At 37.9% G+C, this 60,948-nt stretch overlaps 3 protein-coding genes across 3 annotated transcripts; 1 reads left to right on the top strand and 2 right to left on the bottom strand.

Moving 5' to 3' along the window:
• The first annotated feature begins 7,132 nt into the window (after nucleotides 1–7,132).
• On the top strand, nucleotides 7,133–14,109 carry LOC139744794 (inactive hydroxysteroid dehydrogenase-like protein 1). Its single transcript, XM_071655212.1, has 5 exons — nucleotides 7,133–7,148; nucleotides 10,565–10,687; nucleotides 11,833–11,943; nucleotides 13,625–13,725; nucleotides 13,960–14,109. The coding sequence occupies exons 1-5, from the start codon at nucleotides 7,133–7,135 to the stop codon at nucleotides 14,107–14,109; spliced, it is 501 nt and encodes a 166-aa protein (XP_071511313.1).
• A 19,379-nt stretch (nucleotides 14,110–33,488) lies between these two features.
• LOC139744018 (polyunsaturated fatty acid 5-lipoxygenase-like) lies at nucleotides 33,489–45,641 on the bottom strand. The gene is made up of 10 exons (XM_071654486.1): nucleotides 45,518–45,641; nucleotides 44,398–44,495; nucleotides 43,035–43,167; nucleotides 41,711–41,806; nucleotides 40,120–40,334; nucleotides 39,286–39,545; nucleotides 36,700–36,800; nucleotides 35,682–35,855; nucleotides 34,809–34,972; nucleotides 33,489–33,603 (listed from the first exon to the last, which is right to left on the bottom strand). Exons 1-10 carry the CDS (start codon nucleotides 45,614–45,616, stop codon nucleotides 33,489–33,491), a joined length of 1,455 nt encoding a protein of 484 aa, XP_071510587.1. The 5' UTR covers nucleotides 45,617–45,641.
• Nucleotides 45,642–49,101: 3,460 nt separating this feature from the next.
• LOC139744805 (polyunsaturated fatty acid 5-lipoxygenase-like) lies at nucleotides 49,102–52,748 on the bottom strand. Its single transcript, XM_071655224.1, has 3 exons — nucleotides 52,257–52,748; nucleotides 51,791–51,835; nucleotides 49,102–49,197 (listed from the first exon to the last, which is right to left on the bottom strand). Exons 1-3 carry the CDS (start codon nucleotides 52,746–52,748, stop codon nucleotides 49,102–49,104), a joined length of 633 nt encoding a protein of 210 aa, XP_071511325.1.
• Nucleotides 52,749–60,948: the final 8,200 nt, after the last annotated feature.

Genomic DNA, 60,948 nt, shown 5'->3' on the forward strand with positions numbered 1-60,948 from the left:
AATGGGAGAGGCTCCCTGCACCTGAATGATAGGCAGGTCTCACTTGATTAGAACAACAGAGGGCGTATGACTTACTGATTGATACCAATCTCCGTTTCCACACCACAAATTACCGTCTGTGGAGCAAACCCAAACCAATACATCCCACCACTATTAATACATTGTTAAAGGTATTGTTTACCATTGGGAGCAGTGATTTAAAGAAAAAAAATCCAAGATATTTTGATGCATTATATTAGGTCAGATGTATCACAAAACATGCCACAGTGTAAAAATTTTTGCAATAAAGCCTGAAATATAAGGAGATATATTATTACTATTTTTCTCACTAAACCTATAACTGTATAAACAGTTTAGTCTAGAAACACTTTTTATCACGACTATTGTTCACATTTTTTTGCTCATGTAACAAAACTTAATGTTGATTATTCTGATTTAATTTTTTCAGAGGTATTATTTTTCTATCCTTAACTCACATTTAAGACGTATTTTGAAGCATTAAAGGTGGGATTTTGTTTCTTCTGCAAATGGTAAGCAATGCCTTTAATGATAGGTTGTCATTAATGGTGGTGGTGGTGGTGGTGGTGGTGTGTGTACACGTCTGTATGTGGTTGCTCACGTTTCAAACTAATATTGATAGAAAAATCCCCTGAATTTAGACTTTGTTAACCTTCAAACAAAAATAATGAACTTACAGTCGAAAGCGGGTAATTAGCGGAAGGAAGCGGCTTGAGCCATTAGCAGCAGGGGTGAATACTATTATGTAATGTAATGCAATGTAACCCAAACCAAAATAATATAGTTAGAGTAGAAAGACAGCCGTCAATGAATGTTTTGTGTTTCAGTCACGAGAACATTCCCTCATGTGGACCCTTAGAGATTACATTTCCGAATCTCGTTTCCTAATTGACAGCTAGCACAGTGTATTCATTTAAAATGGAATAAGGTTTCAGATGTAGAAAAAGACAGAATTAACATGGGTTTTAACTCATTCCTGCTTGATGTTCTTGTGGAAGCCACAAAATAATAGTGATGATAATGATAATGATTATAGTAACAATAATGATAATAGTGAATTGATTTTTCTTCTTTATTATATCTCTGTCACAATGATTTGGTTACCTTTCATGCGCAAAATCAGCCATGAATAATGATGAGTCATGTGTATACAGTACAACTTGTATTTCCGAAAGTGATTGTTGATTACTCTCTTGTAGCAAGCAGAAACTATAAAATAAATCATATAATAATAATAATAGTGTCATTTTGATGGCGCTTTATACTGGCGATTCTAAGCACACTGGTGCTATATAATATGGAATAAATTAGTTTCCTATCTGTTCTCCTTGTCTAGGGTGGATCATTTACCCGTTGAGGACGGATTGATTTTGCTACAACACGAATCTCCCATAGACACAGGTATACTCGGGACTCGTCCTTAACAGGTTAAAGTTTAGAGGAATTATCAAAACACTGGATGTGATTAAATAAAGATGCATTAATGTTATCATAATGATAAAGATACAATTAACACATTTTATGATAATTATAATGTTTATACTAATAAGGAAAAAAATATCATCATCATCATGAAAAAATGAAATGATAATAGTAATACAAAAATATAATAATCATAAAATAATGAAGGTGGTGATGATGATGATGATAATAATAATTTCAAAAACTGTAATCAGAACGTAATGATAACGTGGTTTATTAAAAAAAACCCTCAATGTATCTTATTTCTTTGTAGTTGATAAAACAATGCAGATGGAAGTGGTCTTTCAGCAGAATCAGTCCTACTTTTTCAATATTCGCACGCATGGAGTGAGTGATTGTGACGTCACAGGGCCTACTTATCTGATTATCGTTATCTATTGATTGGAAGATGAAATTATAACTTGCTCGCAGAACAAAATGGAATTAACATAAAATCAAAGAACATTGTTTTTTCACAGACAATAGTTATGACGATTTTTGAAAAGTTTCACTGACTCTTCAAAATTAATCAATAATATTACTATTCTTACATGTTTGGAGTGACGTCATAGTACTTGACTCGTTGTAATATGATTTGTCTACCCTCGCTATGATTGTGCCTCTCGTGTCATGTTACCTATCACGTGACCGCAGTCAAATTGCGAGCGGTAGTTATTAATAGCGCGTCCGAGCGGGTGATCGTCGGGCTATGCCGTCCTGCTGGGGATCGACCATTTCGAATGCGGGCGACTTGGCGATTGTAAATAGACACCATGCTGTTTCAAAAATCTCTTGTCAAAGGTACCAGCAAGGATAAATCTAACGTGAACTGACATCATGTAGATAAATTATATTCAACAAAAATGAGAGCTTACAATGTATTACCGTCACAAGACGATTGTTTTTAAGAACTTGTTTCTATCAACATTTTCCTGTATGAGATATTCTAAAATGAAATATAATATCGTCAACAGCTTTGCAATTCCGACATGATACTTTTTTTTTTATAACTTTTGAAAGCGTCAACATTTCTCAAAGAATGAAATGTTTGTCCAGTGGCGGATCCAGAATTGGCGCACCTGGCGCGCGCCCCCTCAACTTTTGGTTGAAGCAAAAAAAAAAAAAAAAAAAAAAGTGTGTGTGGGGGGGGGGGGGGTGTGCCCGTCGCCCTTTAATGTTTAAAAGGCACCTCCCATTTACGGAATTCCTCGATCTGCCACTTTTGTCATACTGATGACTGACAAATTAATATAAAGCATTTTGATTTCTTCCCGGTTTGCTGCAGGATTGTTTATCACAAAGAACTTATACTGTGGGGAGTAATAGGTTGTTACTCTGTTTCCATGTGTTCGAGTAATTTTCACCTCTTCATAATAGTGATCGGGGAACGCCAGAGATATTCATTATGTTGATTTGCAACCCCCCCCCCCCCCCCATTCACAACTATCACCTTCCCTCTCTCTCTCTCTTTTAGATTTTAAATGAGATGATTATTTTGTTAATACTCGAGAGTACAGCTGAGCTGTAGATGGAACACTAAAGTGATTTATGTGTGTGTATGAGTGTGTTTATGTGCGTATGTATTTTTCATCAATCATGCACTATTGTTGAAATGGAGAACCAGATGGATACCACTGTTCACTTTCTATTGATTGTTTCATTTTTCTTTTATTTCGCCATGGCAGATTATTTTTGAGTGTGTGGAGTTTGATAGAGGTGTGACGTGATTCATCCGATAAGAGGTTATTGTATGCTATTACTGTGCATTATGTTACCATGACAACGGTTGTTACTATGGCTGATACTCAATGCCCAATTTGTAAGGTTTATACATTATCATATAAAACTGTATTATGGCACTGGTTACTGGTCAGGGGTGCCTCTGTATGAAGGTACAAAAATTGAACAAGAATGTGAGAAACTGAGGGTTGTGATTTATTATTTATTTATTTTTGGGGGGCGGTGTAAATGATTTGCCAATGATATGGGAAACAAAAGGGCAATATCATTGTACCATTGTTGGAAAGAATAGAGTATCCCACAGTGTAATACACAATGTGAAACACAGTGTGAACACTGTGCCAGTATGATACACAACGTGAAACACAGTATGAACACTGCGACGGTGTGATACACAACGTGAAACACAGTATGAACACTGTGACGGTGTGATACACAACGTGAAACACAGTATGAACACTGTGACGGTGTGATACACAACGTGAAACACAGTATGAACAATGTGACGGTGTGATACACAACGTGAAACACAGTATGAACAATGTGACGGTGTGATACACAACGTGAAACACAGTATGAACAATGTGACGGTGTGATACACAGTGTGAAACACAGTATGAACACTGTGACGGTGTGATACACAACGTGAAACACAGTATGAACAATGTGACGGTGTGATACACAACGTGAAACACAGTATGAACAATGTGACGGTGTGATACACAACGTGAAACACAGTATGAACAATGTGCCGGTGTGATACACAACGTGAAACACAGTATGAACACTGTGACGGTGTGATACACAATGTGAACACAGTGTGAACACAACGCTGTGGCAGTGTGATACACAATGTGAAACACAGTATGAACATTGTGACAGTGTGAACACATTGTGAACACAGTGTGAAATCTCTTCAACCTGTTAAATTCGAGCGTTTTGACAGAGTCGACTAATGTAAACACATTATTAACACACTGTGGAACACGCCCTTCAAGCAGTTAGAGTAACCGTGAATGAGGAGTGTAGGTAGACGAATGTTGCATTCAATTCCTATTACTGCTTTTCTTTATGATTTACTTTTTAAATAAACAATGTACAACCTCTCCATCTGCAATCAGTTTTTCACATTTGATTTTTATCAGTTTGATTATGACAGCGTGGATAAATCATGATTTGGTTTTCTTACTCTAAAACGATATCGACAGTGGCGAAAAAAAAAAAGATTGTTTTTATTAATATTATAATCATTATGATCATGATTTCAGTTTTCATGAAACTGCAAAAATTATGTTGAATTTGAAATTGTTTTACCGTCTGCATGGTAAGATCATGCACGAAAATTCGACAACATTCAAAGACAGCAACTCAACGAGACATTATACAATCGATATTCCATAATTATGCACACGAATATCTCATCACCAAGAAGGAGAAACAAATTCTCGGCAACGAATTCAACTTCTGAATAATATTCTAATAGTTGTGAAGATGTTGACCATCGCGGTGAATACTATGACGATAGGGGAAACAAATTAATCACTTGCCTCGCGAAGAAAATCGCAGTAAGGTGTACACCTCACTATACACCTCACTACGATTTTCTTCGAGAGACAAGTGATTAATTTGTTTCCCCTATCGTCATAATATTCTAATATTTCAGCAGTTAGCATTTGATAATCATTAACTTCTGACTGATTTTTATTCTGCTTAATCATATGTTGTTAAGCAACGATCTAGCGATGCACAGTGACTGTACGAATGTTTTAGCCTTTCACATCGCGTCTGAAATCTGTCACTGCTTTCATTACCGCGACACTACAACAGTGTTCATAGCGTATTTCAGGTGTTTTTTTTTTAATCACATAATAAATGTAACTTCACACTTTTTGAAATACACTGATACACGTATTTTTTTTTTAACTTCAAACATGACTATTCTTCGGCATGTTCTTCAGTATCCCTTTCGTTAGATATCAAACTCTTAAGCACCCTTGATCCTGTGTTTGTCAACTTTAAGTCATCACGAATAATTAAAGACTTTGATCAAAAACTTAATTATTTCCATTCCTATAATACACTTTGCTATAAGGCTACAGAGAAAAAGCAAAAAAAAAATAAGGAAATTGATGACATTCGTTTATGTTATAACAACAAGAATGTTCCTCGTTTTATTGAGATTTAGTGAAAACGTTCTATTTTACTTTTTTTTTTTATTCGTTGATGATATACAGACTAGAATGTCGCTTAACCCATTTTTGTGAAATTCAATTACGTGTTCATACTTTTTACTTTTCATACTTTATATTATGATTAACTTCAGTCCAGGGAAAACAGGTAAGCGCCATTTAAATAGGATTTTTAGTTTTCCCCTCTAATTTCTGAGCCAATTCATTATCCATGCATGTATTTAAAACACTCTCTCAAGGACTTTATATAGCTTAGTTCGATTATTCAGGGCTCAATTTGACATTTTGATGACTGGGTCTATATCTAGCAGTACTATTGAAGCATGAGAAACAAGAAACAAAACAAGTGAAGAGTTTGTTCGCAAAAATCGATAAGTCCATATTTGCCAAATGGAGATATTTGCGATTAAAGGTCAAGAAAAATAAAGAGAATAATAAGAACATTTTTGCTTCTTTTGACCATAACTTCAAAAATGTACCTTTATAATTAATGTAGTGACCAATATATCATTTAAAAGGTATTATTTTGTACTTTATTACAGAGACCGTACTTCAAAATCTTCAAAAATGGATTTATCGGTTTTTGCAAACAAACTCTTCATATTCTATTCTACCCAGCAAATATATCGGCAATCTTTATTCTGACAACAGTATAACATTACATAGATAGGCCTATATACAGGGTTTACATGACTGGTACAGCCATACTTCAGTCAACGTGAAATATCATACTTTTGCTTTATTCGCACTGTGTTGCGACTAGAAAAATCCTTCAGCTGCTGAGCTTCAGATAAGTTTGAATATTACTTGCGAGCGGAATAGAAACTTAGAGTGAGAACAAGCTTTTCAGTCTGTTCATTCATTTCATTTCGTTTCATTTCGTTTCATTTTCATTTCCGACGAAAGTATGACTTTTACATAGGCCTAAGTAAAGTACAATGTGACTTTTGCATAATATCAAATGAGAATGAGAATAAATGCAGGCCATCCTTTACAATGAAACAAAACATACTTTTAGATAAAGAAAATAATGCATTCATTGACAAACTGTAACTGGATCGTAACAAGAGCTCCCCTACCTTGAACATGTTGAACGCTGTATAAGTATGCCGGCATCGTTTTAATAATTTCACTAGCTTGGTTTCATAATATTCGAATTTTTATTACAAATAAGAAATTGAGTATATGAATATAAGAACGACCCAAGTCCATGGATGACCATTTCAAGTAAACTTAAAAAAACTTCATATTTTTTTTATTTGTCCAAAAATATTCTATTTAACTGTGATGGGAAAGCAACATTGTATATACAATTTAGAACATATATTATTATGACAATTAACATTTGCATTAATTGTGGAGAGGCCATTTTGTGTGATGGACTTGGGTCGTTCTTTGATTCATACACAAGATATTCTGCTATAGAGATGAGAGAAGGACGAGAGAGGGCGCTATAATATGAATGTAAGAACGACCCAAGTCCTTCATGTTTACATTCATATAAGATTTAACTCATTTATTTCAGGCACTTCCGGTGGTAATTAGGATTTATCATTTACACACAAGATGAGTCCATGCATAAGCTACAATTTCCCATGTCAAACTAAATTTGGCCAAAAATTGGACTTGGGTCGTTCTTATATTCATATACTCAATTGCAACACTAACCTATATGACCCCCAATATATGAAAAACAACAACAACTAAATTGGCAACATTGAAGTATGGTTCCTGATCATGGTAAAGATGTTGTAATTGATTTCTTCATGATTAGGATACGCCAGGGCTATATATAAAAAAAAAAAAAATGAAGAGCAATGAGACTTGATGATAAAGGATCATACCTGATTATTATCAATGTATGTATTACTTGATTTTGATTAAAGTTGCTAGTTTAATCTCGGCCATTTTAAAAGAAAATATTCACCATTATCATACGTTTTCGTCACTGTACAATAATATTGTCATTCATGAGTCTTTCATGAGTTTTTGTTATAAGGATGAGCTAGGGGAGGAGGAGGATCGAGGAAGAGAATATTAAGATGACGATGTTCGAGGAGGTGGACAAAAAGGAGGGAGAGAAGAAGGAGGATGAGCAAATTTAAGAGAACATTAACAATTTTAGTTTTCACAGTTCGTGTGAGAGGGAGGAAGTTCATTCACGTTCTCGTCGAACTCGCAAAGTTTTGAACCCTAGCAGCAGCTGGGTGGTCTACTCTCTCGCCGTATTCAGCTGCGGCAGCGTGTTCAAGATCAATCTCTTTAGCAGCTGTTTGAGAGGGCGCTGCTGCAGCCAAGAACGATGGCGGCTGTGGTGGATAGATTCGATCTTCTGTACAGTCAAATATCTCAGGTTTTTCACCTTTACTCAGAGGCTCTGACGTTGATTGGAGCTTACTATGTCTCGAAGAAGCTGATAACTACTTGCTATAGAGTGCAATATATTGCTCGAATGCATTTGTATCCTCAAATTCGGCCAAAACGAAACCTTGTGAAAGAGTATGGTCCATGGGCAGGCAAGTATTATATAGTCCCACTCGTTGATATCGGTGTTTTCAGATAGAATGCACGATTATCGATTATCAGAGTCTAACCTTGACCGAAAGATCGGTCTGTATCTGTCCGTCGGGGAATGTTCCGCGGAGACTGCGTCTGGCTTCACGGATCCCTTACAGCGTTAATGGCAAAATATAAAAGAGTCCTCCGGACAGACGGATCTTTCTGTCTAATTCTAACCTAGCTAGTCTACTGTAGTTTCTACAAATTACAATCTACCAATCTTCGATGAAACTATGAAAGTTCTGCATTGTATAAGTAAATGTAATCAAGATTTCATGTCTTGCCTTCTTCGAACAGAGGCCTACGTTCTAGACCTAGTTAGCTAAGGCCAGGCTAGTGCAGTGTTAGTACTAGATCTAGTAGTCTAACTGGTTATGTCTAGTGATTCCAGATTGATTTCAGAAGTGGGCCTTGGAGGGCACCCCACTTGTTTTTGCACCATACAAAGGAATAAATAAAGGTGTCAACACTCTGGGCCCCACTTTTTTTAACCCGGAAGTGGGTAGTAGGCCCTATGCATGGAATAGAAATAGATAAATTTAGAAATCTAGAGTCTTTACTAATCTTGAACTGAAGTGTGAGGGCAGTAAAGGTACTGTTTTTTGCGCTGAAGACCTTGTTTTTGTTTTGTTTTGTTTTGTTTTTTTGCTTGTCAGCTGAAGAAATGCAGAAGTGGAAGGAGAAAGATGAGCTGAGAACCTTTTTTTTTGTTTTTTTTTTGTTTGTTTGTTTTTTTGCTTGTTAGCTCGTGAAACCCGGAAGTGTGCCCCCACACTTTTGAAAACGCTCCGCCGGCCCTGCCATAGACACTTGCCAGAGTATGCTCAGGAGTCGTTCTTTAAAGCTCTTTCACAGATATCGATAATGAAAAAGACTGACTTGGGTCTGACAAATGAATACACGGAGAACATGATTGATGGATCACGGGTACCTCTACACACACACACACACACACACACACAAATAATAATAATAATAATAATAATAATTCAATAAGGCCTAGACTCCTCTATGATAATAAAATATGGAAGATGTAGGGGCCTATAAATGTACTTACCCACCTGAACTGGCTGATAAATCACCAAATATTACCACAGTGCAATGAGAGCTCTACTTGCGATCCCATTCCTTTCTAAATTCCTGCATTGGGGGCTGATTGAAATATGAATCGGTGTTCCCTGCTGGATTTTCAAGTAGATTCTCAGTTTTTCCCAATGTTTTGTGTGCTACAGTCATAAGTCATGTATCGGCAATAAATGTAGATACTGGCCATTTGAAAGAAAACCATAAATTTGTCATGTACACCATTTGTAATTTATGTCAAAGAAACACTTGGAATTTCTCTACAACTATGCTCATTGCATGTATGCAGCAAAACAGAAATAAGCCTTATATTTTCTTTGCAAGTTGCATGTGAATGAAAAACATCCCCCTCCCCCAGCATGCCTGCATTGTAGTCTCAGAATAATGGGGCATTCAGGGGGATTTTGCATACACCCTGATACCATAGACTGCATGGCTTGAGGGGAAATAAGGTGTGAGCATAATATTATTAGCTGCCACATAGCTAAAGTGAAGCAATCTGTCAGTGACTCTATCTTAACCAGACAAGTTTTACAGTCACTAAAAACGGACAGTAATCTCTCAATTTTGTGGACTCTCTCCCCTTAGAACAGGGTTCAGTCATTGTAGCAGCTGTATAGTGACCCGCTACAACAAAAGGGTCCTAAAGTCGTGCACGGTCGAAGCCGTGAAAATCGAGTTTGAAGTCAGAGCATCAATATTGGTCAAAACTTACGATTTTCTGATTTTGACATATTATCGTAGTCTGACATGTATCTTCTATCATCTGTTGAAATTTTGAAGCAAAATGGTGAAAAGAAAGACCAAAAAATAGCGTTTTTCTGGGCCATGTTTTTTGGTGTTTCAACGAAGCAGAAACTGGTTCCAAAATTTAGATTGAGCGCCATAGATAGGCTCCGCCCCTAACAACGACCAGAGTGATCTCATTGGTCAGTTGCTACTTGCCGCTAACCGAAGCGTGAAGCTCACACACTGCCCAGTCGACTGGTGCGTGCAGGCGGGGTGCGCTATGCCCAGCCGCTTCTCCTGGCATCCTGGTCACTGATTGGTCGGTGAGGAGACTGCCGACGCTGTGCTTGAATGAGCATTTTGGGAGTTGCTAGGGCTTGCCTTCTATTGTCCGGAGGTGAAAACTGACATGCGTGTCCCTTGATCGCGATTGCGTCGCAAGGAAAACTTTTAGAGTGCTTTTCTCGAAACAGTGATTTCCCAGACGTCTCGACATGCTCTCTTTTAAACATCGATATCTCCGCAGCTGATTATTTCTATAAGATGTGTTATATATACAATTTAAAGCAGAAAGATTAGGAAATGATGCCATGCAATTTTCAAATAATTGACCTCGCCCGACTTTCGGATCATTTTGTTGTAGCGGGTCACATCAATTATCTATCTATCATACATAATCATACACACAAGATTTGCTTTTCCCATCATTCTTGTTGCTATGAATGTGATCTGTAAGCCAGGAGAGATGTGACAATCTGAAATTCTTGTTTTGTGTTGATGTCTAGTGGTGACAGGTTCTACAGATGGGATTGGGAAAGCCTACGCCATGGAGCTGGCCCAGTATGGCGTCAACATCGTCCTGATCAGTAGATCCAGTGAGAGACTCAAGAAAGTGGCCTCAGAAATAGGTAAAAATTCTTCAATAAGAGTCTTTTTAGAAAATTAATACATTTTGGAAGTCCCTTGCAAAAGCTTCTAACAAACAGACAAACAGCAATTTGATCTATGAAGAACAGTTGGTTTACATGTACGCAGGGCTAAGTAGAACATTTTGAGCTCCAGTCTCTGTAGAAAATATTCTTACCTTCATTTTTTTCTTGTTATGAACCTCATGGACCATAATTTAAGTCCTATAAAGGCATCCTTGAAAGCCCTGGAAATCAAAATTTTCTGAAATATTTTAATGTAAATTTTTGAAGTGTAACAATAGCAAGACAGTACTAGTACTACTTTCACTGTTCGTAGTACCCAGGTATTAAAACTCAATGCGTATCAAATGTGGCATGATATTATGAGGAAAAACCTATCATCAATTTCAAATTATGTTCTGTTGAAATGTATCGCCCCACCCCACCTGCCCCCAGTAACTTTGTTACCCAAAATGGAAAAAAAAATTAGTGTGAAAGAAGCCAGAGATTGCGCTAAAAACCTGGAAATTGTGACATCTTGATTGGTTGTTTCCATTCACCTGATTGAAATTTCACACCATCCTCTCTAACCGTTTTAGTTACCGGTACTGTTCTTGACATTATTTCATTTGATCCCAAACAATACCCTCTTTTGCTTCGATTTAAATACAGTATGTCCCAAAAATTACAATCAGATTTTTGCATTAACAACCCTCAATATGATTATTAAATCTATCTGAATGCTACTTCAAGGTCTTGAGGTATAACATCAATAGCTCTATTTCGCAGAAAACCCCTTTCAATTTGATTGAGCGGTCACAGAGAAATGTAGATTGTTGTAAATCATGTCATGAGTCTAATTCTTCCAAGTTTAGCAAAGTTTGGGTGCCCTTGGAACTACATAGTCATGTGTTAACACAATAGACAAAACTTGGAGGGAAAGAATTCCTAACATGCTCTGCAAAGATCTTCATTTCTCTTTCACCACTGAAGCAAGTGGGATCGGGTTTTCTGGAAGATGTGGGCAATGAGTCAGTGTTTCATACCCTGAAGTTGTATTGGGATTTATTCAGTATTTTTTAAAGTTATCATTGCAAAGGATGCTGTTGTAATTCTTTTTTTTTTTTTTTTGGCATATCTGGTAGAGTCCCTGTATAATGTCCAGACCAAAGTAGTCAAGGCAGACTTTAGTCAGGGTGCTGAGATCTACCCAGATATCGCTGCACACCTTGACGGCATCGAGGTCGGCATTTTGGGTAAGATTAAGCCTTTTTCTTCCTTTCTAACTCAATAGAGCAGAAATTTTCAGTAAGTCCATAGTTTTACTGTTTTGCTATCTTTGCTTCATGAAGTACATTCGGGGGCGTAGTGGATAAGACTCCCGACATAGTGGATAAGACTCGCGACTCCTGATTGGAGAACCAGAGTTTGAATCCCACCCAGTGCCTACTTTTTGTACATCCTTGGACAAGATGCTTATACCCACCATGTCCCTCTCAACCCAGGTGTATATGTACCTGGCAACGCTAGGGTGATAATAACGGCAGGGTCCTCAGGTAGACCAGTGGTAACACTGGAGAGGCTACCCTGGGTAGATAAGACCTTATTATTATCATTGTTATTATTATTATTATTATTATTCTCATTATTATTATTATTATTATTATTATTATTGTTATTATTATTATTATTATTATTATTATTATTATTATCATTATTATTATTATTATTACATTGTATTTACTTTATTTTCCCATACCCTGTAAGGTTTAAAGATACTAATGCCATGAATTCAGCGATTCTAAATTTTTGTGAATCGGGATATCCCAAAGATTTAGCACGTGGTTTAATCTGTATAAGTAGAATACAGTACTGAACAGAGCAATGTGCTGGATACATGCAAGTCACATTCATATCGGGATCAGAGTCAATATTTCGTGTGTCTTTAAATTTGTGCATAGCACCTTGTGACATATTCAGTGTACACATTACAGCAGGTCCTGATCTATTTTCCTATGGTAGCAGGACACACCTAAATTATTGTGGTTTTAAATCTCTGATGAGCTATTGATCAAAGTCGGCGACTGCAGTGTACAGGGCTGCCAACTCTCACGCATTGAGTGTGAGACTCACTCATTTTGGTCCTTTCTCACGCTAAATCTTTATTTCATTTGCATGCATTTCTATTGATCTCACTCATTTTGACTCCTAAATTATAGCATTGGCCTATGAGAGTCTCATTCTCAGCTAATTTCCAGTGTTGGCAGCCCTGAGTGTAGCAGAAATGAGGATTCGTTTCGTAAATAATGGTTATGTAAGGCTAAATGATGTACATATTATTTATTTATTTATTTATTTATTCTCTCTTTTTTTTTTTGTAAGCATGATTGTCATTCAAAAAAGTCCTTTTGACTATAACCAGGAGTAGGCTACATGTTCACAAAGCATTATAAACCTGTCAAGGATGGGCTGATTTTGCTGTAGCATGCATTTGCCATAGACTCCTGCCCAGTATGCTCAAGGCTCATCTTCAACAGGTTAAAGACATAATTTACCATTTGCAGATGAAACAAAAACCCAGCATTAGTGCTTAAAGATATTTCTTAAATGTGAGTTAGGAGAGAAACAACCACCGTAAAAATTAGAATCGGTATAATCGATGCTAAGTATCATCATATGAAATGTTAACAATAGTTACAATAAAACTGTTTCCAGACTATCCGTCTACAGTTACGGTTTCTTGAGAAAAATACAGATATATATCTCCTTATATTTTAACATCTAGGCTTTATCACAAAAATTTTATAAGATAGGACTTTTTGTTTTATGTCGACCTACCCAAATGCATTGAATGTCATATCTTGAACATTTTTCTACAATCACTTTTCCCAAAGGTAAACAAGACCTTAAATAAAGCAATTATGTGTTTGATTGCAGTGAACAATGTTGGTGCAATGGACTACCCACAGTACTTCTTGGAAATGGCAGCTGAGAGAGTTTGGCAGCTGATTTATATCAACATTGGAGCTGCTACATTGGTGTGTATGAAGTAGAAACGATATATTTTATTTCGTAATTCTCGCTTCGAGAATTCATGTAAGATCCCGCTAATGCGCATGCGCAGATGTCATTAAGTTCAATGCATTGAAACTTGTGTGATGCACAAGGAACATTTTGGCACAGAAAAATTGTCCTTCCGTCCTATATCGGGAAATTTTAGATCAGATTTTACCTTCAATCTTAGTGAAATTATGTCGTGATTCATCTGGAAGGAGTTATATAAACTCACTATTAGTGAGAAAGCGATCACAGACGACAATTCTTCACCGCTCTTGGCAAGTACAAGCATAGCGGAGACGCTGGATAAAGTGACAGCCGCAGTGCCTACTGCGGGTACGACTCCGCCGGGTCGGCTGGCCTGAGCACCCTGTTTCACAAAACCAACAAGACGTCACACCCCTTGATTTTATGTGAGGACTTGAAAAAGAGTGAAATGGGTCAATTAAGTCAATCTTGAGTTCTGAAAGAGCTATTCTTCGTCTACATTATTCCTAAGTTTGGGATCATAAGACGAATGGGAAATTGTGTTTTAAGCAGTGTTTGTACAACTGATCCTTTTGTGTAAAGTAGTGAGATCAGATATGTCTTGGAAGCCCCTTTTCATTTCTTGAAAATCCTTGGCACACTCTTCACTTTCAAGTCAAATAACTTTTAAAAGAATAATGCTACTACTTTGAAAGTTAGCATTAATTATGGACAGAATGAGTTAATAGTACATGCTGTAATTACTGCTTAAGCTGAACATCTCTGGGCAAGTCAAAGATAACGCACGCGTTACGTATGGGACATTCAGAGACTTTTATGACCTGAAATATAGTGTTAATGGCCTTTGATCATTTATTGTATTGAACTGTATTATGGTGATTGATATCTAGGAGAAATATAATCATGTGAAAAATGGAGAAAAATGACCTTCACAATTATATTCTAGAAGAGAAAATATGTGCCGTTACGTATGGGACCAGAAAAAACAATTTTTTTGAACATTTTTTTCGACCTCAAAACTCTCTGAAAGTATTTCATTCTGCAACTTGTAACTCACTGTGATGAAAGTCACAACACTCTAGATTATTGGAGGTAAGTTTCATGTCATGAGGCAAAAAGCGCTAATTACAGGTTCTAATTAAAGACAGACATGGCGTGTTACGTATGGGACACTTTGTCCCCCATTCATTTAGTGTGTGGAGAACCATGTTTATGGGTATTTTGCATAATTATTGAAATAAAAACAGTTGAAACTACTCAAATACTGATCCAGATTGTCAAGGAAACAATATTCCCCAAATATTTACCATCATAATCATATTCAATCATATTTTTTATATTTTTATGACCAACCTGAGTATGCATGCCCTTTGTCCCCATTCGTTTAGTGTGTTGAGAACCATGTTTATGGGTATTTTGCAAAATAATTTTGCAGAATACCCACAAACAATTTTTTGCATAATTATTTAAGTAGAATCAGTTGAAATTACTCAAATACTGATCCAGATTGTCAAGGGAACAATATTCCCAAAATATTTACCATCATAATCATATTTAATCACATTCTATATTTTTATGACCAACCTGAGTATGTATAGGATGCCCTGTATTTCTATCAGGATAGTTACTACTAAAAAAAATGAATAGTATTGAAGTGTTTACTTCCATTGATGAAGGGCAGTTTTCCATTCAATTTCAATAAAAACAGCTTGACACAAGAAATATTAATTTTGATAAAATTTTATGCAATACCTGCTGCATGGAACCCCAGTAATCGAGTAGATATGAGAGATGTCTGTCTAGCAATCAGGTCATTGATTCGAGTCACATGTCAGTATGTACATTGTATGCCCATGAATTTTGTTGTGGCTACCGGTACTACTCAAAACTGAATAAGAACAATTTGTTTATCACTTGCAATAAAAAAAAAAAAATGATACAAAAAACATTAATTTGAAGTAACATCTTCATTATCATCACATGAATGTGTCACAATACAATGCAGCTACAACGTAGCTAGAGCTCTACATTGTGTGGTGAACAGTACCCAATATACTTGTAGTTGAACTGCAATTTTTCAATCTGCTTGTGTATTCAGTTTCAGTACCCTTGAAATCAGAGGTCTCTACTTAAAGGGACTGTTTAATTCTGGTTCAGCTGGGAATTCTGATTTTAACTTTTACAAGATAATTAGCACTTCTTTTATGAAATATTTAAATAGCATACAATTCTAAGAGGAATTCAAAGTTAACATGACAAAAATCCGTTTTGAAATGGCTGAGATATTAAGAAATGTGGTGTCAAAGGTGGGTCACATTTTTTATTAGGACCACTTCATTTCACTTTGTATTTGTTTTTTTATATCTCAGTCATTTCAAATTGGATCTCAATCAAATAAACTATGAATTCCTCTAGTCTTAGAATTGTATGCTCTTTAATAATTCATATACATTTGTAATTGGTTTCCAATCATCTCGCAAAATGTTGAAAACTGAATCCCCAATTCTACAAAACTACGCCATCCCTTTAATGCTGATTTTCATTGTGTATTTTGCCATCTCCCCCTCCCCTTTTCTGAAAATTGTTCAGACAAGTACATTGTTTCAAGTGTCTTTAACTCAAAAGTAGCTGCAAAGTTGGGATGCTTTCTTCAGGATGATTGACCATTTGTGTACTGAGAGACCTTCCCAGCTGGCTGTATGCATTCACATGCAATATGTATGAGGATGTCCCATAGGTAACGCATTTGTCCCATACGTAACATTATTTCATAGCCTAATAAAAAACATTTCTTTTACTATTTTTTCTTCTTTCTATTGTATTTAATTTCTCTAAACAATAAATTAGAACTTTCCAAAAGGGCATTCAAATAACCTTAGAAATTTCAGAAAAAACCTAAAAAAATGACCTCGTAAGTAGACGTGGATGTGCGCAAACAAGCTTAGCCAGTATCTGTTTGGTAAGCCGTGACATAGTATACTAGTACTGGTACTGAAATGTTCGTATCGTCAAGGCAAGGGCTTCATTTTGGAAGGTAATATTTTCGCGTGTTGTTAATTTCGCGAATAGCTCCCGACTCGCAAAATTCGCGAAAATAAATCCCCGCGAAATATATAGCGTATACAGTACCTGTTTTGCCTTCACCAATAAATCTCAATATGAATGCAATATCTAGCAAGTTTGAAGTTATCCAACATGAGTTCTCCTTTTTATGCTCTCCGGTGGTAGTGTTGTCAGCGTGTCTTCGGAATCATTAGGATTGTGTGGAACCTTTGGAAGTCAGATTTTTTCAGGTCAACTGATTTTTTTTTTTTTTTTTTTAATTCACTGATGAATTTATGACTTCATAACAGCAATTGCATGATTCTAGCATATTGCAGATACCAAGTCAAATAAACATACAGTCGACTCTTGTTTTTAATATTCACAACAAAGCACTCAATGCCTCCAGTTTTCATTCATTACATCAGCATTTTGCTACATCTGAACAGAAAAAAAGTGTGTTTTGTGCAATACATAGAAATGTTTTTAGGGCCTGACTTTTCATTTTGCTCTAACAAAATTTTGTTATAAGCATGTTTGTTACAGAACAGAAACACACTGTCCTGGTATTTAGCGTATTTATATGATATTTTTTGGATTGTCTTTCTTCCATTCCATCAGATGACAAACCTTATCCTGCCTCAGATGGTGGAGAGAAAGAAAGGTGTTGTGGTAAACATCTCATCTGGTGCTTCCATACACCCAAGCCCTCAGCTAGCTGTCTACTCTGCCTGTAAGGTGGGTTACACTCTATACACTAGTCAGCTTCGGTGTAAAGTAATATACTCCTTCCTATAACACTTGCCAATTTCAGTGTAAAGTGGGTTACACTCTGTACACTTGTCAGCTTCGATGTAAAGTAGATTATACTCCTATAACACTTGCCAACTTCAGTGTAAAGTGGGTTACACTCTGTACACTAGTCAGCTTCAGTGTAAAGTAGATTACACTCCTGTAACACTTGCCAATTTCAGTGTAAAGTGGGTTACACTCTGTACACTTGTCAGCTTCGGTGTAAAGTAGATCATACTCCTATAACACTTGCCAACTTCAGTGTAAGGTGGGTTACACTGTATGTACTAGGTAGCTTCAGTATAAGATGGGTTACATTCGGTAGACTAGTCAGCTTTTGTGTATTAAAAGGTGGGTTACACTCCTATCACTCTTCAGTTTCAGTGTAATGTTTGTTACACTCTCTACACTTGTCAGATATAGTGTAAGGTGCTAACACTCTCTATGCTGTACAGCTTCAGTGTAAGATGCGTTACACTCTCTAGCTGTACAGCTTCAGTGTAAGGTGCGTAACACTCTCTATGCTGTACAGCTTCAGTGTAAGGTGCGTTACACTTCTCTACACTTTTCAGCTTCAGTGTAAGGTGTGTAACATTGTGTTCACATTTCAGCTTCATTGTATTGAGTGGGTCACACTCTGTACACTTTTCAGCTTCAGAGCTGCCCTGTGATTAGTCTCTCTGACTTCTGTCAAATGTTTGACATGAACGTTTCCATTACAGTGTAGCTGGTGTACGACCCTTCTTGTCGATATTCCACTGTGGTTGTCAATGTAGTCTGTCAGTAAGCCAACTTTTCTCATCAGTTCTAACATTGGTCCATTTCCACTCAGTTTGTGGAGAGGATTTATGTGTACTACGTGTATGATGTCATTCATCCATAGTGTCCATATTCCTGCTCAGTTTGTTCACTACATCCAGCAAAAATTTCATTGCGAAATGTTGCCAAAGCATAAATCATTATCCAATTGCATTTCTTGAAATTAATTCCATCATCTCTAGTAATAAAGTATAGGTAAGAGGTTATCAATTTTTGTTTGTCCTACAGGATAATGGTAGGAATAGGACAAGTTATCACAACCGATTACTGTAATTCATATAGTGTTAAAATCAGTGCATTTTATTGATATGAAGATTTCATGTTGGTCATGAGGTGGCTAGAATTGTGGTAGTGAAGAGATGGAGTGAGATTTTGAAATGGGGTCATCCCACAAGACCGACACCCACAAGTCCAACATTGAAAACAGGTCCATGAGTCATATAGCTCATGAGTCATACAGCCCATTGGTTTGACACTAGGTGAAAACAGCCCACGAGTTCAACAGATACAACATGGGGCTTAATGTGTCGGTCTCATGGGCCTCGTTATAGCTAGTGTCAAACTCATAGGCTGTATGACTTGTGAGCTGTGTGACTCTTGGGTGTCGGTCTCATGACGTGCACCCGATTTAATAACCCCTCCCCTTCTCTCTCTCTCACACAATCTTCCTTCCTCTCAGACATACCTGGATTATTTCTCCCAAGCCTTGCAATATGAATACAAGGATCACGGTATCATCATACAGAGTCTGCTGCCCTCGTATGTTGCCACCAAGATGGCAGACTTTGGCTCCACTGTGCCTCATTCCCGATTCCTTATTCCATCCGCCAGTGTGTATGCAAAGCATGCTGTGGCCTCTATCGGTGTCAGTAGTAGAACGGCTGGTTACTGGCCTCACGCCGTTCAGGTAAACTATCAATCATTCTCTTCTGAAATAACTCTTTATGTGCCACATTCGTGCGTTGGTCTCTGTCGAGGGCGTGCCAAGTTCGCACATTTGGCTCAAAATGGTACAGACCTGCCCAAACTGATCAATAAATCCCCAAAGGCCACAGTCCAGTGAAAGCTTCATTCGTGATTTTATTCCTCACACAGATAGGTTGCATTGAGTGGTGACTGAGTAGCTGTATTCTGTTGGGGTTTTTTTTGAGAAAGTTATAGTTTTCTGCTATGGTTGTCTGCAAAAGTCATGCTTCCCAGACCTGAACAATAATTTAACTACTGACCATTTGCAAGAAAGTTAACTACAGCTTTTTCATAAGATTCACATTACAGTAAAGCTTAGAATTTTCTGTAAAACTTTGCTTTCTGTGTGTCTCCCGGAAATGTTTCTTTGTAAAGTTACATGGCTGTGAAAAACAGAAGGTTGATACATATTTACACTGAAATAGCAATGCATCTGTCCAATGCAGAACCCATTGAATCATCTCATTTAGAAACCCCCAGTTATGGATGACTCAAGTTACAAAGTTTTAAAGCTGAATACTGCATACCTGGAAATTTTCAAGGTGTGGAAACTTTCGCCCATTTTGTGCAACCTGAAACTAGCGCAAAAATAAAAGCACAAGAATATTTTTGCTTGACATATGAACCAACAATAAATGTTTTAATTTCACTGAGATAAAATACAGGAAATTCATTTTAGTTGGTCACGCATTAAAAATATTTCTCCCGAAAATATCCACTATTGCAGTAGGTCATTTGGTTGTGTGGTGGATTAGTCTTGTTCAAGTCCATTATGTGGTTTTGTTTTCTCAATTTACTTTCTTCCAGTCTTGGATTGCAAACCACATACCCCGGGATACATGGATGTGGGGAGCGAGTACCTTGAACAGTGCGCTGCGTAGACAAGCCCTCATCAGGAAGAAGCTGAAGATTGGCAAGTCGGGTTCAAAGAACAAACTCTCTGAGAAGACACCTACGGAGGATACCCCTAAAGGTCAAGGGTCATAGAGCACTTGAAAGGTCAGAGGTCACTAGTGATGTGCAATGAGTTAAGTTATGCATTGATTGTAAGGATTCCACAGTGTCATAAGGAGAAATTGTCCAGCTTTGTAAATTGTTCCCTACGTGATATTCTCAAATACAAGAGAATCGAGTGCTTTTCTATCTGAGTTATGTATGTAAGTATTTTCTTGCCCAAATAGAGTTTTGTTAAGGTATTTTTTGCTTCTCTTGGAGTAAGCTAGTTCAGCTGCATTGTATGTTAACTTTTTGTTATGCATTCTTTTTTCTTTTCTTTTTTTTTGTTCTGTCATTTTATGCCTCAGGTAGTAGATCTACAGAATTCCTTCCATCAGAATTCAAATTCTGCACCTTTTAGAGTCCTGTATTGAAGATGTAGGATATATCTGTTGCTTCAAGATAATGAAAACTTGGTTTGGTGCCTAAGGGAGATCTGGGGTGACAAGACCCCGTACAGCGTGTATCTACAAAAGGTCAAATGTTCAGGAGAGCAAAAAAACATGGCAGCCAAAGCACTGTATCAAATGGGATAGCCTTACCTTTGACATGCTGTGGTGGCTTCATTTGGAAGGTAAAACAGATAGGATTTGGACAGGACATCACTTCACTGGATATGTGATCATTAATCAAAGTAATTTGATTAAACCGAGTAAACCGATGTGTTGGCTCAGTAAGTAGAGCGGCTGCCTCACAATCGGGAGGTCGTGGGTTCGAACCCCGGCCGCGTCATACCAAAAGACGTTAAAAGATGGGAGTTGCTGCTACCTTGTTTGCCATTCAACAGTTGAAAAGGTTAGAGCAACGTCGATCTGGCGCTGCTCAGTGGCTGCCGGGCCCACGATCAATTGGGCAAAAAAGAATTTCCATTTTCGGACAATAAAATTTGGAGTTTATATCCAAAACAATTATTATTATTATTATTATTAATTTCACCCAAATTTGAGATATCAGGTCTTGTCACCCCAGGAACAACGATTATGTGTGTGGACACTGATAGGTCTGCATTAAATCCTAAGACAGGCAGTGTCGTAAACTTTTGACTAGGGAAGGTATGTGCCATGTATTAATTGATATGGGGTTACACTGTGTAAGAGGCAAAAGCTTAATTTTTGGTAGCATGCAAATTGAAGGATAATTTATCATGCAGAATATCATAGTGAATTCAAACCTGATGTGATGTTTAGAGAGAAGCAAGACGAAATACGGTAGAACCTTGTTTGAGTGAGGTTGGAGACAGCGAACAAACCTGATATAACGAGGTCTCCTTGTAGATTCTGTTCCTTTCATATAGTTTTAATTATTTCATGTAATCCATTATGTTTGATATTTGATTTTGATATTTATTAATTTCTGCAATTTCTTGACAAAGGTAATATACAGATTCATTTTTCTTTTGTACAAATCATAGAATAAGCCAGTTCACAGTTAAAATCTGAGCATGTGCAGATAGAGGCCATTGCAGACCTTCTCTTGAAATGGATTTGCAACTGAGGTATTCAAACCCTAGATAGGGCTTCTTGACAACTATGTTCCAATGAACCAGGTGCAGATTGGTATTTACAGGTAAATGTGCATTCTTTTCAGCAACATTAACAAAAGCCATTCATGCAGCACTGACATGTAAATTACCACTTTCTGCATGGCTGTTTTTTACTGCTCTTCTTGAAGACTATTCCATGCTTTGCAAAGTCTGTGGTTGGAGAGGTCATTGCAGACTAGTGCTAACTGTGAACTGGCTTATATTTGAAAGAAGAATTAATAGACTTGGTGAATACAAATTATTGATATGATGGAACGAGGCTACCAATAAACGAGGAAATCTAGGTGGTCCCAAGCAGAAAGAGGTTTTATTCTGTCGGGATGCTAGGCTGACCAAAGAGCATGAAAAGGTTGTAATAATATGAACAGTATCAGCTATGGGAAACCCAAATTATAACAAAGAGGTTAGGGCCAAAGCTACACTGCATTTCACTCGTTGAAATCGATATATGGTTGTTATCAACATCTAGAGCACTCATATCAAACGCATTCTACAAACATATGCTCACTTTTCTCAAGGTGGTCTACAAGGGGTTTCAGCCTGTCACAACAACATGCTGAAATGTTTTCACTGCATCCTTCTAAACTAAACCAAAAACAGACATCCTGGAAACACTTGAACAATAATATATACATATATTTTTTTCTTCTGTATAACATGGTACAATGAAGAATTTCAAGTTAACTCTTTATGTGCCACGTTCGCACCTCCGACTCAGTCGACGGCGTGCCAACTTCGCATATTCTGCTCAACAAACAAAGCCGCCAAGACCGATCGATAAATCGCTAATTACTGCTAATCCCGCGGCACAATGAAAGCGTTTCTCGTGCTTTTGTTCCTCTCATATACGGCTTGCATTCTTTGTGGTGATCGACTATCAAGCGATGTTCCCAACTAGATTTGCTCATACATTCTAAGTTTCTGTCACGGTTTAATGTGCAAAAGTTATGCCGTTACAGTTATGTAGCAACTGGTCATTCAAAAGAAAAAATGAAAATAGAGTTGTCATACAATCTATATCGAAACAAAGCTTGGCATTCCTCTTTAGCTTTGCCTACTATTATGCCCATCTTAACAGAAATTTGTAGAAGTTATACAAATTGGAAAAACAGAATTCTTTCTCAAAGCACGACTACCTTCGTGTCTCAGAATAACGTGGCACACAGGGGGATTTCCACCATGGCACATAAAGAGTTAATATTGACAACCCTGATGTATGTATGGGACAATTATAAGTATCTAACATGATAATGAAAGCACTCACTTTGACAAGTGTTTTTACAAATTATGAGATCTCCCATCTAATAGTTCCAGAGAGTAAGACTTTTCTGGATGATGACTCTTGCTGAGTGATGACGTCATTTCTCAAGTCGAGTTACTTAAGCTCAAGAATTAGTCTTTGTTTTTTTCTTTCTTGAGAAGTTACAAGATTCAGCTCATTATAGCAGATATGTCCTTACAGCTGATCTTGTTGTAACAGTAGCACACAGTGATGTATTGATTTTGTACAACTGAAAAATCAGGACTATGGAGATTTCCATGCAACATCCAATATCTTGTTATATCAGTTTTTGTTTATGTTTTTTTTTCTTGTAATCTAAGCATGTGTCTGTTTTGATTTTTTTTTCCATTAATTGTGTTTTGTCCACAACCTGTTTGAGGCAGCTAAACACCGATTGCCAAAATTTGTATCTAGTGACCATGTATTGTAGGCACAGTCTTCATGGAGTGACTAGGTAACAGTGTGTACAGGTCATTACATCATTTATAATCTTGGAATGAATATCTGTTAATCATGTCTTAAGAGAGAAATCTCGAATTAAAAAAAAAAAAGAGGGAAAGAGAAGCATGAAATACTGCCAAGATTAGTACTTGTACATAATTATAAAAACAGAACATTATTGAGAGCGTATAAGAATACATCAAAGATAATTTTAGTACATCAAAGATAATTTAGTCATGAAGGAACTATTTCTGTAGACAGATCATCGTAGCAAACTTACACATTATATGGATCCTGTTCTTCAGCTTGAATCATTTTCACAATCATTTTGATGTCAGTCACATTCCATTCCCATTGTAGTCGTATGGTTGTCAATGGGAGTCACATGGTAGTCACATGGTAGTCATATGGTAGTCACATGGTAGTCATATGATAGTCATATGGCAATCTCATGGGAATGAGTTGATGGCACAGCAAGTATTGTGGTTTTCTGCTAAATTTTCATGATTAGAATACTAGTGAGTTGGAGGATTGATTGCTTTCTCTCTTCTAAACTTCATTTGCCTTCATGGCTGTGTCTTCCTGTCATATGTTATACAATGGAACATCATTTTGAGGAAGTGAGGTGTAACAAAACCCTCTTCTTACAGGTTTATTCTGTTGGTCTGAAATCTAGAGCTTTATATTTCATTGTCTTTGTACCCTGAGAGAGTACTGTGAGAAATCGGATGAAAGTAATTGTGTTGACTTTTAGATCCTCCTTATTATCGAGATTTCTATGTATGTGTAGTACACTCTGCAGTAATCAACTTTGTGCATGTTTAACTCGAAATAAGTCCAGGCGCTATTTCAGTTTGATTTTATATTCCAGACATAATGGCGTAATTCAACTTTGTTTTTCTACGTTTCACCAAAGTCAGATTGGCTACATCGTCACACAGGCAGTGATTTTATAATGTCTTACTTTTTTGCCTCTCTTGCCATTTTTCAGTTTTTTTTTTTTTTTTTTTTTTTTTGGGGGGGGGGGTTAGTTTGTCAGGACATGGAGATACCTGCTTGCATACATTTATATAACTCTGTATAGGTTCACAATTTTGTGTTAAAAGAATATAATAATTTGGGAGGCAAATTTGGGGCAAATTATTTGTTGTATAGGGCCTAATTTTTCTCCCTCTTTTCTTTCTTTGAAACACAACAGAATATAGTGATGAACAGTTTTGGGAATGTACATTATAGCTAGATACAACTTTAGTGAGTTTGTCTACAGTGAATTCGATCATGTTGTATTGGCTGACGTCATAATGAACCATGTTTGTGGAAAGGCCATAGCTTAGACCACTGTGGTGTGATCTTACACCAGCTAACAAGTATGAAATACGCTTATATAAAACCAGCTATTATTTTTATTATAATGATAACTTAATACAGTGCACTCCCGTCATAACGAGCACGGTTAGAACGAAATTCCGGTTGCAACAAGTAAAAATTCAGGCCGCAACTTTATTATTTTTCTCTCTGTCTTTTCATTGCTCATTTGTTTGGTTATACCGTAACTTCGATATAACAAAAGAAAAAGACTTCCGTTTTAACAGAAGTGCACTGTATGATAATGAACATACAGTACATGTAGTATTACAGAAATTACTGGTTTTCTTCATTGATTTTGTGACAAAGTTGGGGTATTAGTGTCTGAGATAATTGCCTTGAAGACCCAGTAGCATGGTTACTTGACTGGTAGGTGGTCTTAACTGGCTGCCCACCAGGGTAAGTCTTCATTTGAAAACCACCAATGGCACCCGTCAGCCAGGTGTCAGTGATTGTGTACAGTGCACTCCCGTTATAACGATATGCTCGGGACCGGCAGTTTTCTTTCGTTATAACGAAATTTCGTTATAACCGAACAAATACAATATATAACGAAAACAAGGAAACCACGGATATATATCATATTCTGCTTGCTGAATACTCATCATACACTGGAAAGCTATGTGAATGGGATGGGATTATTGTATTACAATATTATACGCAAGTTCCCCTCAGAAACTTCGCTTTACACAAGGAGAGAACACACAGTGATGTGAAGCCCGTGTAGAGACGCTATAAATGATTGTTCCGCTATACGTATTTTCGAAAGCTATTCGCATTTCGTTATAACGGAGCACATTTCTTTTGTTTTTCTTTGTCAGTGGCGCTCGGAAAAGACTTCGTTGTAACGGAAATTTCGCTATAACCGTGTTCGTTATAAACGAATTTTGTACCATAGACTTTAATGGTGTTAATTTTGGGACCAGGAGTTTTACTTCGTTATAACGAAATTTCGTTATAACCGTGTTCGTTGTAACGGGAGTGCACTGTATTAAAGTTTATAGTCTATAGAAATTTACTTCTATGAGAGATTCACCAGACAGAAGGGCCTCTTCCAAGATGTAGTGGCTCGTCTGTGAGAATTATGATTATGCAAACTCATTAGGATGAAAGAAAAGTGTTTTGATCTAATAAGTCTTGAAAGGATCTTAATTAATAAGGATGCTGAATATGCATTGTATGTCTCTATGTCCATAACTAGATGTCTTTGTATTCAAGGCAAAATCTGACGTAAGTAGGTAGGTTGAATATGAAAGGAGGATCCAGGTATTTTGTTCATTACTTCTAATGAACAAATGAATTTGTTATTGCCCCTCGGGCAGCGTGTTTTATGACGTCACGGAACCTTCTGTACCCTGATAGATATCACGTATGAGAACAAAACATGACGATTCAATGAACGACTGGTCATTTGCTTGTTTTCTTATCGTCTGTAAGTATAAAGCTGAGGTTTTTAAAGCAACGATAGGTGGATGGAACCACAGATTTTTTTTTTTTTTTTTTTTAAGATAAATGTCGTAGATGCTATATGATGTTAGTTTGCTGCTATTGAAACAGACCAATATGATTATTGTATGATATATATAAAACAGGTCAGAAAGCAATTTGTGTGAGAAAATGAAACTTTGGACCAAAATTCACTGAATATAGTAGCCCTCTTCTTCAGGCCTTCCCATTTTCTAATGAAATCCACCTGTCAAAAACATCACATTGGACCACTCCCCTTTGAATGGAATAAAAAATGAACAAGATCTCAGTTTCTATTTCACATATCCTTTAATGCATTAGGAGCCTTCCACGTGCCTTTAAGGAGAGAAAATGGTTCTTGAGTATCATTTTGACACATTTTGATAAATTTACTACTTTCTTATAATGAACTCTTGTTTTGTACAAAATATTGAAAATTTCATGTTTAAGACACCCCCCCCCCCCCCCCCCCCCCCACCTCCCACCTCCCCCGGCGTCATCCTTAATACTTTAGGCCTACATTACAGTGTATGTGTATGTTTCTAAGTGTTCAAATTAATGTCTGTATGGTGTGAATCCAGTGTATAAGTAGTACATTATCATGCCCTTGTACACCTACGTAGATATGTGTTGAACTTATATATTATATCGGAAAAGATGTATTTTGAAAAATGAGATTATGGATAGAATATATACAGAAATGAAAGTTATGGAGATTTCACTGTAGAAAAAAATGTCTATTGTAGGAAATGGATTGAGTAACAGCTATCAACATGATGGAGACTGCTGAAATCATTACATGGTTTTGTAATTGTCAATGCGTGTATTAAATTCTCTCTAATTTTTATTCGAATAATGCAGTGTGTCACTATTTCAAACTGGAAAGAATATTATGTTTTCTTTCCAAAATTTTATCGTTGCCGATATTTGCATGTGTGTGCGTGTGTGTGTATGAAAGGTCATCTCTGTATAGGCCTACGCCATATATTTCGCGAGTCTAAATTGTCGCGAATCGGCAATTCCCAACCATTTCGCGAGTGGTTAAATTCGCGATCGTGGAGTCCTGTACTGAACGGAGAAGTGTACACGTGTACGTCACATTCCAATCGGGATCAGAGTCAATATATTCGCGTGTCTTTAATTTCGCGAATAGCACCTTACTCACGAAATTCGCGAAAATATAAACCTCGCGAAATATTCGGCGTATACAGTATGTGATAATATGACATGAAGATGAATACACTTACACCATACACAGCCCAGTAACACCGACGTCTTGAACTGTGCATATAAGGAAGGAAACATCGAGCTAAGACTGAATGGGTTTGTGTATAAGCTGTTCGTTATTCCTAATGTTTGTTAATCCGAAAATGAAATACGGTTCGTAATTCCGTTTGTCCTGTTTTAACGAACTTTCGGGAATGAAAACCTTATTTCATTTTTGCATTAAGGAACCTTCAGAAAAACGAACCTAACATTTCTTTGTGACGATCTCCAAAAATGTAAGGTTTGCAAGTTGTTGTTGTTTTAGTTCTTTGGAAATGAAATTCTTGTTGTTGTTTTATTCACTTCCTTGCAATTAAAGTTTATTTACTCATATTTATGAAAAAGTCAACAATATTATTCAAGGTATGTTGAAATTGACGGAGATGATAGCATTTAAACTTGTTACACGCAAGTAGCGGAAACACTCTTATTAGGAGGCAAGCGATAATTATGTTTGAGCTATATATACCGCTTCAATTATGTTTGTTTTTACACATTGGCCCGAATTCACGAAGGTGGCACAATCTTTGTCCATGGTTTAAGCCTTTGACAAAGACCCTATTTTTGTATGGGGCGCCAAGTGTCGCATGGCCTATTTCGTTACGAAACCAGTCATTTCGTCGACGAAATGAACATAATTATGTATTTCGTAACGAAGTGATCATTCATTTCGTTAACGAAATGGTAATTTCGTTGACGAAATGACTGGTTTCGTAACGAAATAGGCCATGCGACACTTGGCGCCCATACAAAACTAAGATCTTTGTCCATGGTTTAAACCATGGACAAAGACTGTTCCACCTTCGTAAATTCGAGCCATTGGGTTTCAGTCCGATTATAGCATGGGTGATGTTTCTGTCATAAAGGAAAATACATCATGTACTCGTCATCAGACAAACAACCATATAGACAGAACTACGGATACATTTTATCAGATTAATGCAAACGCAAAATAAATGAAACGAACGTTCAGTTTGCTAGTATAGTAATCATTCCTTCAGGATCGTTATTAGCCAAGACTTGTCAGAAAGCTGTTGAAAAAAGAATTAGATGATGACCTCTTTTTTTTAGTGATATGATTCTACAAGGTATCATACATGCCGTGCACTCCCGTTATAACGAACATGGTTATAACATAATTACGGTTACAACCGCGAAGCAAAAATTCAGGCTGCAACGTCTGCTGTATGTATTTTGATTGTTTATTTGTTCAGTAACAACAAAGTGTCGATATAACTAACGAAAACCGTAGGTCCCGGGACTTCGTTATAACGGAAGTCCGCTGTATAATACATAACGACATAAACTCACGCGTGGTTCATCCTTCATCACTGCCAGGGTTTTGAAGTTTTTGAAGGGGGAGGCGAAGCAGGAAGAGATGGTAGACCTACATCGCTTTATCTATCCTGACTGACATGGTTGTCAGTTTACGGTTGTCATGGCAACCATCAATATCAAAACATAGGTAAATTATATACAAAAATGTTTCCACTAAGATTTTAGGAAGGTCACCATGTTTTATTCTTGGCAAACATGGTCTGTGCAGTTTGCTACTGAAACAAGACGCCTGTCAGTAAAACATGATGTAAAAACAACAACAGCAAAATAATTCAAAAGCATGACCCATTCTTGCAAATTACATTTAATACATAAAATATCTGCCCGATGATTACATAACTCTTTGAAAAAGCAACTCAAGAAAACATGTATAGAATGATTGTGCACAGATTACAATCTCTGGAATAAATATGTGTAATATTCATCCAAAAATACTATAAGTCGAAACCTTGTGACGAAAAAAAAAAATTATGCATGATAATAAAAAAAAAATCATTATTTTAGGAAACATCTTGGGACTTCCGTCAATGATCAACTTGATTATTGTGTGTGTCAAATTCAGAAGTATAGGTACGTAGTACAAAGCCACCACTCTATACTCGAATTATGTCATTATAATTGATTATAGCGTGATATGTGACTTTTACTTCAACTCGATCCTGAAGACACTCTGCAGTTTATCATCAAATCCTATCACATCCTTTATCTAAGCTCAGTAATGTGTACGTGTATTTACAACACTGTAATACTTGAATAATTTATGCGTGTGTTGAAAATAGTAATGTAATTCTTAGGTATAGATCCGGGGTCATCTCACTATTCCATACCGACACCAAAGAGTCATACAGCCCACGAGTTCGACATTGAAAACAGGTCCATGAGTCATACAGCTCATGAGTCATTACAGCCCATGAGTTCGACACGAAGTAAAAACAGCCCCACGAGTTCGACAGATACAACACGGGGCTTAATGTGTAGGTCTCGTGGGCCTTGTTAGCTTAGTGTCGAACTCATGAGCTGTATGACTCATGAGCTGTATGACTGTGTGGGCTGTATGACTCGTGAGCTGTATGACTCGTGAGCTGTATGACTCGTGAGCTGTATGACTCGTGAGCTGTATGACTCGTGAGCTGTATGACTCGTGGGTGTCTGACTTGTGACGTGCACCCATAAATCCATCTCCTTGATTCCAAGAGGGTAGATACACAATCTAATAAGGTTTCCTACACATATGACGTCATACATTGAGTCTTTACTTCATGAAGAAAGAAGTCAATGAGTGGCAAAATCAGACTCCAATGTGCGATTGCTATTAAATGCACCACGCTTTCATAAATACAACATATGAAATTTGAATTTAAAGACCGCATTTAATTTCTGCCCACAAAATTGCGAACATGTTTGTTAGTGCATGATTTTATAGAATGAGAAGATTTCTTGTCCACATTGTCTGGAACGAACATAGACATCTTTGTTGTAAAAACTGTCACGTAGAGGGAGGGACGTATGGTTTCCAGACCCTTTGCCAACTAGACTCCGCGGCGAAGAAGGCCTCTGCAGGACAAAAACCAATTTAACTACATCAGTTCTCGACGTTGAGGGCGTCAACATCCTGAATAGCGAAAGTACGGGGAGAGGGTCTGGAAGCCACGACTACTCTCTAAAAAAAAATCGAGTGAAAATATTCACTCTTAAAAGAGTGAATACAAAAAAGAGTGAATTTCGAGTGAAATGGGAGTGAATTTTGAGTGAAAATGTTAATTTTCACTCAGTTTGGAGTGACGTCAGGGATCACTCCAAAATCTTCGAGTGATCCCTGACGTCACTCCAAAATGAGTGAAAATGAGCATTTTCACTCAAAATTCACTCCAATTTCACTCGAAATTGACTCTTTTTTGTATTCACTCTTTTAAGAGTGAATATTTTCACTCGATTTTTTTTAGAGAGTAATATGATAGACACGTAGGCGTGAATATTCATAACTGAATAACACACGCCTTAAAATTCAAATAACAACATTTTTCATTATGGTTTTAATAGCTACAACATAGCAAGGAGGTATCAGCACTGCAAAGATTCTGGAATAAAATGTGTGTAATATTATTTGAAAATGCAGTTAGTCAAAACCCTTGTGACACAAGATATGCATGATGATAATCACCAGCATTATTTGTACTAGAAACAGCATGAGAATTCCGTCAAGGATCAACTTGATTACTGTGTAATATATGTCAAGTTCACTTTTATAGTCTGTAAATAAGTCTACTAATAGAAATAACAAAGCACATTGCTACCACTACTCGAATGATATCATCATAATAAGGAGACATGTGACTTTTACTCCAACTCCAATGTCAGTGAGTAATAGTCTGCAGTATGTATTATCAAAGTCTATAACATAATAAACAGAGCAACCTTCATCTACACAAAATCTTACATTATTCCAAGCTCAGTAATGTTTACCAAACACACGATAGTAGCACATCCCCTAATAAAGAAGGAAAACCATGTTGATAGCTATTATTCCCTCGCTTATCACTTGCTTATTCAGTACATTATATTATATAGTATCAGCACAGAAGACTCCCATTATAACGAAGTCCTCGAGACCGGCAGTTTTCTTTCGTTATATTAAAATTTTGTTATTACAGAAGAAATGAACATTAGAAAAACATAGAAAGGATAATATTGCGGCCTAATTTGTTGCTTCGTTGTAACCGTAACTTCGTCAAAACTGTGTTCCTTATGACGAAAGTGCACTGTATTCCATAGAACATTATGGCACATGTGTGTTGGCAAAACTATATAACTTGTACGTATCTTGACAATCGTAACGCGAACGACATTGGGTTACATGTAACAAATCCACCATCCTGATTCCCAGAGGGTAAAAACATAATCTAAAATAGATCTCTATATACAAACACATGAAGTAGATATTCAGGACGAACACAAAAAAGCAATGCATTGAGAGCTATGAGGAAAACAGTGAAGAAATATTACCCTGTATCATAACCATAACTTAAGGTATAGAAATCATTAAACTCCACAACTAAAAAACAAAACAAAACAAAACAAAACAAATGATTACAATATCGACCCAACTGAATGACATCACCCTCAATGTAATGTTCCTTATACATTATTTAACTAAATCAATGTAATAGTCAAGTCAAGAGTAAATGTAATATATATTACCTTGTATTAAAGACATCTATCTAATGTGAATTCAACGTACCGTAATCCTACGACAATTATTGTAATATTGACCCTAACTTACTGAATATTTCCCCCTGAATGTAATAGCAAAAATAAATTGTAGCTTTTGTTTTTAAAACACAATAACAGGAGATAATGATACATGATGTAAAGGCGGTCTAATCCATCGATTCACAATGCCTATACATGACATACTGCATTCGGATTGCTCATGCCAACACATACCCAGCTCCCTGCAATGTTAAAGACAACAAAATGAATCCGAAAAAATACACTATGATCCAACCTTGTCTATTCGTTAACAGAGAGGGCTCTGTACACTGTATGATAACTTAAAGAAAAAATGGTAAAGGTTTTGTTAATATAGATGAGTCCCATTCTTTTATAAGGACTGTTTTCTTTTTGGATATCTCAGCCATAGCTTTGAGTTGCCTTCATGACTTTTCTGTATGGTTGCTGCCTACCTTAGCAAACCTGTACACCTGTGATGAAACTAATGCTGTTTTACTGTTTTTATTGGTTATCTGCTATGTTAGTATATTGCGTGCTAGTATCAACGTTTTTATATATAATGTACATGTCTTGCCAACTTATATACAGATCTGAAAAGCTGAAAAAAAATATATGATAATATAACATAGGGCCTACACCGGAGACTAGAATACTGTGGCTGATCCTCTGTTTCTTTAACGTAAATCCTGTCGTTGTTTATTTTGTGTTGAACAACCCCTTTGTTTTGTTTTTACATAATTTTCAAAACAATAACAATAATTGTCATCTCTAAAGGCGAAGATAATTCCGTTACGATGATAGCTGTGTTGAATACAAACCCGAGATAAAGAGAGCTTGCACACCAAAGTGTGCAAAATTAGGATCAATGATGTATGTGACTCCAAGCAAACCAGTATTGTGAGTACATCCTTGAGACTGATATCGTTGAAAAAGATATATAAAAGATATATACATGTGTATTGTACAGGATATAATTATATATATCTTTGCAATGACTGTATTTCTATAAAGCGAAGATTGGTGTGTTGAAAGTAGATCCGACATTCAAGGAGAATCACCCAACGTCGTGGGCCAAAATAGATTAAGCCGTTCCGTACTAAATTCTGAAATATCCATGGCTAATTACGCAAGCCACCAGGTTCCCGTATGCAACGGTTTACGCCAGGGTGAGTATATGGTTTTTAGCCAACCACTCTGTGAGTAGATCCTTAGATACTGATAGCGTTAGGGATCTCTCTCGGATGAAGGTAAATGTATTTCTCCTCTCGCTCCCTGTTCCTCTCGTCAATCATTTCTCCAATCTTCGCAAGATCGGCTCGGAATCTGTGGTACGAGAGAAATCCATCGTTAAACCATGCTTCACCAACAATCCAACACATTACAGAAGGACTTTATAAGTGAAGAGTTTGTTCGCAAAAACCGATAAGTCGATATTTGCCAACTGGAGATACATGTATTTGCGATTAAAGGTCAAGAAAAATAAAGAGAATAATAAGAAAATGTTTGTTTCTTTTGACCATAACTTCAAAAATATACCTTTATATGTAGTGACCAATATATCATTTAAAAGGTATTATTTTGTACTTTATGACAGAGACCGTACTTCAAAATCTTCAAAAATGGACTTATCGGTTTTTGCACACAAACTCTTCAAGTGCTGCCATTTCTCTTCTCTGCTCTGGCTTTCTAACCGTTCTAAGGATATTAAAACACTTGTTCGGCGAAGAACAGGGATTACCTAAACCGGGGGATGTTCGTAATACCGAAAGGTGTGGTAATCCGGAAAAAAAAAAATTAGAAACTGTTTCGTTATTCTGAAGGAGCGTTTTTTTTCCCCGAAACACACACATTCCTTTATACCAAGAAGTTTTCCGAAAGTAAAAAAAAAAACAAACAAACAAACAAACAAAACAAACAAACGAGGGGGGGGGGGGTCGTTAATCCAAAAACGTAAAGACAGTACGTACTAACGAAACTTCGGAGTTGGATGAAATCGTGTTGCATGATAACTGAGAGTATACAAATTTCGATCCCGCATAAGCGACTTCAACGGCCAGGTATTACTGGGGTCATCCCACTAGACCGACACCCACGAGTCATACTCGTACAGCGCATGAGTTATACAACTCACAAGTCATACAGCTCACGAGTCATACAACCCATGCGTTCGACACTAGGCAAATAAAGCCCATGAGTTCGATAATAGGTAAAGGTAATACAATGAAATAGATAAAAATGATTAAAAAAACCTTGTCAGCTTAGTGTCAAACTAATGGACCATGTAATTCGTGAGCTGTATAACTCTTGGCTGTATGACTCGTGATTTGTATAACTCGTGGGCTGTATGACTCTTGAGCTGTATAACTCGTGGGCTGTATGACTAAGTCTTGTGAGCTGTATTTATAACTCATGCGCTGAATGACTTGTGAGCTGTATAACTCGTGGGCTGTATGACTCGTGAGCTGTATAACTCATGCGTTGTATGACTCGTGGGTGTCGGTCGCGTGACGTGCACCCATATTACTCACCGGTAGAGCGAGGCGCAGCCCACTGGATCATAGAGATAACACATCTCAAAGTCACCCAGAGCGTTGGTTCCTCGTGTGCTCAGTAGCTTGGTGAAAGTCATGACACTTAGCGTCTCGGCTTTATCAGGAAGCTGCTGAAGGATGTCGGCCTCCGTCAAAGGAGTCTGGGTGGCATTCCCGGGCGGGATTCCCGAGCGGGATTGAAAAAAAGAGAGCAAGATTTAGCTACTATGAAGGTTGTTTACTACGAGTTTCTCAGATAAACACCTGCCACTCTGTATTCTGAGGTTTTATTTGATCGGACGTCATAGAGTAAGATTGCAGGTGATAAGAAATCGAAATCTACTGATGTACGAGTGGCGCAATGGCGGTTTTCCGTTTTATAAAAAGTACTGTCATGACAAAAAAAACACAAAGGGTTAATATCATAAACCTGTTAATCTCGCTAGTCCAGCGAGGATAGCACTAGGTTGATACCAACACGTGATGTAAAGCATAAACACGATTTCGACACATCACTGACAAATTAAAAAAGATTATGTTCATTTGAATATAAAGGGTTATCTACCTGGTATCCCCTCCTGTTGTATGACAAAACTCCCTTGACTTTATGTCTTTGCCCTAGCTCTTGTAAGACTAAACTCGTGCAATCTGAGGTATACGGATTATTTTAACGTATTAATCAATGTATGAAGGTCCTAAACATTCGATGCAAATTCATGTACAAATACAATGACATTTAGTGAAGTCCAAAGAAATAACAACAATGTGCGAGAGACCCCCCCCCCCCAAAAAAAAAAGAAAAAAAGATGAATGAATAAATACATAGATTGAAAGACGAGGCAAACTTTCCCTCCCATCAAGTGACCACACCTTGTCGCGAGGCGGCTGGCCATGCAGCCAGGCGGGGTAGCTCGGGGGAAAACCATACTGGTCGTACTGTCCAAAGTTGGCTGCTGCATGACCCGCGCTGCAGATGAAGATAAAGTTGGTGACGGTGTCCGCTACTTCGTCAGTGGTCAGGAACTGACCACCATTGGGTAGACCCTGGGATGGACAGATGACAAGAGATGTTTAGTTTCCTTAGTGGCAGAATCACTTCCATTAAAGACATAAAATATTTGCTCTAGGCCTATACCACTTGCAGATGAAACAAAAACCTAGCATTAGTTCTAAAATGCGAGTTAGAAATAGAAACAACCAATGTAAAAATCTGAACAAGTGTAATTGATGTTAAGTATACAAAATGTGAACAATAGTTTTGATGAAAATATTTCCAGACTAAACCTTATACAGTTACGGTTTATTAAAAATATAGTGATATCTCCTTATATTTTAGGCTTTGTTGCAAAAAAAAAAAAAAAATTATATATATATATATATATATATATATATATATATATATATGGTAGAATGTTTTGTGATACAACTAACCTACACATATGCATCAAATTAGATATCTGGAACATTTTTTTTAAGGTAAGCATGACCTTTAATTGTAGAAAGGAATTTTGAATCTTTTCTGATCAGATTTGCTTCCCTAATCTGTAGTCTTCCGATGGGAAACATGATAATAAAGTTACAGGGAAGTCATGATTCGGCAATCAGATACGTATGTATATAATTCCAACAGACTTATTCTACAGTACGGCCCACCGAGTGGCAACTGTTTTCTATGCATGTCAATATAAATTACAGCGTATTTATAGAAATAACTGATTATAGACAATTTAGAACCATACCCTGCTAAATGCCATTATGCCTCTTTGTAAGCACAATGCACTCAGCCTAATTGGTAATATTAATAAATTCTTATCGGAGATTCACACTAAGAGGGAACGTCTCTTTACATTAATTCGAGAGATAACACCAGGAGTCAGCCACACCCTACCTGCATACCAACCGTCGCCTCCTTCTCGTTTTTAGGTTTCCCTCCCAGAAACCTTCCCCACTCCTGCAACTCCCTGTCTTCCTTCACCTTCGCTGATGAATCTGTGGAATCGAAACAAGGTACAGAAAATCGAGGAATGGGCTGGAAGAATTTACCTCAAATGACCTCAGGTGGTAGAGTATTGGTTGACATGAAGATTCACATTTAACTTTTTGCGAGATACTTCGAAACACTCTATGATATGTAAGAGAGCATGCATTTCTAAAACGGATTCAAGTCATGATTTGATGGAAATCAATTTTGAAAATGCTGAGATATTAAAAATAAAAGAAATAAAACAAAGCTTTCCTAATTAAAGGCAGGTCCCATCTTTTATTAGAATCGCTTTGTTTTTTGGATATCTCGGTCATTTCAAAACCAATTTTCATGAAATAAACTTTGAATATTTCTTTAAATTATTACAATGCTCTTTCACATTTCATGAGAGGTTTCTCCTCATCTGAAAAAGTCATCCTCGAAAAACGTTGGAAACCTGAAGTCCCATATAACACGTCAACTGAAACGGTACCATCCGTTTAAGCCTCTCATTATTTTTAATGTCAGGACAGAGCGATCAATTCGCACAAGACTTTGCTCGTATAGGAAAAGAAGCAAGTCAGTCTGATGTTCAGTACAGACACCAACAGAATATACGTGAGGAAGAAATCAAAACAAGATGGAAAGCGACAAGCTAGATCCGGAAATATCCCTTAGTGTTAAATTGCAGGACTAGTACACTCAGCACGTCCTGGCCTGAAATGACGGACAGGAAAGCTTGTCAATACAAGATTCGTTCCAATATCAATGAGATAGGAAGTTTGCATGAGTTGTGCCTTTGCCTCAGAGTTATTTTCATTTTCTATTAACACAAGAAAATCAGATTTAACAGTTGCCCAACTTTTCGTCTGTTTGTTAGTTTTTCTGAATTCATTTATTCATTCTGTAAGTTCTTCATTTCATTTCATTTCATTTATTGCATTCCTTCTCTCTTTTTCGGCAAACATAACACGAAATGAATCGGAAGATATAACATAGGCATGTAAGTCGACTTTACATGGTAGATAATAGTTAATAGATTATACATGCATACCGGTAAAATACAAAGTTATGTCTGGAGAAAAAAAAAAGAGAGAAAGATTTCATTTGAGAGGTGCACTGAAAAGCATGCTTGTAAATTGTGGACCACTCAAATAATTATCCATATTAACATATTTGTTTACAAAGACAGGATGGAACAAAACAGGACAGAACAAGACAGGAGAAACACAAAATATTACATGACTTGACAGAAGGGTATACCATTGAAAGTAATAAAGCACAAAAGTATAATGGAAAGAAAGGAAAGAAAGAAAAGGAAACATGAAAGGAAAAGCCAACACGCTGAACATTGGAATCGAAAGAGGGAATTGAGGTGCTTCAGAGCTCGAGCAGCTGAGCAAAGTTTGTACAAATAAGATAATGAAAAAAAAAACAATAATGAATCAAATGATTGACGAATTAAATGATTGACGATGAACCCTTTGGTTGTAGAGACCAGCTAAATAATAAATAATATTTTATCTTAGTATGAATTCAACAAAAAACAGTTTCAACATACGCTTAAACGAATTCAAAGATAAAGAGTTTTTTATATCACAGCTTAAAGAATTTCAGAATCTAGGGCCAGTGTAAATAAATGTACTTTGCGCCAATAAGGTTCTGAGAAGGGGTAAATGAAACTCATAAGATCGCCTGGTGGGATAACTATGAAAAATTGATTTCTTGGAAAAATGGAATTAAAGATGCTAGGAAGTGCATTTGTGTTAAATGTACACATAAACTGACCCGGCTGAAAGAAAAACACAACTTTGATTTTTAAAATCTTGTATTCCACAAATAATGGATCTGCATGAAAACTTGGTGAAACGCCACAAATAATACGAAGTGCCTTTTTTATAATAACAATAGTTTATCTAATAAAGTTTGATGGGCACTACCCCATGCTAAAATTTCATAATTAAGATAAGGTAATATTAATGAAAAATACAACGTCAATAAAGAAGACAACGGGATTTAAAATTTAAGTCTATTGATGATACCAATATTACGCGAAATTATTTTACTAATATTAATCATATGAGGCTTCCACGAAAGTTTATCATCCACTGTAATACCGAGAAACTTTATGTGAGATACACGTTCTAAATGAGCGTCATCAAAGATGATATCTAAGCCTAAAACTTCTATAGACTTACTAAATTACATATACTTGGTTTTCTGAAGATTTAATGATAATTCATTGGCTCTTATCCATTGGGTCACTTTTTTAAATTCAGAATTGACAGTATGGACAAGGGTAAATGGATTTTGGTTAAAGAAAAAAATATGTGAATCATCGGCAAAAAGTATAGTAGAAAGTATGTCGGATGATCTGCAAAAATCATTAATGTAAATGATGAAAAGTAAAGGTGCTAATATACTACCCTGAGGAACGCCACATTTAATGACTTTCATTAAAGTTAGCTCCCTTCTTCCCTGGACTAGAGAGTCAATCGTCCAGCGACTAACCGTAGTAACCGTCGACGATGCGCTTGACGTAATCGAAGATAGCTCTGCGAACCAGCACTGCGTCATCTCGATAGTGGTAATTAGGAAGTACTTCCGGGTCAGCCACTCCCCTGTCCTCAAGGTCAGCGAGGAGGGAGCCCTGCACATCGAGTCGCCAATTGTGCCACATTCGTTTAATGATTTCGAACATACCGATACGACCAATGGCCATGGTGGTATCCACCCAGCCTCCTTCAGCAACCAAAACGTTCACGGCACGACTGAAGGGCAATATTAAAGAGGACAAGGTTACGTGTACGTTTTATCAGTTTTACAACATTTTCCTAACATCTTACAAGTTGGTACAAGTTTAAACTGCAAAAAGAAATTTGTAGCCTAAATCATTGATTTGAGACGACTCATCACTGAATCGTTTTGAGCCTGGCAGTGTAAAAAAACAACATGTAGCTTTTGTTGAGATCTAATATTTAAAATATAATTTTTGCATTACATCAGGACGTACAAAACGAAGTAAATGTGGAAATCTTTTGTAGCCCATACTGTTTTTTTTTACTGAAAGCTGACAGATAATGTTTATCTTTCTGGTTATTCCCTTCGATAGTATTAGGATTGTATAGTAATTGTACGTAACATAATTCGTATTCATTTTTGTTTTCATTCTGTTTTTGATCACGTACATTGTTGACAGACGCATATTTTTTCGAATGTCCAGATGTTAGATGTCAACGAGCTTGCACAATGTTTTATCCTTGAAAAAGGCATTATTCCTTTTTATTCCAAATTAGGTAGACTGATGTGTGGTTGTTTGTGTACTTGCGTTCAAATGGCACACACCTGTTGATGGCGAGGAGATAAAGGAAGTGAGGAGCGAGTAGACGGAAGACTGGATGGGATGGAGACAAACATCGATGCGTTGCTATGACGATAGATTCTCCTACCAAGTGAGTAAAGCCCAGATGGACAGCCGACTCGTGGACCGAGGCATCGGCGTTGTTGAAGTAGCACTTGGCCATGAGCCAGGTGTACTCCGGATCAGATGGGTAAAACACCTGTTGCATTTAATATTGGTATCAATATAACGTGACTATCATTATCATCACCATCATCATCATCGTCATCATTGTCATCACCATCATCATCTTCACCATCATCACCATCATCACCATCATCATCATTTCCACCATCATCAGTATCATCGACCATTTACTCGGGAGCCTTGACATTGGTCATCATTTGAACCTAATCGTCAGCTTCTATACTACTTTGACTGTCGCAGATATTACTCGTATGAAATTCATTACAAAATTTGAAACTATGAATTTCAGTAACGGAAAGCTGACGACAGGCCTCACGTTAACACGGATGAGCAGTCAAAGCTTCAAAAACGGGAAGATCCTTTTTTTTTTTTCATGTATTTCTCCGAACATACACGATGTGATAACCAACGATGACCAACGTCTTGTGAACATTCGGGTATTAAAACACAAAATAAGAATCTTCCCAGAGGAGAGCGCAGTGACCAAATAAAGGGAAGATGAGGGTGAAACTTCGAGTAACCTGAATCTAAATAATAGTAAATTATCATCTTACAGGTGTCTCTAGGTAGTCAAAGCTTCACAAACGGGAGGAACTTTTTTTTTATATATATTTCTCCGAACATCCATGATATAATAACCAACGATAATCATAGCCTCGTGTGCATCCGGGTATATAAACACAAGTAAAAATCATGCCAAAGGAGAGTACAGTGACAAAATCAAGGTACGACGGCGGTAAAACTTCGAGTATTAAAAATGAATCTAACAATAAGACTGGTATATACGGAATGGTACGTTATCGTCTAATCGGTGTCTAGGTACCTGACTGGTGTTCATTGTGACAGTATACAAGGTGTAACTATAATATGGGACATTAGGAGAAGGCGTTGTTAAAGGGATAGTACAGTATTGGTGGAGATAAGAATTGGGCTTTTAACTTTCTGCGACATACTAAGAAAACATTATAAAATAGTACAGAGCATACCATTCTAAGAGGAATTCAAAGTTTATTTGATGAAAATTGGGTTTGAAATGACTGAAACATCCAAAAACAAAGTAAAACAAGGCGATCGTAATAAAGTGTGGGTCCCACACTTTATTAGAATCGCTCTGTTTTGGATATCTCAGCCATTTCAAAATCAATTTTCATCAAATAAATGTTGACTTCCACGTGGAATTACATGCTCTTTCATATTTCCTAAGATGTTTCTCATTATCTCACCAAAAAAATGTTAGAAACCTGAAATTAGGTCTCAACAAAAACTGTACTATCCCTTTAACCAAAATCCATTTTGCCCACATCGGATTCCCACTGCCTGACTGCGCGAAGTATTATACGCGGAACCAAAGAGGTGTGTGAAACAGTACCTCCTTTGGGTTGAACTTACCGGATTGTCTGGGGCTGGGTCTTGGAAGAGCTGGATCGCTACAGGTATCAGATGCTTGTCTTTATCAACAAAGAACAGGGCCATTGGGGCACAAATCTGAATTCGGAAGTGGTGGATGAGGTAGGCAGGTGTCACAATCGTTTATAATTACTCGGGCTTTATAACCATTACACATTTAGCTTTAAAATCATTACTCATTCATCTTTATTACAATTACCCATGTGGGTTTATATAGTCATTACTCAACGTGTTACTCATTCAATGATATTACCATGACTAATCTGGCGTAATATTCATTACCTCTTTATGAGTTTAAAATAATTGTTGTCCCTTTTGCTTTGTAATAATCACTCCTCCGGGGTGTTTCATAAAGCTGTTCTTAAGGTTACGAACGACTTACGAATGACTGGAACATATTGTGATGTGCTATACTAATCAGAACTTTGATAATTCAGCAGACGAATTGATCACCACTCGTTCTTAAGTCGTTCGTAACTTTAAGAACATCTTTATGAAACACCCCCCCCCCCCCGACTTGTCATTAAGATCCGTCATCACCCCATTGGAACACCTACCTCCCCCCATCCCTACTTCACTGTGTCTTGTCTCGTTCTGTTTTGATGCGGTCTTCTTCACCAGGAACAATCTCACTAATGAACGTGGTAAAAAGAATCTCACATCGTCGTTAACATATACGCTCAACAATTACCTTATTCAAGTTTAATGAAATTTTCGCGTTGAGTTGTTTTTACTATGAACAAAATAATTATCATTATGGCTACTACTAAATCATAGCTTTATACGTTGCTTATTGACGTCAATATAGGTCGACAAGTTGTCTATCATTTTCATTACAGTATGCTATACGTGAATCTTCTTTCTCATAACAATAATCATAATTATCCATTCTTCGAGTTTGTACAATTGTTGTATACATCCACTGGACCAAATTATGTTTGTGTTCTTGGGCGTGTATCATTGTTACGATCTGCACATGGCTTAATTGTACGGAAGATGTTCATCATCTTGGTAGGAACTGAAAGAATAAAACTGATCCCTTGTCTCACGAAGCGAGGTAAATACGAAACAAAAATAGACAAAAGATAAGCTTTACTATTTCTGCGTACCGCTTCTGTGGGATTTCACAATCCAAAAGGTTATTTCAGTGAGTTGCGATTGGAAAAGAAACCAAACCAGTCAAGGATGGAGTAACTAATACAACAAATGGAATCTTTCTTTTATGATTTTTCTTATAAGCGATGTGGTTGTTTTTCTCTCTCTCTCTCTCCTTCTCTCTTTAATCACATGAGGGCGCTGTGCTCACCGTCCGTCCGTCGGTACATGGGAGGTCCTTCAAGAAATCGTAGTTGACGATAAAGAGTCGTCTACACGCGATGGCTTCGTCGATTGTCATGTTCTCGATGAGCGGCTCGATGTCCTTTTCGTTGACTGCAAAACTACATCATGTGACAAGAAGGACTTTACGACTGGCCTCAGTTTGATATTGTTCAAAAAGTCTCTCAAAGCAATCCATTTTCACGTCTCATCCTGTACATAACTGTCTTTTGTTCATTCATTCATTCATTCATTCGTTCATTCATTCATTCATTCATCTTTATTGGTCTATGTCAGACGTAGAAATTTGGTTTCCAATGCCATTAAATTGTACCAAAATAATCATGACAATACAAACACACAATAAACGTCATATCTCGCATCACAATGTCTATGACAGGCACGATGAATACAAACAACCCTATAAATCTATTACGCATGTATACATTATATCAGTTTAACCCTTTGCACGCCAGATCAATCTCCTATCCATAGGTATTTGTGTGTGAAATATAAGCACAATTTGACTCTTTGGCACATAAAGGGTTAATAGCTCAAGCTACTTTGGCTCTTTCCAGACCCCAAAATTTCAAATTAACAAAATTAGGATGTTAGATGATGTCTCTTGTGTTTCATATCATATCATATCATATCAAATCAATTCATATATATCAGGCCAGCATCCACCTATGTGCAACATCTTCTGAACAAGCCTTTCGTAAACAGTTACCATACGTTCTGTTCCGATGCCTGTAATCAGAAACACTCATCTTCACAAGGGATTGATAGCAGTTTGATCAATGTATAATGTCTTGCTACACTAGTGTCTCCATTAATGAGACGTACAATGGGACCGGCCAGAAAACAAAGAATCTGATTGGTCGTTTCAGAGACAGCGTATAATGAAATATCGTACATACAATAATTGTCGAAGTTAACACGAAGCCGCGGCATTGGGATTAGGACAAAAGACTAGCAGAGTACCTTCCTATAGTGTGCAGTTATATAGAGCTTGACTCTTTCCTATTCTCTGTTGGCAAATTATTTTGATATTTCAATGGACAAAATAAAAGCAACAATGGCGCAATCTTATTGTCATAGTGTAGCATCAAAAAGGAAAAAAAAAGTCGGATGTTGACAATGAATTGTGTGACTATAAACAGGGAGGACGTTCGTGCTAGGTGAATGCACTATCCAGCAACCTGTCTTGTTTACATTGGTTGACTTGAAAGCTTTATTGCTAATTTGTTTGATTGATTGTTTTGGTTAATTCTCTTTCCAAACATTGAAGTAGACAAGTTAGAAATCTGAGTATCATAGTTTAGTATGGCAGAGGGAGGCAGTCTTGTTACTTGTCGGGAATCTCAGTGCACAGTCGAATCTGAGTTGGGTTACAGCCACTGAGCCGCTGGTTACCAAATTCCACATCAGATTTCCATTTGTCCAGCCCCTGGGGAGTTTGAGGGAAGGAAGATGGCGAGTAAGGTATCAATATCTTTTTTGTGGGGACTGAGTATTGGTTGGTAAATATATCATAATTATTTATGTGATTAGTATAATGTTATCGGAGACGAAACGGGTGCACGTCACGAGACCGACACCCATGAGTCATACAGCCCACAAGTCATACAGCCCACGAGTAATACAGCTCACGAGTCATACAGCCCATGAGTTCGACACTAAGCCAACAAGGCCCACGAGACCGACACATTACGCGCCATGTTGTATCTGTCGAACTCGTGGGCTGTTTTTACCTAGTGTCGAACTCGTGGGCTTTATTTGCCTAGTGTCGAACTCGTGGGCTGTATGACTCGTGAACTGTATGACTCATGGACCTGTTTTCGATGTCGAACTCGTGGGCTGTAATGACTCGTGGGTGTCGGTCTAGTGGGATGACCCCGACGAAACAGCCTCTGTTCTATTTAGACGCACCGTGATACAGTGTCGTTATTTTCTACTTTACGTGGTATTACTTGCTACCTGCTGAATGACAATGAACTTTACAGCCTTGTCTGCGTTTCAATGGTACATAATAGTACCTAATTACAATTATAATGATTACGTTTATGTACATCCCTTAGCTCCCGATGTTGGCAAAATAAGGAAAAGAATGTAATCTACAAAATTAATCACATGCAAACATTGCACGATTAACGTGTATCTCTAATATCTGAAGAATACACGACCATAAATGAATGAAATCTGTATCAAAAGTATCATTCGGGTAACTGGGTAATTCTCTTTTTCCCCTTTGAGTTTTTTTTTTCTTCAGCAAATTACCTACAGTGTACATGGAATAATCTCAACATATTTTTTGTCACGAAGAAGAGAAGGAGGAGAAGGAGGAAGCAGAGAAGGAGCAGAAAGAAGAAGAGGGCCAGAAGATGAAGAAGGAGAAAAAGGAAGAGGGACGACGGAGAAAGAAGAAGAAGAGGAGGGGGTGAGCAGAAAATAGAATAAAATGCTACTTACGGCTGGTACAGGCAAGAGAGGAGGCCGGTAGATAGATTCTATGTCTTTAAGAGACTCCCACTTGTCCGTGGTGATACCAATGGTATTGGTCGCCAGCATCACCTTCACTGCATTACCCGCCAGGTCCCACTAGGATAGTGAGAGAAATCATTCCTGAGAGCTTCGGTCTTGATTTAATTTTCATGCCCATCTCTGTTTCAGCTGTTTGAGCTTCATTGATCAACTATGTCAATTGTGTGTCTAAGTCTAGCATATCAATGCAACACAGCAGAGGGAAATGACAATCTACTCATCTTACCTGAAATCGACGTGAACACGAATCCACCTGTTGCCATTTTTCTAAATGACGTCTTCAGCCGTTGCCATGGCAACGAACTTTTTTTCTCTAAAAGAACATGTATTCTTCGTTAAACATCATAAAAACATGCTGAAATTTCCAAAATATATCAGTATAAACATATTTCTTTAGTAAGATTAAAAATCAAAATTTCAGAATGTCACGGTTACCTCATAGCCATGACGGTTGCCGTGGTAACAACTGTTTTAAAAAGAATATGACGATATTTTCATGAAAAGCATGAAAACATGTGTTCTTCTTTAAATATCATAAAAACATGCTGTGAACGCCAAAATATGTCACTATAAACATACTTCTTTAATTGAATAAAAAAATCTAATTTTCTTTATGATATGATTGTCACTTGCTTCCTTTTGCCAGATTTTTCATGTTTGCTACAAATCTATAATACTTTGGCAAAAGGAAGCAAGTTACATAATAATGAGTTTCTATTATTATTGGGAATATAAGAATTCTTCGAATTGTCATAAATGCATCACCATATGACTTGCATGAATACCGACATTATTTCTCATCACAAATCTATATGTTGAAGGGCCTTCCAAAAAACAAATTTTCTTCATTTGTAGCATTTGTACTCGATGTCAGTTGTTTCCTTTTGCCAAAGTAGGGCAGCACAGTCTGCTCTGTCATATAGTAGTCATCATGACAAAAAGTGAATGGATGCTGTTTGTGTTTCTGTGGACTTTTAGGTTAAGAGAACACGTCTTGCATCTCGTACTAAATAAACCAGAACGAAAATATGACAGAATAAATCTTGGTGAAGATTCTTTGGCAGAAAACTTCAAGATAATAATTATCTCAGGCCGGGCTTGTAATGAGCAAAGCACAAAGTAATACGCACAGTCAATGACTCATGACGCATAGAGTTGCTTCCAACTACAGGGAGTCGAATGTTTGACTGCCTTCTTCTTTTGTTTTGTTTTGGGGTTGTGTTTTTTTTTTTCTAATGAAAACTTTGTTGTTCGTCGGAAGTGATGCACAGACCAAAGTTCATGTTTTCGTAATTGTTTGTTTTGTTTGTTCATTTTCAATCTGTGAAGATGGCTGGATAGCCCATATTCAGCTATGTTAAGCTGGTCTTCCATGGGGTCCAGTTGGATGTGAGGTGGGACCACTTCACCGGGTTAAACACCCTGCTCTTTGCGATGAATGAATGAAGCGGGATCTTTTACGTGCATGAGCTGCTACTCTCTCATACCATGGACCTACAGTCCATGCTCATACACGGGACCTCCCTTTGGCCCGAATTCACGAAGGTGGTACAAATGAAACCATGGTTTAAACCATGGACAAAAACCATGGAGCACCAAGTGTCGCACGGAATATTTCGTTAAGAAATCAGTCATTTCGTCGATGATTGTTTTGTAACGAAATGACAATATTTTGTAACTAAATGAACATTTCGTCCACGAAATGATAATTTCGTTAACGAAACGGCCATTTTGTCGACGAAATGACCAATTTCGTGACCAATTTCACGTAAAGAAATATTCCGTGCGACATTTGGCGCTCCATGGTTTTTGTCCATGGTTTAAACCATGGTTTCTTAATGTCCTATCCGAGGGACAGAGTGTTTTGCCTCTTGCTGGAGGGGACGATATGCTTACACATAACATTACTCAGCCCAGACTCGGGTTCGAACCCGGGCCGCATGATTGCGAGGCAGACGCGCTACCGACTGAGCCAACTCACCGCCCTATCATGATAGATAGTCCATGGTTCGCTAGAGCCATTCAAATGGCATTTGAGCTATGGAACAGATGAGTGGTTTACAAGTATCACCGTGCAGCGCACGATGTGTGCGTATACTGTTTGTAAGGCTGCGTTCACATAGAAGTATTCGGTATTCGGTATTCGCTATTCGCTATTCGGTATTCGCTAATCGGGCCCCGAATACACCATCACCCGCACCGTCAACTCACCATCCCATGCAGTGAGGATTTCTTCCTCCTACATCCTAGCAAATCTTATTAACAATTTCTAAACTGCATCAGAATGTCAGTCTACATGCTTATTTCTGCTAAAGGGCAAATCCAGACCAAAATTGTCATTATTTCATAAACGAGAGACGGTATACGCTGCAAGAAAATCGAACAAGTTCGATTCCCACTTTGCTATACTTTTCGCAGCTATTCGGTACTTTTGAATAGTGCCCTCCTTAAGTCCTATGTGAACCGGTGTGAGGAAATCCTATCGTTCGATTCAAGCTATTCGCGTGCCCTCGAAAAACGAGCCCGAATACCCGAATAGTATACTTCTATGTGCCAACGCAGCCTCATGTAATACTATCTATCATGATATCAAGACAGACAGAAATTCAGACACGGGGGACAATTTTTGTGCAGATGATTGTATGTAACATGATGTATAATTATGTTATTGTAGTCCTCACACCAGTATGTAAGAGAAAAGAAAATTACGATATTGTAGAGAATGATGTTTCATTATTTGTAGATTCGAATGCAATTAGTTTTCAGCTGGTAAATTGTAGGACAACGGACGCAATGAAAAAATAGTATTGTTATACAGTCAATTATCTTTCTGACGGATCGACAATTCGACCACTTCGAGGGAATGTCATGTCACAGTTCTACTCTGAAATAAGATGTAGAATCGGCACTGATACACGACTGTCAAATTTAATCCTATACCATAACTATATCATAGACATAATATTCGGTTCAGGCGGGACATGGGGCGTGGAGGGGGGGGGGGGGAGGAGGGAGCGGGCTTCAGTATCCGAACAATAGTTAATTTTTGCACTGACATGTAAAAATGCACCTTACCCACTGCTTCACCTCGTGAGTCTTATTTTGGAAGCTCTTCATATTGTATATGTCCGATATAGTTCATAGTGTTTTAAAACTGAATAGGTCTATACGACAATACGGCTATAGGGCCACAATGCTAAAATCAGCCTGCTCGCGAGATGACCGGTCGGAGAGTTGTTAACCAATTATTTTTGTCAGGAACCGAAAGGACACCACTGATTTCTGGGGCATCGCTGTGTCGATTGCTGAAGTTTTAACGCAGAATTAAAATTTCGAAGGCGACCGCCCAGTTTTCACTCCGTCCGTAAATACGCTCGGTGTCCGAACGGCAACCGCCCAGGCACCGACCTATCAAGCGGTCGCCGTCAAGCGATTTTGGGAAACAAAATAATGAAAATTAAAATATGACAAAAGCGCAGAAGAGAACCAAGGGACTAGATAGGAAAGAGGAGTCAGAGCTCTATGGAAGAGGCAGAGGGAGGGAAGGAGGCAAGGAAACCCACCAACTTCTCAGCAGCTTCTGTCTGCCCACTCAGAAGAGGACTCGGCTAGCAACATGGGGGACATGGAAGACAGGGACAACCACTTTGGGGAGAAAGAGATAAACGCGAAAGGGCGGGGTCGTTATGCAGACATAGTAATGTATGTTTTGTTAAATTTCCATTTATATAGGCCTCTTGAATGAGAAAGTAATGAATGAGAAGAAATGGGGATAATGAAAAACTATGAAATTATTATACAATGAGAAATAGAAAATAATAATAGCAAAAATATAGTAGCAGTTAAGCAGAGATATAGAACATTTCTGATATAGGAGTAATTACGGATTTGGTTTTCTTCATCTTGGGTTCCCATCCATTTCTATTTGACTTCCTAATTTCCACTTGTTCTTGATTTTTATCTTTGGTTCGAATTCACATAGCTGAGAGGTTGACAGTTCGTAATCTAATTCTCGTTCGCCTCGTTGTCATGTTCGAGACGCTGGTAAAAATAGCTTTTTGTGTTCTCCTTTATATACACAGTGACGCACGAAGGCGAACACATTGTGGCTAGTATGGTTCATTCAGCCACGGACGGATATATAACAATTAGGTAAGGCATGTAAAATGATGGCATCATACACTTTATATGAATTCAAAGGCCCTTCGGCGGGTGTAATTTATCCTATGGAGCCCATGGCCTAAAACCTGTTAAAGAAAGTCCTATGGGTGTACATATTAAAAGATATTACAAAACTGACAAAATATGTGGTTGGGAAAGGGGTTGCCAGACCTCTTGTTTGCAAGCACAAAACCTTGTTTGTTGTTCAGGAGTCTGTGCTAAGACTACACTGTCCCATAGGCCCTGTACTGTAGTGTCTCCTGACAGTCATGACAGGGACTAGGGAGGTGGAACTGCATTGACAGTCACTAGTTAGTGCATGTGGCAGTCTTATGTAGTAGGCATATGACGTGTTGTGCGATAAGATGAATCGACGACACGTAACCTTATAAGCCAACCATGGCATACCACCGCCATTTGTACTATTCCGGACGTTTGTGAGTTTGAATAAAATCACTCACTGCAACGCGCACTATTGAATAGTTCATTTAGTGGTGGTTCTTTTACTGGAGGTATAAAACAAATGCATAACATGCTGCAAACAATAGATCAGTGAGGAAGTCAATTTCGAAATGAAGTGAAATTAGGTAGCTTTAGATTTGCGACGCTGACGTTTAAGACGACAACTGCGTTGGCCGTTGTCTTCTCTCCCTGCGTCGTGTTGCTATTGGTTTTTAGATTACGCAAGGACGCTGCCTATACAAAATGAAATGACGCCCCATAATATGATCATTGCCTCAAGTAGCTCTCTGCGTCGTGACTTGAGCGGACGCAAATTAATAGCCAGACACGACCGCGCCAACTCAAACGACGTGAGGTCGATTTTTATAACCAAATGTGCACACGCACATTTCTTTTCCTCTAAACGTCGCGAAAATCTTACGGTTTCTATTATTACCTTGAAGTGGAGGACATGTCTCTGACAGGAGATCAAAATGAATCATTAATGAAGAAGTTTGGACTGGATAGAAAACCACACAGATTATCAAAGCTTGCATTCTTTAAATACGTCAAAATTGGTCTGATCGAAAGAAATTGTGATAATGTAATATATCAATTTGTTGAGTTTATCATTAAGATTATGCATCTTATTTTTTCTTATAAGTGGTTAACTCTGTATTAAACATCAATGCTGTGTAAAAGCAGCTGACGGCCCATTCTGCATAACAGGGTTACAATGTGCTTCGGTAACATCTCAGTGGGGGAGATTTTGTCTCCGCAGCCGCTACCAAAGACAGTCGCTTTGACTCATACGACTCCGACTTAAACGCCAAATTTAGCTTGTGTTCTCACAACGAAGGTGAATCCAAGAAGACGTCCGAGACGTCTCAAAACAAGGTGACAACTTATTCGCCTGTAAGTCCTTGGGACGTAGCGGGGACGTCTCCGAAACGTCTTCTCTGTCGCGGAAATGTCTCTGCGATGTCTCCACATCGTCACCGGTAGGCTGCCAAGTGTCCCCATAAGGTTGCGGAGACGTCTCGAAGATTTCCAGCAACAATATTAAAGAGGAGGCGTCATTGAGACGTCACAGAGACGTGTCAAAGTCTCCAGGAGACGTCGAGGAGACGCGACCAGCAAAGCTCGAGTCGCCAACAGGTCGTACTTACCTTGTCGCTATAAAGTCCAGGAGACATTCGTGGTCATCGATTCGACCGTGATGTTGATAATGTTTATGATTCAATGGCACATCAATTAATTCGAGAATACTAAAGTGTTAAAAGTTTTGATTGTGAACATTTGGGGAAACGTCATCTGTCTTTTAAAGACACTTCAGTTAAAAAAAAATGAAGGATTGTAACAGCTAGTGTGACAAATGAAAAGCATTATTATTATTGTGATTTATGTGAGACATCGTGCGTTCAGAATAATCATTTTGAATAGACATGTCCTGTATTTATTGTATCGTGTAAAGGTAAAAAGAGATTGTGGGTCGGGCAATTGTATAACACATGCCTTTGAAACTGTCTGAGTTGGGTAGCCGAATCTCGATGATAATTTAATGACAAAATTTGATGAGATGAAAGAGAAGATACTCACCATGTGATCGTTGGAGAAGGATTCATCAGATGGTAGATTCCTACACTGAAATCAAACAAGACATCAACCAAAACAGGTTTTATTCATTGTTTGTTTTCCCATTGCAAATTAAGAATACATATACGCACAGATTGTCTTATAAACTTTAGACCTAATTTGCCTAAGAAAAATAAGTAAATAAACATTTTAGATATAAAACAGCATACTACATGGTATCGCTTGGATAAAATTCTAGTTGTAAACATGATAAACGAACGTTCATTAGTAGTCAAGTCCACCATTAGAATGATATCTAACAAGTTGGTGATAACAAAAAGTAATTTGCTGAATCTTTGTCAATTTTCATTTCTGAACAATACGTTTCATTTGAGAGAGATTCGGCAAGTGAATTTATGAGGATAGATGGCACCAATTTGTTCTTCCTGCTTTTACTATATAATATAACAACAAACTTATGCAAATTTACCATTAACAAGGTAGTTTGTTGGTGCTTAAGGACATTGTAGAGTTTGTCTTTCCTCTGCAACTCTCTCTGTCTCTGGAAGAAGGTCTTATCTTCCTGAGGTAGGACCATGTCGAACTCACAAAGTCGCAGTTTTGTGTCCGCTGGTACCCACCGATGGACGGGGAACTTGTGGACCACCTTGGTACTCAGAGCCTTGACTTCGATGTACTCACAGTACCACTTGTCGAACAATCCCCGTTCATCGAGCCAAATCTCGATGAAGGCGAGGGGTCCGAAGTTTTTGTCGTCAATACAGATATCGAAGTCGTCTAATTTTCCCATCTCAAAGTCGTTGCGGAAAGCCTTGTCGAGTTTGAAGTCACGAGTTCGAAGACCATCCGCGTTGTAGAAGGCGAGATAGACGTCGGCATCCGTTCCCATGCCAACTCGATTACCAGTCTTGACGAAGACTTTGTAGTGAAGTCCTCGTTGACCTTGTACCGCATTACCCATGATCGTCCCCGGTATACCGTCTGTACTCCGTCTAGAAATAGGTCCAACTGATGAGGACAGCCGAACGCCTTGGAGCTCCGGTGATTATGGTATGTTGTTGCGGGTACGTAACTGTGAGATATGTATGCAAGTGGATGTGTGGGAAGTTGTGAAATCTTTTCACAGACTGCTGACACCCACTCAGCCGTGCGTGGCGTGGTTCAATGTCAACAACATCCCCCTGTTCTTGTTTTTTTTTTGTGCATATATTGCCTATGATATGGCAAAAAAAAAACACGAACAAAGGTAAAAGCCTACATTTGTGGTTAGTAGCAGGCAAGGGTTCACAAATACAGTACTCTCCGCGTAATCGGGTATCGCTTAAACGGGTACTCCGTTTAATTGGGTAGTTATGTCAAAATCAGTTCCAATGCACATTAACTTTACCTGATAATCGGGTTGCCTCTCCGCATAAATGGGTAAATAATGCTCTTCTAATATAATTCCTACCCACATTTTATCGCAGATAAAACACTTTAAGAAACCATGAATGCCAATTTTTCCGCGGCTAATCGCATTAAACATGAAAATACAATTAATGTACGTGTAACAGGTAATCGCATTCTCTGCTTAATTTGCAAAGGAGACCGATCATTAATTGGGGAGTGATTAAACATGAGTTTTCTGAAGACATATTTGTCCGTAAAAAGAGTGTAAATTATTGCTCGTGACTCAGCAAGTGTAAGGTACAGTATGTATAATGTGCCGTGCAAGCATGCGTGTTCAAGCATACAGTGTAGATGTTTGGTGCAGTGTTCAATGCAATATACATACACACATTGTACGTGTCAACTGTGAATGAGACGTGTTCTTCTGTTAATCAGGTATCCGCTTAATCGGGTAAGAAACGCTCTGCCCGAGCCTGCCCGATTATGCGGAGAGTACTGTATCAAGATCTCGTTTATCTGCAACCATGGTGACGTTTCTGGTAAAGCGATTACTAGAGCTTTGGTGGTGAACTATTGATATCTAACAAATGAATATATCATTATTCGTATCACACGGGAAAAGTCATCGACCACTGACGAGGAACGACAGAAAGAAACAAACAATAAACATACAAAGAAAGTATAAAAAGACACATTGCAAACAGTACTGCCTCAATTAATAAACAAAAACAGAGCGGCACCTAACGGTGTTACAAAAGGATGATAAACAAGGCCTTCACGTTTTGATAGGTTTAGAACTGAAAGTCACCTGAGTTATGGAGCACAAAGGAAGAAAAACCCGATCAGTGACTAAAAACAAAGAGAAAAAAGAAGACGATGACACCATTATCAAAAAAAAAAAAAAAAAAACATGCACTGTTTTCTTTTTTTCACACATATTCGTGAGTCAAAAGTATTTTTCCATCATTCATTTTGATAGGTGTTGTGGTAAAAATGGGTTGATTGTACCTATAAACATTATATCTATTCACTGTACAAATATACAGGGCCTGATCCAGGAATTACGGAAAGGGAAGGCGCAAACAATAGTTCTGGTGCTACTTCAGGGTTTCTTTTCATTTTTTTCTTTTCATTTCTTTTGTTTTAATAATAAATATAGGGGGCGGACCGTGCGCCCTCCTCTGGACCCGCCACTGGAAGTACAGGGCTCACACCTGTAAATAGAATGGAATATTCCAGGCCCCTTCACAAATTCGTACCAAAGAAACCAAATTAAATGAAGAAAAAAATCAACTAAATCTCATTATTATTTTGGCATGAAGCTGAATAGCTGCAGATATCGAGCATGAATTCCTCTATAAATTGCATTCTGTTTTGAAGATGAAAGTTTTTCTCATGGAATTTGAAAGGACTATATTCGGTGCATGTACGAAAAATATGTTTTGTTTTTGTTATTGTTTTTAGTGAAAAGAACTCGTAGTCTGAAAATGAAACACCTCATTTCTCCCAGCTTTTTCACAGATTTTTATTTTTTATTTTTGAATTTTAACAGACGTCTCTATATGGGGAATTATTTACTCGTGTGAGCCCTATACCATGCAGTCCTTCATTATTCTTCACTTCAGCCGCTGTTGACGTCCATGTATGGCCATATTCTTTCATTCTATCTCGCTACTATAGAACTGAATATTGCGGCATCTTCTTTCTAAAGGGCAGCGTGATTGTGGGCAAGCTTCAATACAGGAGCCCCTCCGAGTTATCTTCGAGCATTCATCCGGAATAATGGGGTCAGCCAGGGGTGTGTGGAGAGCGACCCTGCACCCAAACCATGACTTTGGTTGAATACAGGTGGTATTCAGGACTGGTGGTATACAATACAATGTATTATGCCTTATGATCAGAGCAAGGAGAAAAGTTTGAAGCTCCTCGATCAGAGTGATACACTTTTCAACCAATGATACCAGTCACACAATGGGTAATAAAGTTATCGTAGAATAGGTCCTCAAATTTTGTCAATGCCTTGCATGTCTGCTTTTAAAACGGGAGTTGCAGAGAGTTGTGCATCAGATCTTGCCCACTTACAAAGAAACAGTCATATTGTACCCATGCAAAATGGGTCCACTTTGCAGTTTTGCGTAACTAATTTTTTAGAAATAAAACCCAAAACATGGTCCCCTTCCCCTACCTCCACTCAGATCGTCAACGCATACACTTTAGGCTTGTTCCCGATTCTTAGAGAATCGTTATAAAGATGGAAATGGGATAAGATTTTTATCCCCCATCAAGGGCGCTTATAATGCGAAGACGGAGCCAAGAAAATTACCTCCCTATGAAAGGTTTTTGGAAGAGAAGCTGGCAGGCTGGGTAGAATGAAGTACATTGTGCGGTGCATGTGGCGAAATGTTCTACAGATTCTAGACCAGCTCGGCTTGCTTTGCAGCAAATCATGTACAGTAATAATCATAAAGTGGACTCTCGTTATAACGAAGTCCTCGGGACTGGCAGTTTTCTTCCGTTACTACAATATCGACATATCGTTATACCGAACAAATAAACAATGAAAAAAAATATAGAGCCGATAATTTTGCGACTTGGATTTTTATTTCGTTGTAACCAGAATTGCGATGTAACCGTGATCGTTACAGCGGGAGTGCACTGCACTAGTATAAGCACTTTCGGGGAAAATCAGGGCAAACACTAAAAAGCCGCACTTGTATTCCAGCATTTTTCGTGGGGGGGGGGGGGGTAAAACTAACCCTATTCGGGACCCTATTTCAGGATTGTAATGGATGGATTTATTTTGAAAACTATTCCTAATTCTCGCTATCGCCAATGACGTAAAAAGTACCCGGATGTTGATTTAAGCGTCATTTACGGTGCATTATGGGATAGTCCGGTAGCAAAATCACTTCCGTTCGTACGCGCGTGATACGTGACTAATGCGATTTACACACACAACCGACTGTATTCTACGTGTACTTCCGGTTTTCTCGACTTGAATTACAGCTTTAATATGATTTGAAATTTCTCCATTCTTAAGAAATTGCTGTTACTACAACTATTGGTTGTTGCTGCGAAGCTGCCATGTGTTGTTCGCACGACAATAAATGAAAAAAATCTGCAGAAATAGGACCCTTACTGGCATGTGAGACGTGACGTGGCAGCGTGGGTGAAGTTTGCGGGTGACTCCACAGCGCAGTACGTGCACGCGCGACTTACTAGTAGTGGTAGTAGCACTAGGTACTAGTAGTAGACCTAGTACAGTGCCTACGTACATTGTACGTACGTGTACTTACTTGGAAGAAATTGCTTTGGAGACAGGATAAGTTCGAGATCACTGTTCGTTTCCGATTGTGTTCGCGACATTTCGACAGAGAACAAATAAAGAAAAAAGATGGGCATTCCATGACGATATACTGTATATCCAGGTGGGTGAATATTTTCCAGCATATTTTCAGCGTATGCAGAGATGACTGATCTGTGATGTACGCCGTACCGGTATGTGTTAGCTTATGCGCTGCGCGCGTGCAGTGAGTGGCATGGTGCATGCTAGCAAGAAAGGCCGGCCGCCGGCGGCGGGGACTACAGTGTACGAGTATGCATGACAGGCCTGGCCACTCGCTGGCTCGGGCAGTACAGCGGCCTACTGTACTAGTACTAATTCTATCCGTGGTCGGCGCTGCGCTATAGGTAAGGTACACGTACGCGCACGCTAGCGTTGTGCAAATTATGCCCCGCGCCGGAAGTGCCCTTGCTACCAAGTGAACTAAATCTTGACGAGAAAGCCACATCCGGGTACTTTTTACGTCATTGGCGATAGCGAGAATTGGTAATTTGCAGAGAAAAACACGAAAAGACCCCCTATTCCAACGATTGTCCGGGATCTCCCCAAGTGAAACCCTCAAGTTTGAAATATCCCTTTCCCCGAAGATCGAGAACGCATATTATGTGGTACAGAATTAATTTTGAACCACCTGAGTTGGGGTGTGCTTGTGTGTGTGTGTGTGTGTGTGTGTGTGTGTGTGTGTGTGTGTGGAGGGGGAGGTGGGGGGCTGGGGATTACGCTGGGGTCTGTTGGTTGTCTATGATTCAACAAAGAATCAAGGGATACCCGCGGAGCCTCCTATCCTGTCATGCCACGACCGATCAAGTTGAAAATGTGACTTCCCCTTCTCAGCAAAATGCGGGTCTGAATTTTATGAATGTGACTGTATGCCGTGTCTCTTATGACAAGACCAATGTCCCTATTTTGGTTTGTTCGATCATCTAATCATCTAATCGTTAATAGTTAGTCATCAATTGATTTATCTCCACATCTATGTATTTATGTATCTAATTAGGTGATCCGAGAATCCTCTCGGATCACCTTCTGTATCTGTACTGATTCTTTGTTCTTTAGGTGATCCGAGTATCCTCTCGGATCACCTTCTGTATCTGTACGGATTCTTTGTTGGTGGTTCTTCTTCTTCTTCTTCTTCTTTCTTTATTTCTGGACAAATTTTGTGTATCGATTAGGTCAGAAAGTATTCTTCCTATCAATTTCAAACTTATACCATATATGTATCATGTCCCAAAGACGACGGGTCTAATAAAATCATAGTGATCAGTCGACCGTGACGTCACTATGACGTCATTATATGAAAACACATTCTCAATCATATCTCATCAATGGAATGGAGTTTATCAATGAAATTTACGTCACATATATTTCAAGTTATGCGCATTGTACTCATATTCTCAAAATTCATATTTTCTCTTAAAACGCGCGCGTACGCGCGCGTTGAAATATTTGTATGCTCAAATCGAGCTCAAATTTTTTTTGCACACGTTTCAGACCATTTGGAGCATTTTTTTAAAAATTAAAAAAATTGGACGGACGCGTACGCGTGCGCACATATACGCACGCACAGCTCATATGCAATAGAAATTTCCCGTTTTTTTACATTTATCGGATGCCTGAAATGTCAAGGAATATTTCTACCAAGTTTCAAGTCAATCCAATTCAATATGACGTCATACGGGCCCGTCAAAGTTGAAATTCCGCGCGCGCGTCAATGGCGATATACAGTGCAACAATGCCAAAAAACCACCAATTTTAAATCCGATATTACTCGTCAGGATGGACGGTGACCCCCCATTTTCTTTTTATATTATGAAAGCTGATGAGTTGTACATGTCATTTCATGGGTTGGCGATGCCGAAAAAAATGATTAAAAGATATTAAATTTCTTAATGAAATAAAAAAGGTAAATTTTCAAAATGACGTCATCAAGTTTCAAGTTCACTCGAGCGTATCACACTAATCCTTTGCCAATTTTCACCCAGATTTCAGTATGATGTAGCTTATTAAATACTCTTACATTAATGTAATAACAACATTTTGATTGGATGACGGCATCACCTCGTAGAAATGGATTAAAAGTAATCTTGTCAAATTTGACCATTTTACGTGTTATCTCTATGGGAATGCAGTTTTTCTGGAAATGAAAATTGACATGAATATCTTTATCGAACACTAGCTCCCTTATGCTTCGGTGAATTTCTCCCAGATTTTAATATGTTGTAGCTGAGACTTTGGGCTATCGTTATGTGCCCTCCATTTTTTCATGTCATGTCGGGATCACGTCCAAAAACTTGGTTGAAATTAAAGCTTATCTTCGATGTATTGAGATATTCCTTTCTTTTTGCAACTTTCTTTGCAATACCTCAAGAAAAACAAGCTCTATCAGCCCAATATTTTGCACATGTTTAGTTCATGTCACGTACATTATTTCATAAAATGACAACTACTTGATCAGACGCCATCTTGGGTATATAAATTAGGGTCAAAGGTCATACATGTTTTATCTTGTATCTTGGTGAATACATGTCCTATCTTTCCCATATTTTGCACACGCAAAGACCATGTTACAAGAATCATTTCACAAAATAACCACTTTTTGCTCAGATGCCATCTTGTCTGTGCAAAGTGGGGTCAAAGGTCATATGTACTTTTTTTCTCTATCTTCGTTATGACGTGTTATCTCTAGGGGAGGGAATTTTTCTAGATGTGAAAATTGACATGGTTGTCTTTATCGAGCACTAGCTCACTTACCCTTCAGTGAATTTCTCCCAGATTTTAATATGTTGTAGCTGAGACTTTGGGCTATCGTGATTGTGCAATTCGTTTCTTCATACGACGTCGGCATCATGTCAAAAAACTTGGTGGAATTTAAAGCTTATCTTCGATGTTTTATGATATTTCTTTTTTCTGAAGCTTTCTTTGCAATAACTCAAGAAAAACAGCATTTATCACCCCAATATTTTGCACATGTTTAGTTCATGTCACGTACATTATTTCATAAAATAACAACTACTTGATCGGACACCATCTTAGGTAGTTAAATTAGGGTCAAAGGTCACAAATTGTTCATCCTGTATCTTGGTAAATACATGTCCTGTCTTTCCCATATTTTGCACACGCAAAGGGCATGTTACAATAATCACTTCACTAAATAATCACTTTTTGCTCAGATGCCATCTTGGGTGTGCAAAGTGGGGTCAAAGGTCAAATATACTCCATTCTGTATCTTCGTTAGTGAATACGGAATTCGGTACCAAAGATGGCAAGTCTGACTTCCTTTTCTAAATGAGAATCCAAACATCACACGGCCAATGTCTCCTCGACACAAATGAAACCGGTATGATCATGCCTATTGGGATCAGGACTCAAATCACTGATTTTCGAAGAGATGGGATCACCTAATTTGTCAGTGTTGACAAATTCCGGTTCTAGTCTTCTTCTTCTTCTTCTTTATTTCTCCGCAAAAGTTGTGTAGAGATGAGCTCAGAAAGTGCATTGCCTATGAATGTCAAACTTATACCATATGTGTATCATGTCCCAAAGACGACATGTCAAGTAAAATCGTAGTGATCAGTCGACCGTGACGTCACTATGACGTCATTATATGAAAACACATTTTCAATCATATCTCATTAATGGAGTGGAATTTCTCAATGAAATTTACGTCACATAAATTTCAATTCAAGGGAATTCTACCCATATTTTCAAAATTCCTCGCATCGTAAAGACGTGCGCGTACGCGCGCGTTGAAATATTTGTATGCTCCAATCAAGCTCAAATTTTTTTGCATACGTTTCAGACCATTTGGAGCATTTTTTGAAAAATTGAAAAAATCGGACGGACGCGTACGCGCGCGCACATATACGCACGCACAGCTCATATGCAATGAAAATTTCCCGTTTTTTCACTTTGATCGGATGTGTGAAATGTCAAGGAATATTTCTACCAAGTTTCAAGTCAATCCGACTCAAGATGACGTCATACGGGTCCGTCAAAGTTGAAATTCCGCGCGCGCGTCAATGGCGATATACAGTGCAACAATGCCAAAAAACTGCCAATTTTAAATCCAATTTTACTCGTCAGGATGGACGGTGACCCCCCATTTTTTTTACATATTCTGAAAGCTGATGAGTTGTACATGTCATTTCATGGGTTGGCAATGCTGGAAAAATGATTAAAATATATCAAATTTCTTAATAAAGTTAAAAAAGTAAATTTTCAAAATGACGTCATCAAATTTCAAGTTCATTCAAGCATATCTCACTTATTCTTTAGTTGATTTTCGTCCAAATTTCAATATGTTGTAGCTTATTAAATGGTCTTTCAGATATATAATAACAACAATTTGATTGGATGACGGCATCACCTCGTAAAAAGGGATTAAAAGTAACATTGTTAAATTTGACCAGTTTACGTGTTATCTCTATGG

The sequence above is a fragment of the Diadema antillarum genome, unplaced genomic scaffold, assembly GCF_040938485.1.
Source record: "Diadema antillarum isolate AM-2024a unplaced genomic scaffold, OU_Dant_1.0 scf00000035, whole genome shotgun sequence".
NCBI classification, from domain to species: Eukaryota; Metazoa; Echinodermata; class Echinoidea; order Diadematoida; family Diadematidae; genus Diadema; species Diadema antillarum.

Excerpts from the sequence above, each read along its gene's own strand:
- LOC139744794 (XM_071655212.1), top strand. Across the intron at positions 11,944-13,624 it reads CATCGAGGTCGGCATTTTGG|TGAACAATGTTGGTGCAATG; the intron begins GTAAGATTAAGC and ends GTTTGATTGCAG. Across the intron at positions 13,726-13,959 it reads ACATTGGAGCTGCTACATTG|GAGTTATATAAACTCACTAT; the intron begins GTGTGTATGAAG and ends TTCATCTGGAAG.
- LOC139744018 (XM_071654486.1), bottom strand. The coding sequence starts at position 45,616 with ATGCTGGCGACCAATACCATTGGTATCACCACGGACAAGTGGGAGTCT. Across the intron at positions 43,168-44,397 it reads TGCACTGAGATTCCCGACAA|TTTTGCAGTCAACGAAAAGG; the intron begins GTAACAAGACTG and ends CACATGATGTAG. Across the intron at positions 39,546-40,119 it reads TATCTCCTCGCCATCAACAG|TCGTGCCGTGAACGTTTTGG; the intron begins GTGTGTGCCATT and ends ATTGCCCTTCAG.
- LOC139744805 (XM_071655224.1), bottom strand. The coding sequence starts at position 52,748 with ATGGGTAATGCGGTACAAGGTCAACGAGGACTTCACTACAAAGTCTTC. Across the intron at positions 51,836-52,256 it reads AACAAACTACCTTGTTAATG|TGTAGGAATCTACCATCTGA; the intron begins GTAAATTTGCAT and ends GTTTGATTTCAG. Across the intron at positions 49,198-51,790 it reads CCTTCTCCAACGATCACATG|CCGAGTCCTCTTCTGAGTGG; the intron begins GTGAGTATCTTC and ends CCATGTTGCTAG.